Consider the following 72,089-nt stretch of genomic DNA (forward strand, 5'->3'; position numbering starts at 1 on the left):
AGCCATGAGTGTTCCTTGTTTTCAGGCTCCCATAGTATCTCAGCCTCAAACAATAGGCCCTCTATCAAGATGGCACATTGATATCTCCCTCTGAAATAAGAAGAGCAACAGAATGTCTTTTTTTTCTGAGGTTGGCCTTCCACACCAGAGCAGTCACTATCTCACCAATCCCCACACTGGATTTAAGGCTTGCAGGGGATGTGGGTTTATCTTGCAGGCAAACTTGCCAATTTGTCACTAGGGCCATCTGTCTTACCTTGTGATCATGTCTTCAACTTCCTCTCTCCCTCCTAGGAGGCCAGGGATGGATTTGGAACAGTTTTGCTGCTTTTGTCTGTTGTCTTGGTTTCTCTGTGGTTTTCTGCCATCCTGCTACCTCTTTTGTGATTCCCAATGCTCATCCTCTGTTTCTTCAGCATATAGTCTCTCCTGTGTTACATGATTCTTCTCATTCACTCTTTAATCTGCCATCTTGCCTCACCTCTCAATATAAACTTTGAAGGAGCACACATATTCAAATCACAGCAATCACTAAATACACAGTGATTAAACACCACTATATACCAAGCATGGTGCTTGGTGTAGAGTCAACAAAAATGCAGAACATTTCTCTTCTTGAGAATTCAGAGACTTGTGGAGACAAGTAGGCAAACAAGTGGAGTATAGTGTGATGTGGTGGGTGCTCCAATGGCTATGGGAAAAGAGCCAGGAACATCAGGGATTCACTAACTGCATCTGAGGAATCCCAAGTGCTATAAAAAATGAGAGCACCTAGGCATCTAGACAACTTATAAAATACATATTCCTGGATATTGTCACTGGGGTTCCAATATTACACACTCAAACTCCCCATCTACCATATCAGCATTTCCAGGTTTATTTTAGGAATCTAGTTTCTTTTACCCGCAAAAATCCCATTTAGGTCTGTCATGGAAGTAGATTCTGTTTTGAGAAATTCTGCTCTAAGAGGGATGGTAGGAGGGAAGGTGCCAAAGAAAAGTTGAGTCAATGATTTGTGGGTGAATAGTGGTGTTGTTCCAGGCAAAGGGTAGGGGATGGATGCAAAAGTCTGGCAGTGTTTGGATTCTCTGGAATTATAAGGTCTCAGACACAGAAGCCAAAGTCACAGCATGAGCCAGAGGCACAGAGCCAGAGGCCAAACTATATCCTAATACTTCATATTCCCAGGATTAGATAATTTTCCTCTATAGGATAAAGCTACAAGTTAGAGAAGCAAGAACTTGAGCTCTGAGTTTCCCATGAAGAACTGGCAAGAAGGACCATGGTGTACTTTAATTCATCTACACTAACCACAGGTCACCTCTGTGGCCTGTCTTTTGTTCCCTCCTGCCTCTCTGCCAGCCCCTTGTTCCTCTGAGAGCCAATGTGTTCTGTTGCACTTCTCTGCATAGCTATGCTTATATTTCTGTCCTTGTTTCTAGGGCTTGGTTATCTGACCAATGAGTCTCCCCTTCGTCCTGGCTGCTCTGGCAGTCAGTTAGCCTGCTTTCCAGGAAAGATGAGGGCCATCCTCTCCACAGAGCCAAAGGGAAGAGTCCATTCCCCATCCTAGGTCAGCCATTGCACATCACTCATTGCTAGGCTGATGGACTGACCCATTTCCCTCCAAACAGAATATGTATTCACCTGGGGGACATAAAGACTTTCCAAATGGTATTCAGGTAAGGGTAGTTATAAGGATAACAATGTTCATAGATATTCATTGATGATTACTAAATCTGCCTAAAAATGAGGCTGTATTCAGAATGTTCCTTCTATCACTTTACTGAAGAAAGGTTTGTCCCTCATTCCCCGCAAGCTGTCTTTGGTGCTTGGCTGCAGAAAGAAATAGGAAACAACTGGATAAATTAAAATTAATAAAAACCAGGGCTCTTGAGCTCATAGGGCTTTCTGTCCTCCCTTGTCTTATGCATATTCCTTTAAGAGAGAAGGATGTGTTGACCTGTAAGAGCCATAATTCAAATATCCAGAGTAATGTAGGGCTGCAATGTTGATCCTTTCAAATAGACTCCCAAGTTTTGTAGGACAGCTGGATTTTTCAAAATACAATAAATCAAACACAGAAATAAAAATTCACCTGATAGATTTCAAGTATGTCACTCTTTAATTTACAAAGTCATGAAAACCTATTTTATCAGACAATGCTATAAGATATATATTCTAAGCATATTCAATTCTCTTATTATTACTTCCTATTAATAAGAAATAGCTTATTTAAACAACTTGAAAAACTTTAGACATCAACTTAAAAATGTATGAATGATGACATAGATTTTTAAGATTCTTTTATGAGGTTCATAGGCAAACATTTGAAGACACTGAGATAGGACACAGGCCACAAAGGATCACAGGATTCTTTTTGTCTTTTTTTTTTACAGTCACATGTAATGATAAGTAATAGGGGCACATTCTGAGAACATTATGGAGTGCACTGTGCAAACCTAGACACTGAAGCCTCCTGATTCTGTCAGGAGACGCACTAAACACAAGATGGATGAGGCTTCTGCCAACATCACATGGCAGGGTGTTTACAGGAAAATATTCTTATAAGTAGGCCATTCTAGAACAATGACAAAATGACAATAATATATTAAATATGTAAAGCAATAACACAGTCATTTTTATCAAGTATGATGTGTTGTGCATAATTGCATGTAATATACTTTTTTATCCATGTATATTTATTGTACAAAGGAGTTTTGTTGCAATATTTCCATAGATGCATACAATGTACTTTAATGAAATTCACCTCCTCTATTATACCCTCAAACTTCCTCTTTCCTCCTCCCCTTTCCAAACAATATTTAGTGTTTCATTATGTTATATTCATATATGTATGTTCTATATAATATTAATTTATATATAATGTACAATATTGTATTGTAATATGATGCATTTCAACCATGTTCACCCCTCGGTACTCTGCCCCTTCCTCTGGTTTGTCCCTCCAGCCAGTTCCCCCATTTTTGCTCATGCCCATTATCATTATTAATACTATCACTATCAACTTCATAATCATTTTAGGTCTGGATTTTGTATATGAGTGAAAACAAGTGATATTTGAGTTTTCTCTTTTTGTTAGTGTATATTAATTGTACAAAGGGATTACATTATGGTGTTTCACACATGCATGTATTGTGCATTGATTAGATTGACCCCCACTATTGCTCTCTCTTTTCCCCATTTCACCTCTCCCCCTATTTTTCAGTAGCTTTCAATGGGTTGCCCTGTGCCATCTCCATACATAGATAGATAAATGTATTTCAGCATTCTAACCTGACAGTTGGTTTTTTGAGCTTGGCTTATCTTCCTCAAATTGATGATCATTGGTTCCTTCAATTTTCCTACAAATGACATAATTTCATCTTTTTATGTCAAATAATATTCCATTATGTATATGTATTACATTTTCTTTATATCTTCCTCAGTTGTTGAACAGTTAGGCTGGTTGCATAGTTTGGGTATTGTGAGTAGTGCTGCAATGAATATGGGTGTGCAGGTATTTAAGTTACACTCCTTCAGATATATGCCCAAGAGTGGTGTTGAAGGGAAATAATAAGATGGGAATATTTTTAATCTTTGAGGAACCTGCATACTGATCTCCTTATGATTGCACCAATTTCTATTCCTACCAGCAGACTATAGGGGCTCCTTTTCTCCCAAATCTTCACCTGTATTTGTTGCTTTTTGTTTCTTGGTGATTGCTGTCCTGACTGGGTTGATACGGAATCTCAGTGTTGTGCTGATTTTCAGCTAAGGATGCTGAACATTTCTTCATATATTTATTAGCCATTTGTACTTCTTCTGAGATCTGTTTGTTCAATACATTTGTCTATTTATTAATTGGATTATTCTTTTGCTGTTTAATTTTTTAACTCTTTCTATATTCTGGATATCAAAACTTTATTTGATAAATAGTTTGCAAAGATGTTCTCTTGTTCTGTGGGTTGTTTCTCCTTCTGGCAATTGTCTCTTTTGATGTACAGAAGCATTTTAATTCAATGAAATCTCATTTGTCAATTTTTACTCTTAATTCTTGGCTATAGGAGTCCTATTCAGAGAGTCTTTCTTTGCCTATGGCAACATTTTAAAATGCTTTCCCTATGTTTTCCTCTTGTAGTTTCAAAGTTTTAGGCCTTATATTAAGATCCAAGGGATTGGTGAAGCGGCTTGAATAGTACAGCACCTGCTTAGCAAGCATGAGGCTGAGTTCAAACCCCAGTACTACAAAAAACAAATCTTTGATCTATTTTGAATTGATTTTTGTACACAGTGAGAGACAGGGGTCTAGTTTCAGTCTTCTACCAGTTTTCCCAGCACCATTTGTTAAAGAGGCTGCTTTTTCTCCAATGTATGGTTTTAGCTCCTTTATCAAAAATCAGAAGGCTGTACCTATGTGTGTTGCGTTCTGTGACTTTTATTCTGTTCCCATGTCAGGTTTTGTGCCAGTACAATGCTGTTTTTGTTACTATGGCTCTGTAATATAATTTGAAGTCATGTATTATGATATCTCTTTTCTCTCAGGATTATTTTTGCTATTCAGGATCTTTTATGTTTCTATATGAAATTATGGTTTTTCTATTTCTGTGAAGAATGACATTGGGTTTTTGATGAGAATTACACTGAATTTGTAGATTGCTTTCAGTAGTATAGCCATTTCCACAACACATATTCTGCTTATTCATGAACATGAGAGGATTTTTTTGTCTTCTAGTGTCTTCAATGTTTTTCTTCAGTGCTTTAGTATTTTCGTTGAAGAGGTCTTTGATTTCCTTAGTTAAGCTCATTCCCAGGTATTTTTTGAGGCCATGATGAGAGGAATCGTTTTCCTGACTTCTTTCTTGGTGTGTTCATTGTTGCTACTGATATTTTCATGTTGATTTTGTATCTTGCTGCTTTGTCTGAAGTGTTTATTAGATCTAGGAGGTTTGGCATGGAGGTGTTGGAATCTTTTAAACATCGTCTACAAATTGGGATGATTAGACTCTGCCTTTCCTTTTTTGGATCACTTTTCTTTCTTTCTCTTGTCTTCTTGCTCTAGCTAGGAATTCCAGTACCACATTGAATAAGAGTGGGGGAAGTGTAACCCTTGTCTCATTCCAAAACTTAGAGGAAATTGTTTCAGTTTTCCCGTTTATTATGATATTGGCCACAGAATTCTCATATGTAGCCTTTATTTGTTGAGGTATGTTCCTTCTAATTCTGGTTTCTTTAGAGCTTTTATCATAAAAGGATGTTGAACTTTGTCAAAGGCTTTTCCTGCATCTGTTGAGATGATAATTTTATTTCTGTCCTTGAGTCTGTTTATACTCTGTAACATATATTAATATGCTGTAATTACAGCATGTAATTTAAATATAACATATATTTTCATGTGTTTAAACATCCTTGCATCCCTGAAGTGAAACCATCTTGATCATGGAGGATGATCTTTTTAATGTGTTGTTGAGTTTGGATTGTAAGTATTTTATTGGGAATTTTTCATGTATGTCATCAGGGAAATTGGCTTATAATTTTCTTTTCTTTGCTGTGTTCATATCCAGTTTTGGTATCAGGGTAATACTGGCTTCATAGAATGAGTTTAGTAGCATTCCTTCCCTTTGCATTTCATGGACTAGTTTGAGGAGCATTGGTGTTAGTTCTTTAAAAGCATGCTAGAACTTGGCAGTGAATCCATCCAGTCCTGGGCTTCTTTGCTTCCATCTCATTGCTTATTATAGATTTATTTAAGAGAATTTATTTATATTCTCTTGGTTCAATTTTGTTAGGTCAAATGCTTCTAGAAATGCAGCATTTCTTCCAGATTTTCTGGTTATTGTAAGTGTTCAAAGTATTCCCTAATGAGTCTCTGGATTTCATTGGTATTTGTTGCAATATCCCCCTTTTGGTCTCTAATTTTATTAATTGGGTCCTTTCCCTCCTTCTTTTGGTTAGTTTGGCTAAGTGTTTAACAATCTTGTTTATCTTTTCAAAGAAACAGTTTTTGTTTCATTGATTCTTTATATTGGTTTTTAGTCTCCATTTTATTAATTTCTGGCCTAGTCTTTATTATTTCTTTCCACCTGCTAATTTTGGGTTTGATTTGTTCTTGTTTTTCTAAGAGCTTGAAGTGTATCATTAGGTTATTTATTTGAGATTTCTATTTTTTAATGCAAATGCTCATAACTACAATCTTTTCTCTTAGTACTTCTTTTTCTTTTTCCCAAAAGGTTCTAGTAAGTTGTGTTTTTATTTTTATTTGATTCTAGCAACTTTTTTATTTCTTCTTTAGTTCTTTGATAACACATTCCTCATTCAACAGTGCATTGTTCAATTTCCCTATGTTTGAATATTACCGGTAGTTTTCTAAATTTTGACTTCTAGTTTTATTACATGGTGATATGATAGAATGCAGGAGGTTATTTCAAGTTCCCAGTATTTGTTAAGACTTGTTTTGTGTCCTAAAATATGATCTATTTTGGAGACTGTTCCAAGGACTTCTGAGAATAATGTGTATGATGCAGCTGTTGGAAGAAATATTCTGTAGATGTCTGTTAGGTCTGTCTCATCTGTAATGTCATTTAGTTCTGAAGTTTCTTTATTAATTTTTATCTGGATGATCTATTTATTGGTGAAAGTATGGTCTTAAAGTCACCCACTATTATTGTGTTGGGGGTGTATCCTGCATTTATGTCCAATAGTGCTTGTTTTATGTCACTAACTGCTACCTCATTTGGTGTGTATGTGTTTACAATTGTTATCTCCTCTTGATGGATTGCTCCCTTTATTAATGTGAAGTGATCTGCTGTTGTCTCTTCTGACTAACTTTGGTTTGAAGTCTGTTTTGTCACATATGAGTTTAGGTGCTTTTGCTTGCTTTCAGGTTCCAGTTTCTTGGAAAATCTTTTTCCATCCTTTCACTATAAGCCAATGTCTGTCTTTGCCCATGAATGTGTTTCTTGTAGACAACAAATACGTATTGTTTTTTAAACCAAACAGTTTATGTCTTCTGACTGGGGTATTGAGACCATTAACATTCAGCATTATTAGAAGGTAAGTAGTATTTTCTGTCACTTTGTTGCTGTTGTGATACTTGTTCTTTCCTAATCCTCATTGGCTTACCTACTCATCTAGTGGGTTTTTCCCCCATTTTTCCTTGTTTGCATTCTTCTTTCTTCTTTTTCTTCTGTGTTTAGGATTCCATTAAGTATCTTTTGCAGTGCTGGTTTAGTGGTCATGAATTCCTTTAGCTTTTGCTTATTGCAGCAGATGGTTTTTATTTCTCCTTAAATCATGAAGGATAGATTTGCTGGATACAGTTATCTAGGTTGACAGTTACTTTTTTGAGGGATTGGAATATATCATTCAATGCTCTCCTTGCCTTTAGAGTTTCTATTGAGAAATTTGCCATTATTCAGATGGAGTTGCCCTTATTTGTGACTTATTGCTTCTCTTTTGCACCCTTCAAAATTCTTTCTTTGTTCCGTATATTTAGTATTTTAATGATAATATGTCTTGGGGAGCTTCTTTTTCTTTCTTGCCTGTTTGCTTTTCTGAAAGCCTACTGTACCTGGATAACCCTGTCTTTCTTACTGTCAGACCTTTCCCACTTGACCTGTGACATCTTCCAAACTCTCAGGCCCCCACCAACTCACACATTATTCTCCTGACTGTGCAATTTGGTTCCCAAGTCAACGACTACAGTGGTGGGTCTGAGTTTTCTAGGTCTTTCTGGGATCATGCCTCTTGGGTCTGTGCAAGATTTCCAAGGTACATCCATGGCTAGTGTCAGAGCTATGCTGATCCTAGGACTCTCTTTTGCAGGGTGGTAGGTGTTCTGTAATGAAGTTGGTGTGATCCCATCATTTGGAAGGTTCCAGCTGCAGAGTCAGCCAGGCTAGCCCAGGGATCATGGCCACCAGAACTTCACTCATCAGTCTCCCTCCTGACCATTTCTGGACTCTGTGTTCTATCTGTGCATGCTAATGTCTGCAGTGTGCATCTGCTGATGCCTGCTGGCATGCCTGGGAAATGTTAGTGTAATCAAATCTCCTGTGCCACCAGCCCTGACTTCCTTAGCTTTTCTGCAGAATGTTTGAGGTGAGAATAGCTGTTCAATCTGGTGTGCCTGTAAAGAGAGATGCTGGAAGATGTTGCTCAGCCACTGTCTTGCTCCCAGCATCTGTTTATGCTTCTGAAAGACAGGCAGTACACTAGATTTTCTCCCACCAGCATCATCACAAACACTATGGCACTACCATGGCTACAGTGTTAATAGGTGATAGGAATTGCAGCTTCATTGCAATTTCATAGGACCACTGTTGAATATAAAATCATAGAAGTTGTGACTTGCATGGGATGTTGTCCCAAGAAGGCAGAATACCCAGTCACACATTTTAGGCTTTACATTAACTAGTGTCCAAATTCATGAAGAAACAGTAACACAAAATAGAATGCAATAAATGACAAATGTCTTGCTCATGGTGCCTATTGTAGGGCGTGTTCTCCCCTGGGAGTAGACCAGCAATTCAGAGTCAGGATACAACAGCAATGAAAAATTTATAGAGAATAAACTGTACCTATAGCCAGAGAGTGTGCACTCAAACAAGTCACTCCAAAATGGGCAAGAGCTCCATAAAGTTGGGTTTACACCATGAATCAGTCAGGAGATCAATATGGGGCATCATGCATGGAGCCACCACAGATGAAGCAGCATTTAAATGATGAATAGGATGTGGGTAATCAGAGAGAAGCTGGGGAGTTGCCGAATCACAATCAATCACCCAGACAGTTATTGAGCAGCTGATCTGTGCTCAACTCTGCTCATGGCTCAGAGGACTTGGGGAGAGGGAGTAGGATACAAATCTGGTAAGGGAAGGCAGATGCAGACATGAGAAAAATCCAAGTTATAATACAAGATAGTATTGCTGAGTCCTGAGCCATGGTGCAGTGAGCACTTAGGAACATGGAAGTGGGAAAACACACTGTGGGTTAGAATAATCAGAGATCAGGGGTCAGGGGTCAGGCATAGCCTTGTACAAGACAAAGTTGAGTAGGGGCTGGGAAAGGTAAGTAAGATGTGGCTGTGAAAGGAAGGTGCAAAGTTGTCCAGGTTGAAGAAACAGGAGTGTAGGCTTCGGGGTAGAAATGACAGTGGTGTGCTGACAGAACACGTATGTGGCCTGTGGAAGGCAGGACCAGCCTGGATCCTGACAGGAGGCAGAAATGGATGAATACCTTTCTCACCAGGCACTGCAGAGAAGCAGCAAGGAAGACAGCTCAGTCTGGCACTCATGGGGCTCACAAACGGATGAGACATTGAACAAGAATTGGGACCATGAGGAGGGCTGGGAAGGGCGAGTGCAACACATCACGAAGTATAAGACAGGGTCCTGCTCTAGGGAACAGGAAGAGTGTAGGAGCATCAGGGCAGAATGGTGGGTTTGAGAGAGAGTTTGAAAGAGCTGATTGTCAGACAGTGGAAGATCTCAAAAGCCAAGAAAAAGGGATTGCTGTGTGTTCCCAATGATGTAGCAAGAAGCATCCTGTTCAAAGAAATGATTTATTGCTCCTGAAGCCCAGGAATGTCCACGTAATGCCATTTTCAGGTTGAATTTGGAGCAGGAGGGAATGGAAGCAAGTTGGGAATATACTGAGAGAATTTAGGAGCAGTATTACACCTCCTATGTGTTCAGGCTCTAAGCACAAAGGGAGAATCAATGGATCTCAACAGTGATTTGTAAAGAAAATATTAGTACCAAACCTGAACTATGCTGGACTAGCATAGCATCGCTATTGACCTTTCAAGGGACAGCTTCAGGATGCAGAGCAGTTGGAGCAATTTTTTTTTTATGGCACTGGCGTTTGAACTCAGAACCTATATCATGAGCCACTCTACCAGCCATTTTTTGCGATGAGTTTTTTTGAGACAGGGTTTCGCGACCTATTTTCCCAGGCTGGCGTCAAACCACAATCCTCTTGATTGATTCAAGAACCTCTGCCTCTTGAATAACTAGGATTATAGGCGTGAGCCACCAGTGCCCAGTGGGAGGGTGCATTTTATACATACATACATAGATACATACATATATGTGTATATACATGGGAAACATATCTATATGGAAATTTTTATACATCTACATATGGTAAATAAACACAAGGTAATGTTATCATTTTTAAAGTATAATTACATTTTCCACATATTTGTTTCAAGCTATTACTGGTATCTTTCTTTTTCTATTCTTTTTGCTCACTTTAAAATTTTTTTAATATTCTTAAGCCTGGCATGGTGGTGCAAGCCTGTAGTGCCAGCTACTCTGGAAGCTGAGGCAGGAGTATTGCTTGAGCACAGGAACTGGAGGCCAGCCTGAATGATATAGTGAGACCCTGTTTCCCTGTGCTCATTTTAAAGAAAAGTATTCTTGTATGTGTATGATTATTACATTCAAACATTTACAATGAGCCCTAAAACTACAACCACAAGCCATTAGGACCTTGTCTCCTTAAGGAAGCAAGGGCCCATAGAGGAAAGGAAGGAAAGAGGTCCAGTCTTAATCTGTTCAGATAACATTCAACAGCCCCAGTTCACTTGGCTGCGTTTCTGTCAGCTAGACATCAGAAAATACATGTGCTTTCAGGTAACTGTTTCCAGGACTCTCAGCTACAGGGAACATCTGGGATGTGTGAATAAGTCATCGTTAGCAAAACAAAGTGCAGCTCAAGTAAGACCCTGTGGGCCAATAGCAAGTGGCAGTCAGTTCGGTGCCAGCTGGCTGCTCTGGGCAGGCCCCAGCACATTTGCCGAGATGGCACTGAGAAGCTGTGCTGGGTGGCAGCACCTTGGGTTCTGCAGGATTTGTTCCTACATGACTTGGAAACACTTCGTCCCTGTTAGCTCAGCCACTGTGGCTTGTGCCAGGAAGACCGAGCTTGCAGGTTTGATGCAGAAATGGGTCAATTAGCTTTGCACAGAGGAAAACTTTGTTCTTCCTCACAGACTGCGCCTCCAGCCTGGCCAGCATGTGTCCAAAGGGAGCCAAGTGACAACAGGGGCATTCTTGCTGGGAAAGCCAGCTGAGTTCATCCACTCTACACCGTGGGTCAGGAATGTCTTCCTCACCCACAAAGGACGTTGTAGCATATTTGCGAGCACTTCATCTGTGATGTCTTCAGTTTCCCTCCTGGAAGCCATGCTGTGAAAGCAAAATGTAGTCTCACTTAACACTTTAGAAAAGCAACAAGCCTCACTTGGTCCATCAAAGGCTTGGACCCTGGAGGAGCCAGGACTTGGCTTTCCTGCTGGCTGGGAGATAATCAGTATTTAACGGGAAGAAGTATCTGAGGCCAAGAGAGAGCTGGCATGAATCATCTTAGCCAGCTCAAGGAACCTGAATGTGATGCAGCCTGCTCCCTTCCCCTGGGCATGGAAGCAGCCAAAATGGCTTCTACAAATGAGGGTCCTGAGCCCTGGATGTTCCAGAAAAATGCTTGGTGATCACTGAAATGCTCACGATAATCAAAGCAGCTTTCTCTTCCTCTTAGTGCAAGCTTTGATTTGACAATTGTCTGGAGGCTCGTAATTGTAGCATTTCAGAGATTAAAAATGTGTGTGCAATATGCAGCAGTGAAAGTTAACTTTTGAATAGTCTCTGTCAACCTAAAGAAAGGAGAAGACATTAAATTGTTCCAGAGCAAGGCAGTTTGGCATTGGCTTTGTTTTGGCTACGAATGAGACAGGCAATCCTGAGTTCTCCACTGCTGCAATGTAAGTGATTGTCACATGCATAGTCACGAAGGGTACATACATACACCCAAGCCTGTGAGTTGCCACAGTTAAGGCCACATCTCCAACTGCTGTCAGGCAGTGGTTTTGTTTCACTATGACAACATCAACCATAAGGAAGACATTACTTTTACTTGTTTTACTGGCGCCTATAATTCTTTCAATGATATTTCCTATTCTAGCTCCAAACTTGATGCTCAACCTTGATCTACCACAAAAAGATGCATCTTTCTGGACTCAAACCTGGGGGGTGGGGGAGAACAGGAAGTGCAAAGGGAACAAAACCATGAAATCACTCAACTAAAAAAGCGGTCCCTGGAAGCCACTTGCATGTCATCTTCATTACTCAAACACTTTGCAGATTATTGGATTCTCATTTTAAAAATCAAAATATCTATATCAAAACTCCAACAAAAATATTTACAGCCAATATATCTTAATGCATTTGAAAAAACATTTGGCTGAGCTGCTATTCAACAACTCTTTGACCTACAAGACTATTAATTGCATATGGTTCAATTTAATACAAAGAATTTAATAGGTAAGTGACCCTAGATTGTTGGTTGAAAATCCAAATGGCTTAAAATATGGGAAATGTGTGAATTTACTTACTAAATAAATAGTCAAATAAATGCAAATAAAAGCAAAAAATTCCATTTTCAGATATAATAAATAGCAGGGGTATTTGCAGAGCACAACTGTCCAGTACCTGGTAAAGAGAAATCAGCACATTTCTGTAGTACTGAGGGAGTGTGAATTGGCACAATCTTTTTTCTTCTTCTTTTTTTTGGTGGGACTGGGGTTGAACTTAGGGCCTTGCACTTAGGCAGGCGCTCCACCACTTGAGCCACCCTAGCCCTTCGTGCTTCAGTTAATTTTGGACAGGGTCCTGAATTGTCTTGAGTTTCTGCCCAGGACCATGATCCTCCTACTTACATCTTCTGCACAGCTGAGATTACAGGTATGTCCAGCCTGGCACAACCCTTTGGGAAGGCAAATTAATGATAATTTGCATGCTTCATTATTAGTTCCAGTAATTCTAGTTGTGTGAATTTATTCCAAAAAAATAGAAGGAAATGTTCTGCCCAAAGATGTGCATTGTAGGTTTCATAACAGTAAAAATTTGGATCAAACTCCATGTTTAACACTAGGGAAATTAAGTAGTAATTAGAAGCAGGGACAGTGGACCAAACCACCTTTGGCTGTTTAGTAATTATGTCATGTTGGATAAATTACAACTCTGAACCTCAATTTTCTAATCAATTTATATTATGAAACTAATTCCTACCTCATCATCATTATGAAAGGGGACACTTGGACACAGAGGCGTGTGGAGCGTGGACACACAGGAAGGACACAATGGAGTTTTGCTGCCCCAAGGCAATGAGCTAGCAGGAGCTGTGAAGGCTGCAAAAGACACTTTCCCACACCTGCAGTGAGAGCGTGGCCTCCCACAACTTGAGATCAGACACCATCCTCAGAGCTGCCAGGCAATAAAATTTTGCTGTTGAATCCATTAGTCTGTGGTGCTTTGTTATGGCAGCCCAGCTAGCATATCCACTCCTCTATCCTCTCTCTATGTCATGTGGTCCTCCTACCTTCCCTTCCAGTGACAAACGTGAAAGGCTTCTGTCACGGCCCACAGCAGGGGAGTGCAGGGTGCCCTCACGGGGCACTGTGTAATTAGTGATTCAGTGAACGGTCACAGTGCAGTGACATTTGCCTTCTGGTGAGTGTCAGGCAGGCACGTGGTGCCTGACAATGGCTGTGGCTTCTGAGAAACGCATCAGCAGGCGATGTCATCATTGTGCAAGCATCGCAGAGGTCACTTACACAAACCGAGTGCTCTAGGTCACTCACTGCACGTGGCCTCGATGCGATCGAAAGATGCAGTACACGTGAGATCGATGTGGCTGCTGCCAGCACGATGCAGCAGGCTGTTTCACAGCAAACATCTTTTAAGTAGGAGTAAAAGTAACAATAAAAGTATAGCGTGGTAAATAAACAAGCCAGTGACAGTCATTTTACTATCAAATGGTGTACTGTATGTAATTGCACATGCTATGTGCTTTGATAAATCGGGCAGTGCATTAAGTTTGTTAGGGCTTTTTTTTTTTTTTAAGCAGTGCTAGGGTTTGAACTCAGGGCCTCATGCTTGCTTTGTAGGCGCTCTACCATTCAAGCCACTCCACCAGACCTGCTTTTTTGTTTGGGTCTTGGGTATTTTCAAGATAGGGTCTCTTGAACTATTTGCCCTGGGCTGGCTTCAAACTGAGATCCTCTTGATCTCTGCCTCCTGAGTAGCTAGGATTACAGCAGTGAGCAACTGGTGCCCGGCTACATTAGGTTCCTTTACACCAGCATCGCCACAGGCAATCAAGTAATGCTTGCACTACAATCTCACCACAGCTACAGTGTCACTAAGATGCAGGAGTTTTTCAGCTCCATTATGATCTTAAAGAACCACCATGATGTGGTCCAACACTGACTGAGATGCTATCCAGCACGTAACTGTGTTCTATCACATGTGGGAGGCCATATGTACAGTCAGATTGGTCACCGTGGTAACTGTTTACAATAAGAATCTCAGAGGTTTTCAGAGTGCTGTTCATCCTCAGTACTATAAAAACAATGCAAAAGCAAACTTCAGCATATGTAAGTTAAGAATCAGATCTAAACTATTATACAGGTTGAATTAGAAGCTTGTGTGCATGCAGGAGGCCTCACATGTGGTTTAACAAGTCAGGAATTCACTTCTCAGTCATGGAAAAGGCCACCAGCCAGGGGGTCTTGCTCACCAAGTTTCATTATGAACTGAATGTTTGTATCCCACCAAGGTCTGTATGTTGAAACCCTGACCCAACAGGAGATGACATGGAGAGATGGGGTCTTTGGGAGGTAATTAAGATTAAATGAAGCTGTGAAGGTGACACTCTTATCAAACAGGGCTGGTATCCCTATAAGAAAAGGGCACAGAAAGAAGTCAGCTACATGCAAGCCAGGAAATCAAGTTGATTGTCCCTTTGACCTTGGCCTTCCAGCCTTCAGAACTACGAAGAACAAGTTACTGTTGTTGAAGCCACACAGCTTATGGTATTCTTTTATGTCTATGTCAGCATGAGCTGAATGTCATAATCTTCTTACCAGTCAGCCTTTATCTTGGTGCCCTGGCACACCCCCACTTCCAACATTGCTCCCTGTGCCACTGGCATTCAACCCAGCAGAAAGGAGAGAGCATGCACCTTTTCACTGAGGTAGCAGATGGAACTGCCCCTTGTGTCCTGTTGGCTAGAACCTGCTCACATGACCACACAAAAGTAGCAAGAACATGATTTTTTTTCTTGGGCAGCCAGTGCCTAGGTCAGAAATTCTATTTCTATGGAAGAATGGGACAATGGCTATTGGAAATAACCTGCTGTGTTTCCCTTAAAGACCAAATAGATTTTTATGATAATATCTTTTTTGCTAAGGCAGGAACACTTGAGAAGTGCATAACTTCTCTGGCATTGGGGAAACTATTGAACAATGTTTTATCTGGAAAAGAAGTTGAATTGGCTCATCTTTCATTACTGTAACAAAATACTTAAGGTGGGTGGCTTTTAAGGAAAAGAGGTTTGTTTTGACTAAGAGTTCTGGTTCAAGGTTCAAGGGCCCACATCTGGCAGAATCAGTTGTGGTGCCAAGCATCACAATGGTAAGAGATAGGGAAAACACACTTACGTATCTCTTTTGGTCTCTCTTTTCTTAGAAAGACAACAGTAGTCAATCATAAGAGTTCCACCCTGATGAACTTATCTAACACTAATCGCCTCCCAGAGACCCTTCTCTAAACACCATCATTAGATCAAGGTTCCAATCCTTTACTACCTCACAATGGGGATTAAATTTCAATATATAAACCTTGGAGAACAACTTACACCACATCCAAACTACTAAAGTAGAATCCCTGGTCACGTGGGAGGAAACAGAATATCTTGGGAGGAATGACCTATTGCACCTACTGTCATCCCTTAGGAAACATGGGAGATTGGACCCAGAACTCCCTTGGACATCAGAATCCATGCTTAACTCCCTTGCATTAAATTGCATAGACTTTGCATACAACCTACGCTTGTCCTCCTGTGTACTTTCAATCACCTCTAATACAGTGTAAATGCTATGTAAATAGTTGTTACACGATATTATTTAGGGAATAATGACAAGAAAAATGTCTTTATATGTTCAGTACAGCAGTTGTTTTTGTTTTTGTTTTGTTTTTATGCAGTGCTGGAGATGAAACCCAGTGCCTTGCATGTAGTAGGGAAGTGCTCTACCACTTATCCACAATCCAATCCATCTTTTTTTTTTCATTTTCAATCCATGGTTGATTGAACCCATGGATATGGAACCCACAGATACAAGGGCCAACTGTATTTTCCTGTTCCTGTTATATTTGCATCTACTAAGCCCCTTTCTCTTCCAGGATCACCTTTCTGTGTTCTATCAGCTAAGAAAATGGCCTATGGGCATGTTGACTTCCTTTGTCCTGAGACTAGGTGGACTGGGGCCTGACCATATCTACAAGAAGAGGGCTAACATTCAAGGTGTGCCAAGCACTGTTTGGAGCCACCAAACTAAGCTTTGGAGGATCAGAGGGAAAGTCTGTGCTGGTGTTTGTGCCTTCCAGAACTTCAGTGTTATGAGGAAAGCCCTAGAAGAGAAGTCAAGGGGGACGTTCTAGTCTTGGTTCCACTCTTATCAAGTTTGACTACTCTGTAAGAGGAGAAACTTGGATTTGCTGTAAACTTTCAGACCCTTTCTCAGTGCTCTGAAACAGATTCTAAGCCTCCCCAAGCAGCAAGAACTTAATTCCCTAACACGTGGAAAATAGTGGGCTCTTAAGAACACCCTTATTTAAAGTGAACAAAGAAATGCAGATGAACTTAGAGTTCAGAATTTAGATAGAAAGTTTTTATGCCTGGGGAGACAATAGATAAGGTGATGTACATGTGAAAAAACAAGCTACAGGTCCCAAAGAGGAATGGGCAGCTGCATTTTAGCATGGAACCAATTTTTTCAACTAGTTTCTTCAATGTGTCAGGAATAATAATATGTCGTGATTTATACTTTCCTCTTCAGAACGCTTTCCAGTTTAACTTTTAATCCACGATTCACCATCAATGATTTGCTATCACATATAGCTTTCCTCTTCTATATGAACACTGTTCTGTCACAGGCACTCAATAAATATTTGATGAGTAAAGAATCTATATCAGTGGTTCTCAGCATTTAAAATAAAGACTACTTTGGGAATATGATGGCATTGACAGATTCTGTTCTCAGGTAACCAACATGTACACAATTTTGCGTGGCTGTTTAAGGGCATTCGCAAAGCCCAGCCTCTGACCTCAGAGTCTTTTACCCCCAAACAGCACATGAAAGTGTTACAGCTTTCTAAAGCACTGAAGGGTCTTTTTGCAGTACCTGGTTCAAGGGAAGACAGTCACCAGTATTAAATTTGTTACCTGGTAATTCAAGACTCCTTACTGGTCCTAGGGGCACTGTCCATAATGAAGAAAGACAATGGGAATTGGTGCCCAAAGCATCAGTCCATAAAACTAATTTAGCATAAATTGCCCAAAGAGAGGCCATCTCCTTGAATGACAAAGTATAAATAAGCTCTGGCACTGGAGGTGCCATCTCAGACTTTAAAAGTGCCAAAGTTCTTTGCAGGTTGTGAAGTTAAGAAGCACCGATAACAGAAGCAAAGCCATTTTTTGGAGATATGCCACCCTTTCCTGCACTCACTCTCACTTGCTACGCCCACTCAGGGTCCTCACAGTAACTTAAAAAAAAAAAAGGACATGAAAGTAAAAGGGGGCTACTACTGGGGATGTGAAGGGGGGACAAAAACGAAATAAAGGGAGTGAATATGACCAAAGTACCAAACGCACATACAGCAATGTCTTAACTAAACCCCTTAATACAAGTAATAAACTTGTATTTAAAAAGGGAAAAGGAAAAATCAAGACTTCCTCTGAGTGGCTGCTAGAGCTGCAGGAATTGGGTGTTAACTAGCATGCGAATTGCCTGAGAGTTTGTGGGAGCAAGGAGAAGAAGGGGCTTCCAGCTGGAGGGGACACAGAGGTCACACCTTTTGTAATTTGCTTCCAGAAGCAACACAACACAGCAAAGATCTCAAGCACACCTGTTTGGGAGATATGCTCCCATTTACTTCTGGAGAGAGAACACAAGGTGTGCTGCTGGAGTGGGAAGTCCAAACTCCCAGCATTTCTAGGATACAGCTCAGGTCTGTCTGGCCTATTTGTTCTCTCTCTTTCCTGGTTTTACAAACTCTCCTTTCACCCATCTCTCTCTCTCTCTCTCTCTCTCTCTCTCTCTCACACACACACACACACACACACACACACACACACACACACACACACATCCACTTCTAGAAAATTCAGAGAAGAGTACAAACAAGGTGGGGTCTTCCCAGAGACTCCCATTCTACAGGAAAGCCCACCAGGGAGTTCTGTACCTCCAAGAACTGAACCCCAGACAGGGTCCAAGACCCAGCCTCAGACACCAATCACAGCATTGAACAACAGAGGCCCAGGTGGTCTGGAGTCACCACTGTGCACAAGGTTACCAAGACGCAGGCCACCAGCTGTCAAGGCAAACCCACAAAGGCACAAAGATCGATGCACTGGATTGCTTTATTGAGCTCATTACTACCAACAGCATTCAGGCCAGCCCAGGGCGGTTTGTTCAGCTACCAATCTCCCAGGCCAAAGGAATTCCCCTTTCATTTCCTCATCAGTCATGGGCCCTGTTCCACCTTCCTCCTCCTTCACCTTCCCACACATCCGCTGGTCTCCATTTTTTTTTTTCATTACCTTCTTCCCACTCTGAGCTTTTGCTTCACAAACTATCATGAAGCTATATTTAAAAGCAAAACCAAACCCTTCATTGGGACAGTTCTTGTGTGACCCCAAGCAGTCTGGAGCACACATCACTGCTGTTTTCAAGAAGCCCTAAATCAGAGCATCTGAGTACCACCTTGCTTTCCTCAGTAAATGCTTGAAGAAAGGATGTGTGCCCAAATAAAAATGAGTTTGATCTTGCACATAACCTGTTCAGGCTCTGGATTCGTTGCACTTCTGATTGTTTTATTGCATCACCACCACTCTAGGTATCTCCTTTCTCCAAGCTTCCAGAGAATCAGCTCTGAGCAAGCCCTTAAATGTGCTGAAGTAAATTCATCAACATTATTTGTAATAGCTAAAAATTGAAAGTGACCAAAGTGTAAAAGGGAAAGGAAATAGAATTCTGTATATTTATTCATTGCAGTGCTAAGAACCACAGTCATATTCATTTCCTTAAAGGACATTTAATCTAATGGTCAAAATCTTAAAAGACTCTTAAAGAGACATAGATCAGAATCACAGTGCTGTTTTTCTTTCGGGAGAGAAGATGTAATTTCCATCTTTGTACATTACTGTAGATTCTAGATTGTACCCTATGAACTGATACTACTTTTGCAATCAGGAAAGGAAAAGAAACTTTTGGGTTGGCAAAGTGGCTCAAGTGGTAGAGCACCTGCCTAGTAAGAGTGAGACCCTGAGTTCAAACCCCAGTACCACCCAAAGAAAAACAAAATTAGTGCTCAGAAAAAGAAACTTTTTAAAAACTGTGACCTTATGTAAGTGCTGTAGTAGGCTTAATTCCACAATGGCCTCAAGATTCCTGCTCCCAGGTACACAAGCCTTATGTAATCCATTCCCCTTGAACATGGGTGGACTTAAACATGATAGTGGTCACTCTGGTAATTAGGTTTTGTTATACGGCAAGGGTGAAGGTATTTTGTAGATGTAATGAAGTCTCAATTTAGTTGACTTTCAATTAATCAAAAGAGAGTTTATCCTGGTGGGCCTAAACTAATCAGGCAAGCCTGTTAGAAGCTGGTCCAAAGGTAACCGACTCTATCTTCCTACCCAAAGTGGAGAAGCAAGCTGCCATGAGTTCTACAGCTGCAAGGAACTGAACTCTGCCAACAGCTACTCATGCTTGGAAGAGGACCCCAATCCTTAGATAAGACCCAGGCCTAGCCATCTCCTTGATCATAGCTTCGTGAGACCCTAAGCAGAGGGGACCCAGCTAAGCGTGCCTGGCAGCCTGGCCCATGGATACTGTGATGATGTCGTATCTGTTGTTTTAAGTTACTACATAGCAAATTTTTACACAGCCATAGGAAATTAATACAAATATCATTTTAAAAATCTGAAGTAAATCCAGTCCCTCATCATCATGTCAGTAGCCACAGCCATTAATTAGGAGCAGCCTATGAGAAGAGGGTCTTGCAGAAACTCTGAGAGGAATCAGAGGTGTGGGAGCCCAAACTGCCCACTGGGTTTTCTTGGAGTGAGACAAGCTGCCCACCTCCCACTGACACCCCAACCTCATGTAACCAGCCTGTCCTGTCCCTCTTTATTGTGACTGTGCTTGCTAATGTCACCAGAGACCCTCAAATTCTTACCCTGGGATGAAGCCCACCATCTCACCACCCAAATGGTAGAAATAAAAAGCACACCTTACTTGTCAATCCCAATTAAAAAAAATAAATAAGGGGACTTCATGCATGTATGTCTGGTACCAAGAATCATCACAGAATCAAAACCTTACACAAAAGCCACTGCCACCTTACACAAAAAAAATACATCTGCAAGGATGTCTGCCCCACAACTGCCTTGTTATTGATCTTTGAGGTCAGGAATTGTTTTAAAATAATTCTCATAACGCTCTTCATTTTGCTTTAAAAACATCCCTTTGCCTTCCCCCCCTTAACTACACACACAGCGAGCGGTGACATATGTGTCCCCAGTGCAGTGCTATCCCCAAAGAAATTTATTATCTTTAGAGAATCTTTCTCTATTAGTTTTTGACACTGTGATCAGCTGTTAATAATCTATGACATTTGGGGACTGATTGACTGTAGATATTTGTAAATAAGCATTTCTGCTGCAATCAGAAAGAACAGGCAAGGAGGAAAACAGAAGACAGAGGAAAACAGAAGACAGAGCTGCACGGAGCTCAAAGACCCCAATCCTGGAAGTCACCCACAAGGAATCGGGCAAAGACGAGGCAGGTCATAACCTACTTGTAGCCAGGGCAGGTACAACACTAAGTAAGGTCCCTCTTTTTTGTGTCTTAAGTACCCACCTACTACCAAGGCTAGGTTACGCTCTTCCTCTGTCTCTACATTTCCTATCTGTAAGATGGGGATGAGAAAAGCATTCAACACATACAGTTGTTTGGAAGCTGAAACAAAATAATGCATACAATGTAACTGATGCACCTTTATTCACTTGATAGAGCACAGATAGCCTTATCATCCGTGTGGCCACTTCTCAGCCCACTAAGAATGAGTGAATAAGATAAATACATATATATACTGGGACATATCTAACTAGATTTTTGAAATGGCATTTTTCTATGTTTGATAAGACAGAAATTTTATTAACTAACTGATTTAGAAACATCCACTGCAAAGTTCTTGCTGGAGAAAAAAAGGCTTTAAATCCACAATAAAAGTCAAATATTAGGAAAAGAGCAAAGAAGAAAACTAACACTGAGAGCTGCTCCTTTCTACCCGTTGACCTTTCTGCATGTACATACTCCTCCATTAGAGCTGAGATAATGGAGTCGTCCCTGAGCTTACCTTCCTGTCCTCCCCGTTGTCTGTCCAGGGAAGTCTGTCCCCAGGAGTGACACTCTTGTTTCAGTAATGCCACATGAAGCCTCCTAAGAAGACTGGTGGCCCAAATGGCGTCCTCATACTGTTGACCTGCCCTTTCCTCCTTTAAAATGATGACTTTTGTGTCAAAGTGATTGACAGCATTACAGTGCTGTGACAAGAAGCCCCTCATTTTCACTAACATGGTCGGCTATGGGGCACCCCAAGTACAGTCCATCCTCTCATCTTGGTCACCTGTGGGTGGCAGTGAAAGGTCAACATCCTGAGATATGACGGGGGGAGGGATGTTTAACCCTACTCAGTGACAGCTTTCTCAGAATGGCCATGGGCCAGTGGATGAGGCTGTCCTGATCCCTGGTTTTACAGCTCGGTGAGGTCCCAGGCCCTGGAAATGGCTAGAGAGGCTTCCAGAGACCAGGAAAGTGGACAAAGGCCAAGATGGGCGTGCTATGAAGCCACAAGAGGCCTGTCCTTTCTGTCACTTCACACTGTCTCTCAGAAGAGCAGCTCTTTGGACTAGTTTTGGTTTCCTGCTACTGACATGCACTTAAAGGGACAGCTACATGGAAGGACAGAGGGATGGTGCCTGGGCCCTTTCAACTGCAGTGATGGCAAAGGGTCCTACTGTTGGAATCCCACAGGACACTATAGCTCGATGGCTAGTTACTCGGGCTGTAGAGCAAAGCCCAGTGCTACCAATACTGCTGTGTGAACTTGGACATGCCTCCTGAGAGTTCTGGGGGCCTATGTTCTTCATCTCTGCAATGGAATAAAAACAGAACTTACCCTGTTGGATTGTGAGGTTAGAAGAGTGAGGATGAAGTGAGTGCAGCATGCAAAGTACATGGGGTCTCCCGCAGGCACTGCAAGTGACAGGCAGGTCTCACGGCCTTTGGGTGCTGTCCTGGTCTGCTCTGGCTGCCAAAACAAAACAACACACACCACACACTTCTTGTCTCACATACATGGAGGCTGGAGTCCAAGATCAAGGTACCAGCAGATTCGATGTCTAGTGAAGTCTCTCTTGCTTGCAGTTAGGACAGTTGACTTCTTAACTGTGAGTACACATGGCAGAGAGAGAGAGAGAGGGAGAGAGAGAGCAAGACTGATGTCTTGTCTTCTCTTTTTTAATTCAGTTGGCTTTTTTAAGGTTATAACATGCTGTTTTAATATATAATGAAATGACTAATACAGTCAAGCAAATAAGCATATTCATCTCATATAATTCACCTTTTCTTTTTTTCCTCCCTTCTTCCCTCCCTCTCTCCTTCCTTCCCTCCTTCCCTCCTTCCCTCCTTCCCTCCTTCTTTCCTAGTTGCAAAAGTACCTGAAAATCTCTCTTGGCCAAGGTCTGGTATACAATACAATTTTGTGGGGATGGTACTGGGGTTTGAACTCAGGGCTTCATGCTTGCCAAGCAGGCACTCTACCACTTGAGCCACATCTCTAGCCCTTTATGCTCTGATTAGTTTGGAGATAGGGTCTCATTGGACCACTATCCTCCTGTTTTAGGCTTCCTACTGTATCTGGAATGACAGGCACATGACACCAACCCAGCTTTTTCTGTTCAGATCGGGTCTTGCAAACTTTTTGCCAGGACTGCTCTGTAACCAAAGATCCTTCTGATATCAGCCTCGTGTGGTAACTGGAATGACAGGCACATGCCACTGCTCTCAGCTATTGACCGAGATGAGGTCTTGTGAACCTTTTGAACTTTTTGGCTGTTCTCAAACCCTAATCATCCCATTCTCAGCCCCCCAAGTAGCTAGGATTTCAGGCATGAGCCATTAGTACCAGACCACAGTACAGTATCATTAACATAGTTCTTATGCTGTACATTAGATCCTTAGAATTATTTGTCCAAAATGTGTGCCCTTTGATCTATATCTCATTTCCTCCCCCTCCCCACCCCTGGTAACCAGTGTTCTTTCTCTACTTCTTTGCAGTCATCTTTTTTAGATTTTATATAAGCTACAGCTTGGATTTGAAGTGTCTCCTAAAGGCCCATGTGTTGAAGGCTTGACACCCAGCTTGGCGCTATTGGGAGATGGTAGGACTTTTAAGAGGTGAGGTCTAGTAGAGGTCCTTAGGTCACTGAAGATGTACCCTTGAAAAATATTAGGGGACCCTTGCCTCTTCCTCATACACTTTTTTGTGTCCTGTCCAGGAGGTGAGTGGTTTTGCTCTACCACACACCCCCACCATGATGTGTTGCCTAACCACAGGCTCAAAAACAAGGTCAAGTGGTCATGGATTGCAAACTCTAAAATTGTGAGCAAAAGTAAAAACTTTCCTTTTTGTAAGTTGGTTATCTCAGGTATTCATTATAGTAATAGAAGACTGAACTAACACAATAGTAAGTAAGATCATGTAGCATTTTTCTTTCTGTGTTCTGTTCATTACATTTAGCATAATGTCTTCCAAGTTCATCCATGTTGTCATAAGCATATTCCACTGTCTCTCTTTCTCTCTCTCTCTCTCTCTATATATATATATATAAAATCACATCTCTCTCTCTCTCTCTCTCTACATATATATATATATATATATATATAATCACAGCTTCTTTATCCACTCATCCAGTGATGGACACTTAGGCCAATTCCATACCTTGGCTATTGTGAGTGGTGCTACAAGGAGAAAGATAGTGTAGACATCTCTCCAAGATGCTGATTGTATTTCCTTTGGGTATGCAAAGGAATCCCTCAAAAGAGGGATTTCTGGATGATGTTACCTTGTATCTTTTTTACTGTAGCCGTTCTAACAGGATGTCTCTTTGAGGTTTTCTTTGCATTGCCCTGATGACTAGCAATGGTGAGCATCTTTCATGTACCCATTGGCCATCTCTAGGCCATCTTTGTGAAAATGTCTATTCAGGTCCATTGTCCACTTTTTGTTTCTTAGTTTTTTGTTTGTGTTTTGCTATTGAGTTGTATGTTTCAGATAGTAACCCCTTATCCTATTATGGTTTTCAAATATTTTCTCGCAATCCATGGGCTGCGTTTCCATTTCATTGATTGTTTCCTTTGCTGCACAGAAGTTTCTAAGTGTGATACAGGCTCACCTTTTGCTTTTGTTGCCTAAACGTTCAGTGTTATGTATTTTTAAAAAATCATTGCCTAGGCCAATGTCAGGAGCTTTCTTCCTATGCTTTCTCCCAGGAGTTTTATGGTTTCAGGCCTCACATTTATCTTTAATTTGAGTTATTTTTTAATATGATGTAAGATAAGGCCCAATTTCATTCTTTTCACATGAATACCCAGTTTTCCTGGCATCTTTTATTGAAAGACTGTCTATGCCTATTGTACATTCTTAGTACATCCTTTACTTACAAGAGCACCATTAGCCCTTTCAGACTAGGGCCCCACCCTACAACTTTAACAGCCTCCCAAACACCATCACATTAAGCATTACAGCCTCAATACATGACTCTTGGGAGGACACAAGCATTCAGCCCATGACTGACATGCTGCATTTCCCTCTCACTAGATGTTTTTGCTCTCCAGAGCAGTTACCCCTATGTGTGCAGCACAAATGATCTGCCCTGGCTGGCACATTCACATTACTCAACTGCTAGACATATTTTCTTCACTTGGGGCATTTCTTAGGCTCTATTTCCAAGTCTCTGCTTTGAAGTCCATCCCTTGTCTGGTTTCCTTGGTTTCTGTCTCATCAGCTTTTCCCTGGAGTCTCTCTCTCTCTCTCTCTCTCTCTCTCTCTACCAAGCCCATCTACAAGAGCAATGTGCTCAGCATATCATTGGATTTAGCTTCTCTCAGATCCTGCTTCTCAGAAGGGTCCTTGTGCCCTGCAGCCCACAGATGACCTGTGCTGCTCCATGCTGTGTTGTCACTGGCTTGTTGGAGACTCTGGCAGCCAGAGAGCTGGACCTGCAAGGAGTAGACGCAGGGTAGATTTGATAGTGATTGACAGGAAGTGAGATAGGAAAAGATGTGGGTTTTGCTGTAGGCCTGTAACATAAAAAAATAAAGGCAGCATGAAGATATTAGGAAATTTGATGACATAGTAAAACTAAAAAGCATTTTTACGATTGTTTGCCCCAAGCAGAGTCCAGAGGTGCTCAGAGACTTGGATCCCCTCCTATCAGGAAGGCAATGCATATTGCCATGTTGTTGATGAGTGTATGACATGGGGACAGGGGAAGGTCCCTTCTTCCTGGAGTCAGTCTCATTTTATGGGAGCTCAGAGATGAGCAAGCCATGCATGTGCTCTGTGCAAGGAGAGGTGCCCTCAGCTGGTACCTTGCCACTTTCCCTCCCTTGCTTGACATACAGCCTTGGGAACATGTGGATCCAGAGAACAAAGAGAAATACCTGGAACTTGCTTGGAATTTTTTCAGATACCTCTCAGTTGGCTGCAGCTGATAACCATGGAACCCATCCTGCAAAAGATTCTAGAGCCACACTGTGCTGTGCGTGCCCACATTCACACAGGTTATGGTATTATCAGCAAACCCAGCTGTGTTTCCTATTTCAAAAATGGTTTTAGCATTGTGAGTTCCCCACTCTTAACTGGCTTATCTGCCAGTGGGCAAACTAACTAATGGTACTTCTTATTTTAAAATTTTCCTTCTAGATGAGAGGAGTGGTGTGTCCTCTACCCCTGTGCTGATAAAGCACTAAGGACAGTACTTCTGTCCTTTCCTCTCCTTTTTTCTCATGGCCATTATCACTCCTGTACTTCTCCCATTAATTCATCTGATCAGATGTGGAGAGGGTCATGAAGTGGTACAGAAAATAGAGAACACTTTATTCTTAATATATGAATATTGGAACTTCATTATCTATCTCACCCACCCAAATTTCAATTCTGGGATTCTTACTGGAGACTAGACAATCGTTTCCAAATTAAGAGCTCTGCAATGACTATCTTCAGTAGATAAAATTTGTTTGGGCTCCAAAAAGAAAAAGAAAAAGAGGAGGAGGAAAAAGAAGTAGTTCCTTTGGATGAGAAACTCTGATGGAGACAACAGTTCTAAGAGAAATCGAAGAAAGACAAGACAGTAAGACTAATTGGTTCATTAATCAGTTCCTGGCACTGTTCTTTGAGGAAGACCAAGCCAGGCTTTTGTGATGAGTACTATCATGCATTTATACTCTTGTGTACTTAGAGCACTTTTCTACCCAGGTGCATGAGCAACAGCTGACAACCTCTGGCTAGTTCACACTGGCTTTAGCACTAGCCAGTTGTGGCTAACAACTCCCTTTTATCTCTACTAGGTGCAAAAATCATGACCTTGGGTGTCAATACCTGCTCAATTGTCCTTTCCCCTTAGAATCCCAGCAGAAATGCAGATCCAGATGTACCTGAAGATCCAGCTTGAGCCTGCACAGTTGTGAACCTTGACATTGAAGTGCCCGAGTGTGTCTCAAGGTTGGGTGGTGAGCTTGCTCACAAGAGACCAACTGGGAAGAGTGGGGACCCTAGGTGTTCATTGAAAGGGCAAGCAAGCCAAGGCATCCAGGATGGTTAGTACAGTCCTTGTCATTGGGATTCCTCCTTGTGCCACCCATCATGAACTTGTCCTTTCCCTAAGGATTGAAGCCCAGGCAGAAGGATTATAAGCAAGAGATGATTTTAAAAATCAACATTTAAGTTCACCTTTGTATAAGAAATTAAACTCCCTCATCATGCAACAGCATTTTGAAGCCCATGGGTTCTCAAGGCTAACACCATAGCACACTGGACCGAGTCACTGGACTAGCCTAAACCAGAGCAAAGAGGCAAATAAACACCACACCGAGGGACAACCAGATGACTGGAGAATCCACAAGAAGCCAGAGTCTCTTGGGAAGTGGTAGGTGCCTGAGGGTAGCTGAGAGCATGGATGTGCTGGGCCCCTGTGAGACACGCAGGTATTAGAGAAGTTAGAGGCACCTGCTGGGAGAACATGGTCCTTGGTCTATGTGATAGCCATATGGAGAGTTCCAGTTGTGGGCTGTCATGAGGCATAGGCTGCTCCTCCCTTTTTGTTCATCCTGCCATGGCTGGCAGTGACATGGCCCAGTGCATTTGGCTCTTGACTTGATGGATGGAGATGATCGGATCTAGTCCATGATGCAAGAAAACACAGCTGAGCAGCATCCCAGGGCTGCAGTGTAAAGCTCACTCCAAAGGGCCAGTACTGGGGAGAGAGAAAACACCAAGGAAGAGATGAGGAAAGGAGGAGGAAAGGAAAAGAGGGGACGAGGGGAGGGACAGAAGGAGGAAGGCCCTGTTACTCCCACAGATCACCTTCTTGGAACATCTGCACACTTGCCTCAGAGGCCTTTCTCTAGCTGGAGTTGGGGATAAAAGATCAGATGTGGAAGGACCTCTGCAGGGTCCAGAAATGCCTTACTCACACAGCTTTCAGTCTCCTTCATCAGCTCTGACAGCATCTCCAACACCAACAAAACAATATCATGATATTTTGAATTTCAACTCTTCAATATGTCAAAAATCTCACAGAAATAATGGACGGTTCACACATTGAGTTCAATTGAACAAACACCAGGCAGTTAATATGTCAGACATTGTGCTAAGTAGTGTGAGGTGCACAGAAATGAATCAAAATCTCTTCCAACCAGGCATCCCCCTTCTAAATAAACTATAGATTAGGACAGAGCATAGCTAATTTTAGAATGTAAGGTTACATCATTCTCCCAACCATTCCTCAAACCATTGAAGAGCTTCCTGGCTCATTCAGGAAGAGCCAAAGTCCTCAGAGACCCCCTCCTCAAGAACCTCTTCTGTCCATCTCTGATCTGCTCTCTACTGCTGCCTGGCTCACTCTGCTCCAGAGTAGTGGCCAGGCACATAACCACACACTCCCCACCATGGCCTCCACACTTACTGGACCTTTGTAGGATTGCTTTTCCAGAACTGGCAAATGCAGTGCTTTCCTCTCTATTGTCTTTAAAGTATTTCTTCCACCTTTTCTTCAAAGAATGGCTAAGATGTCAAGTCGGTTGCCTCTTCTTTATGTGCAAATGGTGCTGCTTTCAGGAAGGCTTCTGCAGCTTGCCTTCTTTAGCAGATACATGCCACTCCTGGGACATTGCTCTCTTGATTAATTTATTCTGCAGGCCCTTGCATTTGTTATCTACTGAGTGTAACAAATTACCACAAATTTAGCAGCTTTTTGGTTTTGCTTTTGTTGTTTGTTTTGTTTTGAGACAAGGTCTAATTATCTAGCTCAGGATGATCTTGAACTCATGAACCTTCTGCCTCAACCTCCTGAGTTACAGGATTACAGTTGTGTGTCACCATGCCTAACTATATTTAGTAGCTTTGAGCAACACACAAGTATTATCTCGTGGTTTCTGGGAAACAGAAGTCTAGAGCTGGCTGGCTGGGTCCTCTGTGTCAGCGTCTCACGAGCTGCCATGGTCAGGCCAGGTCCTCACTGGAGGCTCAACAGGAGAAACAGCCACTTCCAAGTTCATTTGGGTTGTTGGAAGAATTTGTTTCCTTGTGGTGGTAGGATTGAGAGTTTCAGATTTCATAATAGCTGCCAACCTGAGACTGCCCTAGTTTTGGGACACAGGGCTTCTCCATGGGCATCCACACCCCCACAGCTGGCATCCTCAAAGCCAGCCAAGGCAGGCGAGGGAGTTTGCTGGAAATAGAGTCCTAGATAACACTACCCAGTCACATATCATCCCCTCTGCCACATTCTATTAGCTGGCAGCAAGTCTCCAGGGGAAGGAACCACACAAAGGTGAAGAGCCCAGGAGATGGGAATCCTGGCAGACAGCTGTCCTCACACCACTCTTTCATTTAACTGGTCCAAGCCTAAATTTCACTAATTTCAAACTAATGGAGAAGAGAGAGCTCCAAAGAGTGTGGACTTTCTCTATTTGATTTATTCTGGCCAGAGCCTGAGCCATTCCAGACTTCCCCTGCCAAGGCTTGAGAAGTCCTGATTTGCAAAGGCACTCAGTGACTTTGTGGGGGCGGAAAGGGGGACAGTGCATGCTGTAGCCATGAATCAGACCAGGCTCTGTGTTTCCCTAAAGGAAGCCTGGGGAGGAGGGTTGGAACCTGGCACTTAACCAAGAAGCAATTTTAGAGACCAAAGGATACCTCTTTGCTGCTCCTGGAGGTTTCTCAATCCTCTTTGAGGCCATTGTCACCACACGCCTCAGGGGAGGCTGGTGGGGCAGCTGGAGGACCTACGCATCAACAATTCAACCCATTTCCAACCCCAGCCCAGCTATTTTGTCTGCATAGCTGAAAAGCAGAAGGCCCAGGGCCACAGAAGCACGGATGTGATGGGCATCCTTCTGTACAAATACTCGTATACCAGGGAAAACCACTTCAGTGGCAGGCTGGTTCTTTCAGTTGATTGCACTTGACCAGAGAACTTTGAAATGTCCCTCTCCTGTGACAAATGCCTCAGTACCGGGCAAATGAAATAAAAGGGCTTAGGGAAACAACTCAGCTCACAGTCTCTGAATACTCTCGCCTCAAACCAGGAATGGTTTTACAGCCAGGCTTCTGAAAACCTAATCAGAGCCAGGGTGAGAACTTCTCTTCTCCCTTTACAATACATTGTGAGTTTCAGGATTTTTTTTTTAGGACAACATATTGAGCTCTCATTTTAAACAGAGCCACTCTGAGGGTGGCAGAAACCACAGCCAGCTTTGACCTTTTCTTTGGCTGAAGCTCTGAATGGTTGGGAGCCAGAGCCCAGATCACTGGATAACTGCTCAGTGAATACCCCTGGGTATCTTCCAGCACCTTCATGTCCCCCCTTCCTTCCTCCAGTCCTCTCTGTGATGAGGATGGGCAGCAACTGTGGGGACAGGGGCTTTGAAAGGAGGCAAGAGGCCTCAGCAAAGAGAACATGACTCTACCTGGAATGCTGCTCTGATTGCTCCCAGTCCCCTCTCCAGGTCCCTCCTGACCTGCCACCTGGAGCCTCATGCCCGGCCAGAAAATTGATAAATTTAACATGCAATTGAAAAAAAAGAACTGTGTGTTTGCTTTCCATCACTATTATAAACACCTGAGATAATCAATTTATGAAGAGACAGGTTTATGTAGGCTCACAGTTCTGGATGTTGGAGTCCATGGTTAATTGGCCCCATTGCTCTGGGCATGTGGGGAAGCAGCACCTCTTGGGGGCAAAGCAAAACCACTCACCCAATCAGAAGTAAAAGAGAATAAGGAAGGGGCTGGAGTCCCACAATCCTCTTCAAAGACAAACTCCCAATGACCTACAGATCTCCTTTTAGGAGGAAGGTTCCACTTCCTGCCCCATAAGCACCACCTTAGAAACACATAGATCTTTGGGGGACATTCAAAATCCATACTATTGCAGGGTGTCATAACAAAATACCTGAGCCTGGGTGGCTTAAACAACAGAAAGATATTCACTTGTAGTCCTAGAGACTGGATGGCTGAGTTCACGGTGTGGGCAGGGTTAGTTTCTCCTCAGATCTCTCTCATTGACTTAAACTGTTTTTTTTTTCCTATACATACATACATACATATAAAGTTTAATTTATAAATTAGCCACAGTAAGAGATAAACAATAGCTAATAATAAAATAGAATAATCATATAACAATATGCTATAGCAAAAGTTATATGAATGTGTTTTCTCTCTCTCTCTCTCTCTCTTATTTCTCTCTCTCAGCATCTTATTGTGATGCTGTGAGGTGATGCAGTGATATGTGCCTGTGTGATGAGATGAAGTGACTAAGCACTTATCATGCACCAACTGTAACCTCTGCAGTTTGAGGTATGGCAGCAAAACTAGAATGAATTTCCTTTCCTTCATAATTTCACAGATGGAAAATTCATTCTTACTCTAGATCTTAGCAACCCCAGGATACAGTTTTTTTCTTTCCTTATTAAGTTGAGAACTTTCGCCTCTTCTCTGAAAGGAAGCACTTTACAGGTTCTCTTTGACACTAGCTACCCTTGGGAACCATTAGTAAGTAAAATAAGGGTTATTTCAACATAAGAACTTTGAAATCACAATCTGATAAACAAGATAGCTAACCAAGGGACAAATGAGTGGGTCGTGTATATAGCATGGATAACTGGACATTTGAATGGGCCAGAGAAGGACTGCTTGAGATTTCATCACAGTCTCAGAGTGCCATGCAATTTAAAACTTATGAATTTCTTATCTCTCTAATATTCCCCTTAACATTTAGAGAGACTATGATTGGCCATGGGTGACTGAAACCATGGAAAGGAAGACCATGAACAAGGGGGACTACTGTAGTAGGGTCTCCAACATCAACAAACAAGAGTAAACACAATTCAGTCCACAAGCAAAGATAGAAGGATAATAGTCCCATTACGGAGACAGTGTTGGATGGGGGTCAATGACACATAATTAATTTTACTTTCCTTATTTCTAAAAAAGTTGAAGAAATATATTAAGTCACATATGTAAATATTCAATAAATGGTTGTTGAGTAAGAATTAGGACTCTGGAAAATCTTCCAACTTCTCTTGTTGACAAACTGGTTTCTCTGTCTGCCTTCTACCATTTCTACCATTAAGACCCCAGGGCAGGGAGCCAGACATGGTTTAGCAACCAAATAAAAGCCTACTTCACTACTGGTCTTTGAAGATTGTGACATCTGTGATTAAGATCTTTATCTTAGTAGCAAGAGAACTGAGACCAAAGCCTTCTCATCTACCAAAAGGGGGAACCCAGGAGGCAGGAGCAGAGGACAGTGATATTAATGTGATAAACAGATAGGAGGAGACTATTTCTGGCATCATGGGAAGCTGGCAAGATGGTGCACTTCCTAGGAGAACACAGAAGCTGCCTTCAAGAGTACATGACATCTAGGCAGCCCCAGATCTCCATAGCAGAGACCCAGCTGGACAGACCAAAATGGAGATAGGCCCATAAGGATTCCCCAAGCATGGCCAGAAGGCAAAGGAAGGCAAGGTAACCAGGGAAAGGGGTCCTTTGAAGTCAGAGGGGAATGTCAGAGGATCCTCCACATGGGGTGTTGCAGTGGAATTAGCTGGAGAAGGTAAGAACAGGTCCTGGGATCACAGCTGACCTCAGGAAGCACCCCTACATCTACCTTGGGGTGCTTGCCTGGTCCAGAAGAAATTGAAGAGCTATGTAAAGTATAAGACCACTCCCCGTGGCTGTGCCAAGCAGGTGGCTCTATCACAGGAGTCTGGGATGAGAACATAACCTCTGCAAACAGAGCCATTTAAATGGTTTACATTACTCTTTGCTTTGATTTTTTCAGTTTTCTAAATTGGAAAGGTTTTTCCTTAAGAGTCCAACCTCAACTAAAGAGAAAAGGAAATTTCCTTCATTTCCAATAAGGGTAGGCTATGAAAAGGGGATAAATCCCTTCAGGATAGGTCCTGGACACCCCTCATTTCCTGAACCAAGAGAGCACTGATGCCCAAAGCTAGCAGGAAATGACAGAGCCCAAGAGCACCCTGCTGCCAGCCTGCTCCCAATGACCCAGTGCTAGTGGCTGGAAGTCATCTGCACCTACTGTCCCCTGGGGTTGACCTAAGATTGTGTAGAAGGGGAAGAAGGAAGAGGTTTTGAGAGAGCATGCTTGGAACACAAGCAGAATGGTGCAAAGAGGAGCGGGGGGACTAAAAAGTCAGTTTGCCCCAGCAGGGAAGGTCCATGATCCAACAAGAAACCCTGTGGTCCTCCTTCATGAAGTCCAGAAATGGCTCACCCACATAATGGTCTTTAATTCAAAATGAGTCCCAGACAAATATGGCTTCATCCCAAGGATGGCTAGGACCCACATGCCCCCATAAGCACCTCAGAAAGTCTTCCCATCTTATCAGATAAAGTGTGGGATAGCTAGTTAAACTGAATTTCAAATAAATGAGTAATTATTACTAGCATAAAATTATTTGCTGTTTATCTGAAATTTAAATTTAACTAGAAATCCTCTATGTTAACTTGCTAAATCTAGTAGCCATCAGTTGTCATTTCTCCAGTTTTAAAAGATGGACAGGGCTGGACTGGGGTCAAATGATGTGACATCCCAGAAGGTCGGCTGGGTTGCTTCTAGGGCTTATTTGGCCCTTCCTGATTGTGTCAGTGCTTCTGGCCAAGCCAACTGGTTTGACCAGAAGAAAATTTCTTGTTCCTGGACCTGGGAATCCAAAGACAAGTCATGCTCCAGGTACAGTGTGATCAGTGATGCCACCATAGATGCTCACTTGGTCCACTTTGTCATCCTTGGTGTTGGCTCCTCCTTGGGCTGAGAGCAAGACAGTATGAACTGTGGGCAACATCACTTCACACATGGCCACGTATTGGCAAGAGTTTTGAGATATAAGAGAAAAACAGGACAAAAGTGCAGGAGTTTCTCAGGATCCCTTAGCATCCTATGTCTTTAGATTCTTGGCCAAGGAAGAATAAGAAAAGACGTGCAGAAGAGAGTCAAAGAGTAAACATATCAGTTTATGAGGAAGTTATCTCATATCATTAGCATATGAAGAATAACAAGAAGAGTAAATGTAGCAACCATGTAAAAAGGTACCATCAAAACTGACTGATGGGGCTGGTCGAGTGACTCAAGTGGTAGAGCACCTGCCTAGCAAGTGTGAGGCCCAGAGTTCAAACCCCAGTACCCCCCAAAAAAAAATTAAAAACAAAAAACTGACTGACAGATAATAGCCAAAAAGAGTCTGGGACTCTCTGACCACAATTGTTAATTATTTTCTAAAGTGTAGCATGACTCCTGATTAGTGGACTAAAAACACCTAGTTTGCTTTTTCTACCTTTGGGAAATTGCCTGTTGCTGTCAAATGCACCACATGCAAAACTCAGGAGAATTTTCTCCCTGCCTTACAAAGGAGAACACTGGTGGATTTATGGAAATACTTCCCTGTTGGGCCATCTTAGCATATGAGATGATCCATGAACTTGACCTTCATTCACTCTTTTATCTGAGTCTCTTCTATAAGTCTTTCCATAAAGTGGAGAACTATTTATCCAGGAACAAAACTACTTGATCAGTATAGATGCTTCTCAAATGTCATTTAAAAATAGTTATTCAAGAATATTCCCAAATGGCCCATACTCTAGTACTGTAAGACAGCATCAAGAAGATGCACACCGGCTGCTGTACCCCCAGCCTTTCCTAGATTTCCCTAAAAGTAAAAACCATACAAGTGCCACTTTAAAGTTTTGAAATGTCAAATCCTAAATCAAAGTTTTTCAGATTTGATGCCCAATATTCTATGACATATGAGTGTAAGGTTGATATCAATAATGAAAGTCTAAAAAAAAAAAAACCCCTCCTGAATTTTATCTTCTACTAAAGCATCTCTCTGAGGAGCTCACATCTAACCAGAGCATACACTATAAAAGTAAAACCCTCCTTCATGTTCATAAGCATCTTCATGGTATCCTTTGCTCCAGAAACAGATATTTATTTAAAAAAAAACTTGCATTTAATCTCAAAGTACTTTTGAGAATACTTTTAATCAACCTTTCAACCAGAGGAAAGGGGGTATCTTAGTCTGTTTCGTATTGCCATAACAGAATACCACAGACTGGGGAATGGATAAAGAACAGAGACTTTTTCCTTATAGATCTGGAGACTGGGAAATGCAAGGTTGGGGGACTGCATCTGGTGAGACTGTTCATGCTGTACCATCCCATGTGGAAGGTGAAGAAAGAAGGTCAGGCAAGGACAGAGGAAGAAGGAAAGGGAGATAAAACAAGAGAGGGACTGACTTACTTTATAACAACATCCACTCATGATAATGAAGCCACTCCCCTGATAAAAACATTAATCCATCCACGAAGCAGAGCCCTTGTGACCACATCACCTCTTAAAGATTCCCCCTCTCACCAAAGTTACACTGGAGATTGAATTTCCAACACTTGAATTTTGGGGTACACACTCAAATCCGTAGCATGGGTATCTGGAGAAATCAGGGGGCTGTTTTAACTAAGCAGACCTTGGTCTGCTCTTACTTCTGGCCCACACAATCTTTGTAACCTTGGGCAAATGGAACTGCCTGGCCTTCAAATTCCTGGAGTCACAAAGAATGGCATTCAGCTTCATGCAACCGGAAACCCAACCACACTTTGGAGACTGGTTTGGTTGTAATGTAGGATTTCCTATCCAAAACATGGAAGGCCTTCCCAGCTAGTTAGTTTCCTTTTTTGTCTCCTAACAAGGTAGTAAGAGTTTTCTCCCTATGTTATTGTAAGTGACTTACCTAAAAAGAGTTTCATTTTCTCAAAATTGTAACCTCCTAGGATGGTGCTACAACCCCAGGATAACATCAACCTCCCAGCTCCTCCATTATTTACTCTCCGCTACCCTAAGCCTGTGGCTTCCATCCTTACTTGCTATCCTTTGGTGATAAGATGATTGTTCCACCTCCAGGCTCACACAAAGAAACAGGGGAAAGAAGGAGAAAGGAAAACCAGCCTCCCCAGAAACTCCGAGTTTATGTCTGCACATTTCATAGAGCTGGCCTGTGTCCCGTGACCTGCAAGGGACGAAGGAAACTGCTGTTTCACCAGGTATCTTGCAACCACACATACAATTAAAGTTTAGTTGGTAAGAAGGGTAAAGTAGATGCTGATCAGCAGACAACGTCTGCTCCTTGTCCCATACAAAAGCTGCTCTGAGCTCCTATCCTGCTATTCAATTCACTGGAACTCAACAAATACACAGCAGGGGCTGGGAGTCCAGCTCGGGAGTAGAGAGCATGTTTTGCACGTGCAAGACTCTGGGTTCAATCCCAGCACCAAAACAAAACCAAACACAAACACTTTCTGACTGCATACTGTCTGGGCAGTCCCCTAGGTGCTGGGGACACACCACTGACTACCTATGAATACAATTAGTAAGACAAGAAATCGTAATTGCCTTGAACCACAAATCAAATGAAAAAGCCTGGGCAAACTGACACCCGACACAAACAGAGGCTTCTCTTTCTCATTTGATGAGAACAATGCCCAGCAAAAGAAAGTGATGGGCAAGGACTGTCTGATTGCAACCTGAATTATAAATTCTACCTGTTAGTTTCCGCTGACTTCTCTGATTCACTGTTTTAGTATGAATGCCCCAACTCTGCTCAGGACAATGAGCAAGAGGAGCCCATCTTGGAGGGGAGAAGTAAGATCACGATTTCAAAGCCTTTGGTGTCCTGTCAGGTGAACTGGCAGTCCTGGGGGCAATAGAGCATCAGGACACCTTCCCAGGCAGTCTGTTTCCATATCACCATGTAAGTTAAAACTCAGATGAGAACCTTGAAACCTTCAAGTCCTGCTGCTGCCAGGGTAGGCTGGTACAAGTCTTTCAGAAAGCAGCTAGAAGAGCAGGTGGAGAGCACCCAGGCCTTCAGACTCACCAATGCAACACTCTGATTTCACCTCTAGTAGTCAAGCCTGTGAAAATTATTCAAACTCTTCTAAGATGTTCGCTGCGGCATTTGGCATAATAACACACCAGAGGAACTGTCTAAATATTCATCAGGAGGAGAATATATAGGTAAATTATGGTGCATACTCTCAATAAAATGTTATACAACCACTAACTATGATGGCTATAAAGACCATCTCATCAAGAAAAATGCTTATGTGAATGTTATGTGAAAACTGCAACATGCATACTTATATGTAAACTGTCATTACAGTTTTTAAGTATGCACACAAGGAAGAAATACCTAACAACTGACAATGGTGGGTAAGCTATTATGTGATTATGGGTGGTCAGATTTCAGGTGACTTACTTCTCTTAGTCTTCAGATTTTTATGTGTGTTTAAACAGCACGAATAGGGAAAATAATTCATAATTTGAAATGCTGAAGGGAAGTAAGCGCTTTGTGAACTATTTCACCTTCACTGACGTGGCATATAAATTCTGGGGGGAAATATTAACCTGGTAGGTAAGTCTTTCAATGGTGTAGTATTGTTTAGAAGATAGTCAGGTGTGGTGACTCACATCTGTAACCCTGCCTACTCAGGAAACACAGATAGGGCAACCAGGGCAAAAACATCCAGAGACCTCATCTCAGCCAATAAAAAGTCGGTGTGGTGGCATGCACCTGTCACCCCTGCTAAGCAGGAAACAGGAACAGGAAGACCTGAGCATTTGAAAAATACTTAAAATGGCTGAGGGTGTGACTCAAGTGGGAGAGCACCTGTCTAGCAAGCATGAGGCCATGAGTTTAAACCTGTACTACAAAAAAAGAAAAAGACAGCAAAAAGAGGAGACAAGAGAAGGTGATATCTGTATATCTGTTCTGAATCTTGCCAAATTTGGTAGGACTCACCTTTAATCTATTTCTAACAATCTAATAGAATTTAAGGAGGATCTTTTCTCTATACTTAGATTTCTAAGTTAAAAAAAAAAAACAAAACAAAAATGTTTCCCTAAGTCAAGCAAAATCTTATGGCAACAGTCCAGATTTTTCAGGCCAAATAGCCACAATTTCCCCTGAATCATTTGGATGAATGGAGCAAAAGATTTCCTTTTAGCACAAGTATGATTTCATTTTACAGTGCAGAACAGGTATTACCTGCTTCCCCATTTTCTCTTTCCATCAGAATTGCCTGAGCCAGGCGAGCCAATGCACTGCAATCACAGGTGTTATTTCCACACCTTACCAGCTTGTCCTAACCTGCACAAGCAGTCACACTGGAGAGAGGATGTTCATAAACTACAAGAGGGTGGAAATTCAGCAGCCTCAACCAGGACCTGGACACAAATGATGGAGTTCTCCCTCAATTCTTCCCCCAACCTGGGCTGAGAGCTAGGGATCCTGGAAACTCTTCCGCAAACTGCTGGGGTGAGTTCAGATCTTTGATTGTCTCCCCAGTGTCTTCAGGACACTTAAGTGATTTACAGATCTGTGCTTGGTCTCCTATTATTAGGTACATGAGAAAGAGGAAGTCCTTGCCTTCGGGGAGCTTGCAGCTCACTAAGAAAGGAAGATGGCCATGATACATCACACACACACACACACACAGTCACACCACACACAGATAGAATACCTGGCCATGATGAAAAGGTGAAGAGTGGAGAGGTAGATGTGGGCTAAGAAAAGACTCAATCCCAAGGTTACAAATTCAAATGCAGGAGATCCAGCACAGACAAGGTAGATTGTGAAGCCTGTTATGGAGGCTGTGTCTAGTGTGATGTCTGAGCACCCAGGTTCTCTGCCTTAGGGAACGTGGAAGGAGCTTTTGAGAATCAGACGTGCACTATGGAACCCTAGCACAGACAACATACCCATAACAGTCACACAAATACTTACATATAATTTCCAAAGACTCACAGGCAACATCTAGACCAGCCATCCATGGACTTCCTAGAGTGCACAGTAAGATTGTAATAATTATATTGAGCATTGTTTGCATTTCATGTTCTGAACATCTATTCTATCCTTTAAGCTTCACCACAAAACTACAGCATAGCCCAGAACTAGCGGCCTGTAATCCTAAGTACTTGCAGGCTGAGTATAAGAGGATCATGGTTGAGGCCAGCTTTCGCAGGGAGTTCAAAAGACCCCATCTCAACCAATAGGTAGGCATGGTGGTGCACATCTGTCATCCAAGCGATGGCAGGAAGCATAAAATAGGAGGATCAAGGTCTAGGCCTAGAGATTCCAAGATGGCGGCTAGAGGTAGGAAGCAGAAAGCGAGCCTCCTATAGTGAAATCTTGGAGAGATGCTGGAGACACACTTTGCAGGCATAATCACCGAGAAAAGGCATAACTTTGATTCCTCCACATCTCCAGCCGGTGCAGAGAATCTCCACTTCATGTTAAATGGAGAAACAAGGAGGGCCCCCGGGGCCGCCAGTGGCCTGCGCCCATACAGCTTGGGAAGACGCGGACCAGGTGAGCTTCGCGGTACCGCGGTAGCCCCACAGACAAGCCTGGGCCAGAGCAGCATAGCCCCCTGGACAGACTGACCTCCACCCAGGGGAAAAAAAAAAGAGAAACTGAGTAATAAGCAATAAGAACAGTTAAGACACGCTGGAAAGAGGGTGGGGCGCCCTGAGCGCTGAAGATTGGGGGAAGGGAATCCTTCCCAGAACTGTAAATAAACAAGCCGGGCGGGCCGGAGAGCCTCTGGCGGGAGTGGGGCGCACGCCCAGCAACCAGGAGCGGGGAAGCTTGTGAGAGGAGGGAAGACCCACTTCCCACGTGAACTGTAAACAAACATGGCGGCCGGCAGGAGCAGCAGCACCGCCCAGTAAGCAGGAGTAGGAAAGCTTCTGAAAGTGGCAGTGGGAGGAAAACTTCAGAGGAGAGGGGGGAAGACCCACCTCCCACATGAACTGTAAATAAACACGCAGGCCTGACAACGCGGGGCAGTGTCACCTTTCCCAGTGCTTGGAAAGGGGAAAGCCTGTAGCAGAGGCTCCCACACAGGAGAACTCTGAGCAAACAAAGCCTGTGGGACCAGGTGAGTGCTAGCTCACCCCAGAGAGCTGCATAAATAACGCCGCCAGCTACAGGCTGAGAGCAGCAGGCAGGCAAGCCACAGTTGCAGATACCACTCTCAGAACTGCCTCCAGACGCTTTTTTTTTCTCTTTCTCCCTACCTTTGATGAGAGAACAACCGAATTACACCTGCAAGCTGAAAAACTTACTGAAACTGTATTGCATTTGAACTGGGGACACTTGCTGGGGCTTTTTGTTTGTTTTTTGTTTTTTGTTTTTTGGGTGTGTGTGTGTGTGTGTGTGTGTGTGTGAGTTTGTAGTTTTGTTCTACTTTATGCATCCCCTTTGATGAGACAACTACAGAACAACATCTGAGGCACCAACTCCAGGACTGGAGATTGAGATGGACACCCAAATTATTAAGACTGAAACTGCATTGCATATAAACTTGGAAGTTTTTTGGTTTTTTTTTTTTTTAATTTTCTATTTTCCATTTTATTTTAATTCATTTTTATATATAGATATTACTTTCAGTTACTTATTTTTATTTTTTTATCTTTGATTTTTCAATCCTCTCTCTGTCTCTCTAATGTCTGTTCAGCTTACTGTCGATTAGTACACTAACACTCCCTGTTTATACCTTTGAAACTCTCTTGTCTGATACCTTGTTCTGCTTTCTCCCTCTTGTCTGTATATTTGTTTTCCCCTTTTCTTTAACTTCTTGCTTTCCATCTCAGCTCACTCTTCCATTCTAAATATTACCATTGTTATTATTACAAGCTAGAAAATACTTAATTACACACAGTACAGGGACAGTAACAACACCAAGGACAATGACAGGAAGACAGAAAAAACAGGGAAACCAGTTTCCCCACAGCAAAAAATTAGTACAGGAACCAGAGGGGAATGAAGAGAACAGAAACTCAGATCCAGACTCCAACAAAATGAAGATAAACTATGCCAAAGGACCCAGTGAAGCCCACAAGAATAATTTAAAAGAAGACATACTACAAGTACTCAATGAGAATTTTATAGAGATGATACTGGATAGGGTCAACCAAAATGTACAGGAGACACTCAAGAAATTCCAAGACAATAAAAATAGAGAATTTGAAAAAGCAAAAGAAGAAATAAAGGAAACCATAGAAGCACTGTATAAACACCAAAGTGAAAGACAGAACACAATGAATAAATGGATAAATGAACTCAGGACAAAAATAGACAACAATAAAGAAGAAAACTGCCAGGATATGGAAAACCTCAGAAAAAAGAACGAAACAGAAGTGCAAAACAAAACGGAAGGCCAATCAAGCAGAATAGAACAAACAGAAGACAGAATCTCAGAACTTGAAGATGAAATGGTAATTAAAGGAAAAACTGAAGAACTATTAATTAAACAACTCAAGACCTGTGAAAAGAAAATGCAAGAACTCACCGACTCCATCAAAAGACCAAACTTGAGAATCATGGGCATCGAAGAAGGAGAAGAGGTGCAAGCGAAGGGAATGTGTAATATATTCAACAAAATAATAATGGAAAATTTCCCAAATCTAGAGAAAGATATTCCCATACAGATGCAAGAGGCCTCCAGGACACCAAACAGACCAGATCAAAATAGAACTACTTCACGACATATCATCATTAAAACAACAAGTTCAGAAACTAAGGAAAGAATATTGAAGGCTGTAAGAGAGAAAAAACAAGTAACATACAAAGGTAAACCCATCAAATCACAGCAGACTTCTCAACAGAAACAATAAAAGCAAGAAGAGCGTGGGGTGAGATCTTCCGGGCACTGAATGAAAATAACTTCAACCCCAGGATACTCTACCCAGCAAAGCTATCATTCAAAATAGATGGAGCAATACAAGTCTTCCATGATAAGCAGAAACTAAAACAATATGTGACCACAAAGCCACCATTACAAAAGATTCTGCAAGGGATCCTGCACACAGAAAGTGACACCCAACTTAACCATGAAAAGACAGGCAGCACCAAACCACAGGATAAGAAAAAGCAAGACAGTAGAGAGTAACATCAAGTTAGGTATACACAATCAAACCTTCAAACAACTAAGACAACTAAATGGCAGGAATCACCACATACCTATCAGTACTAACGCTTAATGTTAATGGACTTAATTCACCCATCAAAAGACACCGTTTGACGAAATGGATTAAAAAAGAAGATCCAACAATTTGTTGCTTACAGGAGACCCATCTCACTGACAGAAATAAGCATATGCTTAGGGTGAAAGGCTGGAAGAAGATTTACCAAGCCAATGGCCCCCGAAAACAAGCAGGAGTAGCAATACTTATCTCTGACAAAGTAGACTTCAAACCTACATTGATCAAACGAGATAAAGAAGGACATTCCATACTAATAAAATGGGAAATAGACCAAAAGGAAATAATAATCATCAATCTGTACACACCCAATGTCAATGCACCCAATTTCATCAAACATACCCTGAAAGACCTAAAAGCATATATAAATGCCAACACAGTGGTTGTGGGAGACTTTAACACTCCATTATCATCAATAGATAGGTCATCCAAACAAAAACTCAATAAAGAAATCCAAGATCTAAAATATGCAATAGATCAAATGGACCTAGTAGATGTCTACAGAACATTTCATCCAACCTCTACACAATATACATTCTTCTCAGCAGCCCATGGAACCTTCTCCAAAATAGATCATATCCTAGGGCACAAAGCAAGCCTCAGCAAATATAAGAAAATAGAAATAATACCGTGCATACTATCTGACCACAATGCAGTAAAAGTAGAACTCAACAACAAAAGTAAAGACAAAAAACATGCAAACAGCTGGAAATTAAATAACTCATTACTTAATGAAGAGTGGATCATCGATGCAATAAAAGAGGAAATTAAAAAGTTCCTGGAAGTCAATGAAAATGAAAACACAACCTACCGGAACCTATGGGACACAGCTAAGGCAGTCTTGAGAGGAAAATTTGTAGCCATGAGTGCATATATTAAAAAGATTGAAAGATCCCAAATCAATGACCTAATTATACATCTCAAACTCCTAGAAAAACAAGAACAAGCAAATCCCAAAACAACTAGAAGGAGAGAAATAATAAAAATAAGAGCTGAAATCAACGAAATAGAAACCAAAAAAACCATACAAAGAATTAATGAAACAAAAAGTTGGTTCTTTGAAAAAATAAACAAGATCGATAGACCCCTGGCAAACCTGACTAAAATGAGGAGAGAAAAAACCCAAATTAGTAGAATTAGGAATACAAAAGGGGAGATAACAACAAACACCATGGAAGTCCAGGAAATCATCAGAGACTACTTTGAGAACCTATATTCAAATAAATTTGAAAATCTAAAAGAAATGGACAGATTTCTAGATACATATGACCATCCAAAACTGAACCAAGAGGAAATTAATCACCTGAATAGACCTATAACACAAAATGAAATTGAAGCAGCAATCAAGAGTCTCCCCAAAAAGAAAAGTCCAGGACCTGATGGATTCTCTGCTGAATTCTATCAGACCTTTAAAGAAGAACTGACACCAACCCTCCTTAAACTGCTCCACGAAATAGAAAGGGAAGGAAAACTGCCAAACACATTTTATGAAGCCAGTATTACACTTATCCCAAAACCAGGCAAAGACACCTCCAAAAAGGAGAACTATAGGCCAATCTCCTTAATGAACATTGATGCAAAAATCCTCAACAAAATAATGGCAAACCAAATTCAACAACACATCAAAAAGATTATTCACCACGACCAAGTAGGCTTCATCCCAGGGATGCAGGGGTGGTTCAACATACGAAAATCAATAAACGTAATAAACCACATTAACAGAAGCAAAGACAAAAACCACTTGATCGTCTCAATAGATGCAGAAAAAGCATCTAAAGATGTTTGATAAGATCCAACATCATTTCATGATAAAAGCTGTAAGAAAACTAGGAATAGAAGGAAAGTTCCTCAACATTATAAAAGCTATATATGACAAACCTACAGCCAGCATTATACTTAAGGGAGAAAAATTAAAACCATTCCCTCTAAAATCAGGAACCAGACAAGGATGCCCACTATCTCCACTCTTATTCAACATAGTACTGGAATTCCTAGCCAGAGCAATTAGGCAAGAAGAAGGAATAAAAGGAATACAAATAGGTAAAGAAACTGTCAAAATATCCCTATTTGCAGATGACATGATCCTATACCTTAAAGACCCAAAAAACTCTACTCAGAAGCTTCTAGACATCATCAATAGCTATAGCAAGGTAGCAGGATATAAAATCAACATAGAAAAATCATTAGCATTTCTATATACTAACAATGAGCAAATGGAAAAAGAATGTATGAAAATAATTCCATTTACAATAGCCTCAAACAAAATCAAATACCTAGGTGTAAACCTAACAAAAGATGTGAAAGACCTCTACAAGGAAAACTATACACTTCTGAAGAAAGAGATTGAGGAAGACTATAGAAAGTGGAGAGATCTCCCATGCTCATGGATTGGTAGAATCAACATAGTAAAAATGTCTATACTCCCAAAAGTAATCTACATGTTTAATGCAATTCCCATCAAAATTCCAATGACATTCATTAAAGAGATTGAAAAATCTACCATTAAATTTATGTGGAAACACAAGAGGCCATGAATAGCCAAGGCAATACTCAGTCAAAAGAACAATGCTGGAGATATCACGATACCTGACTTCAAACTATATTACAAAGCAATAACAATAAAAACAGCATGGTACTTGCACAAAAACAGACATGAAGACCAGTGGAACAGAATAGAGGATCCAGATATGAAGCCACACAACTATAAGCAACTTATCTTTGACAAAGGAGCTAAAAATATACGATGGAGAAATAGCAGCCTCTTCAACAAAAACTGCTGGGAAAACTGGTTAGCAGTCTGCAAAAAACTGAAACTAGATCCATGTATATCACCCTATACCAAGATTAACTCTAAATGGATCAAGGATCTTAATATCAGACCCCAAACTCTTAAGTTGATACAAGAAAGAGTAGGAAATACTCTGGAGTTAGTAGGTATAGGTAAGAACTTTCTCAATGAAACCCCAGCAGCACAGCAACTAAGAGATAGCATAGATAAATGGGACCTCATAAAACTAAAAAGCTTCTGTTCATCAAAAGAAATGGTCTCTAAACTGAAGAGAACACCCACAGAGTGGGAGAAAATATTTGCCAACTATACATCAGACAAAGGACTGATAACCAGAATATACAGGGAACTTAAAAAACTAAATTCTCCCAAAACTAATGAACCAATAAAGAAATGGGCACGTGAACTAAACAGAACTTTCTCAAAAGAAGAAATTCAAATGGCCAGAAAACACATGAAAAAATGCTCACCATCTCTAGCAATAAAGGAAATGCAAATTAAAACCACACTAAGATTCCACCTCACCCCTGTGAGAATAGCCATCGTCAGCAACACCACCAACAACAGGTGTTGGCGAGGATGCGGGGAAAAAGGAACCCTCTTACACTGTTGGTGGGAATGTAGACTAGTACAACCACTCTGGAAAAAAATTTGGAGGCTACTTAAAAAGCTGGACATCGATCTACCATTTGATCCAGTAATACCACTCTTGGGGATATACCCAAAAGACTGTTACTCCAGAGGCACCTGCACATCCATGTTTATTGCGGCACTATTCACAATAGCCAAGTTATGGAAACAGCCAAGATGCCCCAGCACTGACGAATGGATTAAGAAAATGTGGTATCTATACACAATGGAATTTTATGCAGCCATGAAGAAGAACGAAATGTTATCATTCGCTGGTAAATGGATGGAATTGGAGAACATCATTCTGAGTGAGGTTAGCCTGGCTCAAAAAACCAAAAATCGTATGTTCTCCCTCATATGTGGACATTAGATCAAGGGCAAACACAACAAGGGGATTGGACTATGAGCACATGATAAAAGCTTTAGCACACAAGGGAGGGGTGAGGATAGGTAAGACACCTAAAAAACTAGCTAGCATTTGTTGCCCTTAATGCAGAGAAACTAAAGCAGATACCTTAAAGCAACTGAGGCCAATAGGAAAAGGGGAACAGGTACTAGAGAAAAGGTTAGATCAAAAAGAGTTAACCTAGAAGGTAACACCCACGCACAGGAAATCAATGTGAGTCAATGCCCTGTATAGCTATCCTTATCTCAACCAGCAAAAACCCTTGTTCCTTCCTATTATTGCTTATACTCTCTCTACAACAAAATTAGAGATAAGGGCAAAATAGTTTCTGCTGGGTATTGGGGGGGGAGAGGGAGGAGGCGGAGTGAGTGTTAAGGGAGGGGGTAGGGAAAGGGGGAGAAATGAACTAAGCCTTGTATGCACATATGAATAATAAAAGAAAAATGAAAAAAAAAAAAAGGCTAGAGGTGGAGCTCAAGTGCCTGTCTTATAAGCACAAAGCCCTGAGTTGAAACCCCAGTACCACCAAAAAAAAACACACACAGCATATCCCAGCACTCAAGAGGCTGAAGCAGGATGATCTCAAGTTCAAGGCCAACCTAAGATACATAGCAAGACTCTCTAAAAACAGAAACAGAAAGCCTATAACATCTGAAGCATTGATTAAATCGTACAGATAAGGAAATCAAAACTAAGAGAAGTTACTTACCCAAATTACAAGGTGAATTCAAGCAGCCAAGTCTGTCCTCTTTCAAATAACAACTGGCAGAGGTAGGCACCATTCATACCTCCACCACCATTTCACAGATGAGAAAATCGAGGCCTTGGGAGGCTTAATAACTCACCCAGGGTCATGCGAACCACAGATTAAGAGTCCCTTGACAAAGAGACAAGAAAGAAGGAAGAATCTTTGAAATCCCAGGTGAGGCATTTTTGTGGGGAAGGCTTTTGAAGCAAAAGATTTAAAGCCTGGTGTAGTGTGTAGTCATCTCTCCCTGATGGGAGGTGAGGGAAGGCTGCAATTGGCACTGTACCTTTTGGCATGACCTAAAGAAGCCTGAGAAGTCAGAGATGCCCAGAGCCCAGCCAACATGGGTAAGAGAGAGCTGATGTCACTGTAAGGACAACGTGCAACTTGGAAGGAGTTCCAGAGCTCTGAAGCCCAGGCCAGAGTTGGATATGACACAAGGGGAGCTGAGCAGTGACTGTCTGACTTGCAGCAGTGACAATGTATCTCTGCAGCCATCAGTGTACTAGCAACAGACCCTGTGTGCTGTGGGGCCCACCAGAGGGATGGGTTGTTCATCCTTCAAGGGTCAAAGCAGCAAAGAAACTGAGACAAAAATCACCAAGGTCAAGCTGGAGAGTGTGCTCTCGTCACAGCACTTGTGTCCCGAGAGTCCGCACTTCCTTAACCTTGAAGGTGATGGCCAAAGGTACAAAACTTCAGCCATGCAAGATCTGTAAGTTCTAGGAATTTAAGGCACCACCCTGGGCACGGGATTAACAATATTGCATTGTATATTTAAAATTTTGGTAAGAGGATAGATCTTATGTTAACCACTCTTATCACAAAAGAAAAACAAACCAAAAAATAATAATAATAAAAACCCAAACACATAAGGGGGTGAGAGGACACTTCTGTTAGGGTGATTCACTTATGGCATGTTTGTGATGATGGCTTCATGGGCGTACACATGACTCCAAGCACATCGAGTTGTCTACATGAAATTTCTACAGCTTCTGTATGCTGATCAAACCTTAGTAAAGCAGTGAAGAGCAAAGTCACGAGGGACTGCCTATTGAACGATGCTGTTTATGTGAAATAGGCAGCACAGGCAAGTCAACGGACAAAGACTATAGATCAGAGGTTGCCTAGGGCTCAGGGTAATTAAAGGGTGATGGCTGAGTGGGGGCGGGGCTTCTTTTGGGGTTGGGACAATGTTTTAAAATTGATTGTGGTGACAGTTTCACAACTCTGTTAATGTACTAAAGCCATTGAATTGTACACTTTGAATGAATTTTATTATACAGGAATTAAATCTTTTTTTAAATTGACTTTTTTATTGTGCTGGGTGGGGCGAATTATATTTTGATTAAACTTTTTAACAAGATAAAATATTTCTAAGTGCCACATTGGGAAACATTCAAGCCAGTGACAATACTGGAGTCTCACTACATTTTAGAATGGAAGTGGTGTCAACTACCATATTCACTAGGCTTAGAGCTAAGAACATGGGACTAGCTTCAGAAGTCAAGTTCACTGTCAAAGGATAAATATCTGCCAAAATTAAGGATAGCCAAAGCCAGGCACAGTGGCTGACACCTGTAATACTAGCTAATCAGGAGGTGGAAATCAGGAGGATCTTGGTTCAAGGCCAGCCCAGACAAAGAAATTAGTGAGGCCCCCATCTCAATGAATAAGCTGGCAGGTAAGCCAGATAAAAGCAAGACTCTATCTAAAAAATAACTGAAGCAAAAAAAAGTCTGGGATGTGGTTCAATTGACAGAGCACTTGACTAGCAAGTGCAAGATCCTGAGTTCAAACCCCAGACCAAAAAAAAAAGTTGAAAAATAGGGCTATCAGAGCAGAAGACTACTTATAATTGGATCAGTGTGAAATGTTTTGCTTTAATTTGTATGTAAATCTCACCTCCCACATTAAACCCAAAGAACACAGGATAGATAAGTGTTTAAATTATCAGTTCTAGTGGCAAAACATTCCTGTGCAATCCCTGCTAGTTACATGACCTTGAACAAGTTCCTAACGTGTTCCTGCAGCCTGTTTTCATCCATTTTATGAGATGGGTGATATTGATTATTCCCACAAGTTGTTGAGAGGATTAAACAAAATCATGTGTACAGCGTCCGGCCCAGAACAAGCACTCGTAACTGTTATTTATTATAAACTTTTGAAGACAAGGACCTGGATGCCCTTGGTATATCTAGTTCAATGTCTAGACATTCAATATTTAATGAATGAAGAGATCATTTTGCAGTTGTATGGAGCAATTTCTCCCCAAAGGCTATCCACAAGCATATCTCTTTAAGTAACACTCCAACATTTAAAAAATCAGATTTTATTTTTTCAGACCAAAGAAAGCCATGGAGCTATGGCGGAGCTAGTCCTGAACCTGAGAAGAATAGGACTCTGTGCAGTCAGAATTTACAATTATTGAAAAGAAGTAAAATCACATTCTCTCCTAGTAGCAGAAAGAGCACTCAGAGACCTCCCACCAACATCTTATCTCATTTTGATCTTATAAAGTACAAGAAAAGAAAACCAAAAAACAAAACTCTTCCGATGTTCTACTGCTGTGAACCCCAACTGTGTTCAGGAATCAAGCAGAAGAGAAATTATCGCCTCTTGTGCCCAGCTCTCTTCACAAGGCAAATTAACTCGGAAATGAAAATCATGGGATCCTGTGACTGATGCTCAGCAGACTACCTGGCGCACAGTAGGTCTCAGCAGGTAATTGCTGGTAAAAATCTTGTCATTATTAAAAAACAACGTGTCGCCTATGCACCCATCCCTGGGAAGGCAGGTTTAGCTTTTTCTCCCTTCCTCCTCCTCAAAGCACTGGACACCAAGCACGGGCAGCCAACCACCGCCTCTGCTCCATGGGTCCTGCATGGGCCACGTGGCGGGACTCTTCCCCAGGCTCCTGGCTCCAGCCATTCAGAATGACAAGGGTGGGTATCCTGTTCCAAGCATGTTGGTGGGTCTTCAGAAAATCAGCCTGCTTGGTGTTGCGATGAGCAGTCAGAAGCAGAAGTTGATGTGACATCCAGAAGCTTGGGCTTCTCTGATTATTGATAATTGGGGTATTATTTATGTGAAAAGGGCAGGGAGTGGACCCATTGTGTCTGCACTGTGAGAAGCAGCTACACAGCCACAGCTCTCCAGTTTGTCAAGCCAAATAAAAACCACTCAGGGAGGTTCTCCAAAGAACACTGATAAGCATTTGGAAAGAGAGTGTTGCAAGCAGAAAACATGTGCCACCGTGAACATAGCACATTCAGAGAGGTCCAGCCAAGGAGAAGCATTTACAGACAAAACAGGGCTGGGGCAGAGCTCAGTGGCTACAGCGCTTGCCTGGCATGCATGAAGCATGGGGTTCAATCCTAACACAGGCAAAAATAAATATAAGTATATATGTAAACATGTATTTGTATGTATATGGAGGCTTACATGAGTATTTTGAAAGGATAATCTAATCCTTGGCTGCAATGATTAACTAGTGGCCTCCATTGCTGGGAGATGTCCTGGCAGTACTTTTTGCTTGAGGTTGAGGTTCTGAAAGAGTCTTTTTTTTTTAATGGGTGGTCCTGGTGTTTGAACTCAGGGCCTCACACTTGACGCAAGCACTTGAGCCACTCCTCCAGCCCTTTGTTCTTCAGTTATTTTTTGGAAAGGACTGCATGTTTTGCCCATAGTCTTGGATTGTGGGATCCTTCTACGTCACCATTCCCAGAGTATTTGTTGAGATGGGTACTCACTAACTTTTTGCCCAGGCTGGCCTGGAACCAAAATCCACTATATCTCCACCTCCTGAGTACCTGGGATTTCAACTGTGAGCCACCACACCCAGCCTGGCAGAGTCTTTTGTGACAGTCACTACCAGGGAATCAAGCTTTCATGCTAACCTGCCCGCTGTATTTACTTTAGGGTTTGATTTTTTGGTAGGCTTGACACAAGCAACTCCATTTTGATTCTGCCAACTTGCAAATTTCTTTCAAAAGTTAATTCCATGAAGCATCTATTTTTATGTATCTCAATTAATAAAAGTCATACAGTAGCTGGGCACCAGTGGCTCATGCTTGAAATCCTAGCTACTTAGGAGGTTGAGATCAGGAGGATTGTGATTTGAGAACAACCTGAGCAAATAGTTCATGAGACCCCCATCTCCAAAATAACCAGAGCAAAAATGAACTGGAATGTGGCTCAAGCATAGAGTACCTGCTTTTCAAGAACAAAACCTTGAGTTCAAATCCCAGTCCCACCAAACAATAAAAGTAGAACCACTTGAAACTTGGGTCCAGGAGGCAGGGTAAACCCCATACCTGTAAAGCCAGCATGGTCACCAATGGCTTGTCTTCCCTTGGTTGCCTCTCACATGTTTCGGATCAGCTCTTGTTTTATTTGGAAGTGTCAGACTCCTAACTGTAGACTGATCCAGATGCAGCTGGGTTTGCTCGGCCTCTGTGGTATTAGCCAACCCAGGGCTTTTGGAATTTATTTGTCTATATATACTTTTTCCAGTCTTTAAACTGCCTTCTTGAAGTATGAGTAACATACAAAAGGCTGTCACTATTTAATGTATATAACTGATGTATTTGGAGAGAAGTGTGCTCTCATGTGACCGTCTTCACAGTCAACATCAATGCCAGGAGTACGTCTATTCCCTCTAAAAAGTTCCTCCTGCCCCATTTGGGTTTTTTGTTGTTGTTGTTGTTTTGTTTTATCTTTCTCTTCCTTTGTGAGTGGATCATAAGGTGCAATTTACCCTCTTAGCAAATTTTTAAGTATATTACATGACGGTGTCCATCATCTGCCTTATATTTTGTAGCATATGTCCAGGACTTACTTATTTTTTATAACTGAAACGTTTTAGCCTTTAACAAACATTCCGCAACCCTATCAGCTCCTGGCAACATTATTCTATTCTTGGATTCTACAAGTCTGTCTACTTTAGAATCCACATATGTGTAAAATCACATGTGTTTGTCTTTCTGTGCCTGGCTCATCTCACTCAGCAGAATGTTCTCCAGGTCCTGCATGTTGTTTTCAATGGTAGGATTTCCTTCTTTTTATAGTGGAATAATATTCCATTGTATGCATACACCACCTTCTGTTTATCCATCCACCCAACAGTGGACATTTAAGTTGTTCTCACACCTTGGCTATAGTGAATAACGCTGCAGTGAACATGAGAGAATAGACAGAAATTCAAATTTCTTTGGATATATACTCAGGATTGTGATTGATGGATCATATGATTCTGTTTTCTAATTTTTATTGTAGTAAAATACACATACCATAAAATGTATAACCATGATAAATGTGCAGTTCAGTGACAATAAGTGTGTTCACATTATTGTACACATATTGCCATCATCATCTCTAGAACTTTTCATCTTGCAAAACAGGAACTATGATCATTAAGCAATTCTCCCCTCCACCAGCCCCAGCAGCCACCATTCTACTTTCTGTTTCTACCACATTATATCTTATCTGACTGAGACCATATGGATTTATCTTTTTGTAACTGGTTTATTTCCCTTAGCATAACGTCCTCAAGATTCATCCATGTTGTAGAACGAGTCAGAATTTCTTCCCGTTTTTTAAAGACTGAAAACTACTCCATTGTGTGGGTATTTCCACTCACCTGTCATGGATGCTTACCCATGCATTCTAAAGTTAGGACATAGATGTTAAAGCTCAGATGTCTAGCCTCTCTTGACAGCTCTGGAAACCTTCCAATGCAGGGCTCTCATTCTTAAATGGCAGCAACCAATTGGGTCTGAGCTGCAGATATCACTGTTAGGATGAGCTCTCTAGTCTCCACCAAACTTTGTTTATTCTCCCACCTGAGTATCTCATCTATGTATGTTACCTACTGGACCTTTGTATGACTATGAGTTGCTCTGTAAAACCTGCATGGGATTTTTTTTTTTTGTGCTATTTTCCAGGCCAGCTGTGCACTTGGATGACTGCTGTGTTAATATAGGGTTGTTCACAGGCTGTGAGGAATCAGATAAGAAAGAGAAGGTATGAAGCACCTGGCATCCTGCCTGGACTCCACCATATACACCACACAGTCCCTGCCTCATCCAGTGCACTCAGTAAGCTTAGAGCTCTCAGCTCTGACACCACCGAGTGACCCATTGGCACTGGTACTTTCAGGGACCCCCAGGACATCTTGAGATGGAAAGTAACCAGTCTTTCTTTTCAAATATGGTCCTCAGAGGCCCAGAGTTGCACCTGTGGATAAAGCTCATGATTTTAGCTATGCCATATCTTTGTCTCAAGCTGGGCTCCATTTAATCCCCAACAAATAAGAAATGTCCTCCAGCAGGAAAAGTTTTCAAGAACTTCTCTTTGTAGCATGTTCCCACATTTAACAACACTTTGTATCAGGAACCTGGTTCATATTCAACTCAAACCACTGTTAGAACAGGGAAAGGCATCTCATCTTAGTTAATTCTTAAGAGAAATATGCAAGAACTGCTCACCATCTCTTGAAAAACATCCCTTTGTGGACAAAGTACTGTTAGGAACTCACCATGCAGCCTTCTCTTCTAAACAGCAAATCTATTCCTCAGCCTTTGAATTATTCTTGGTGTTCTCACTTGCACTTTCTTTGAGTTCTCTGCATCTTTTTGGATTCACGTAACTCAAACTAAAGGCAGAATTCTAGCAAGGTTCCCAGCAATGCTAAGTGTAAAGAAGATGACTTCAGTTTCTAACTGCGTAATCTACTTTTATACTTGATTTCCAAAGCAGAGCACTCTATTGCTGAGTCATAAGCAGCCCAGGGTATGTTGGTTTTTCAGATATTTTTCAGCTCTATAGGCATCTACCCTGTCATGGCTCATTGTACATTTGAAAGGTTGGGGTTTTCCTCTGCAAGCACAGTACTATTTACTTATGCATTAGTCAGCTTTGCAATAGTGTAGTGAAATAACTGAAGTAATGAAGTTACAAAGATAAAAGTTTGTTTGGGCTCATCGTTCTGGATATTCCTGTCCAAGATTGAGTAGCCCTACTGCTTTGAGCTTCTGGTGAGTGTAGCACATCACTTACTTCATGAGTCAGAAATCAGGAGAGTGAAGACCAACCAGGGCACACCCCCTATAACTTAAGTCTCCATCTCCTCCCAGTCCACAGCTCCTCCCAGTAGTGCACCCTAGGGACCAGGCCTTTGGCACACAGTTCTATGAGGAACACTCGCCAAAACCATAGTAATTTGTCTCTTCCCAACTTCACTTTTGTTGGTTTCTCTCCATTCTAAGTAACCCCTTTGAATCCTGAACCCACAAGACACTGATTCTGATTATCCCCTTCTGAGCTTGATGAAATCACATGATGCTCAGGAAGGTGCTCTCTCTTTCACCTCTGCCTCCCCAAGAATGCCCTCCCATGCTTAGTGATGGGAGAGAGCTCTTCCCATCACTTATTCAGCTAAGTCTTTTGTGGACTGACAGCCTTTCTAGGCATTTTGTGGTTTTTGGACTAAGAGCATGAAGCAACAGCATTGCCTAGGAGCTTTTTAGAAATGCTTCCCTCCACACCTACTGAGCCAGAATCTACTTTAACAGTAAGTCAACTGGTTTATATGGGGATGGAAGTTCAAGAGACACTGATTTGTATTAACCAGTTTTATTGGTAATATTTTTAATTGAAATCTTTTCCCAAATCATAAGAACAGTGCCCCAATTTATATGCCAACCTATTAGTCCACTCATTGGTTATAGGAGAGCTGCTAGTTTTATGAGGCAAATTCTTTAGGAAGTTAAGATCATATAATTTTGATGAAAATTTATTTCAACTCAATATTTGCTGAGTACCTACTATGAGCTTGAGCACAGATATGCACAAAGTGGATCTCATCTTTGAATAATTTATAATTTGTTAACTGGTGTCCTATGGCACAGTAGGGTGACTGTGGCTAACAATAATGTGTTGAATATTTCAAATTACTAGAAGAGAGGATTTTGAAAGTTCTTACCACAAAAAAACTATCCATGTTTATGGTGACAGCTAAATTGCTCTGATTTGATCATTGCACAATGTGCACATGTATTGGAACACCACATGGTATGGTTGAAAAAGAAGAAGAAGAGTGGCTCATCTTTTCATTAGCAAACATACCTCTGTATCATTCCAATGTATGAATTCTCTCTACTCTTATCTAGGACCAGTCACCACACTGACTTGGACAATTTTAGTCTGAGGTGCCTCTGAGACATCCAAGGAGAAATTTGTGCAGCTCAGGCAACCTGGAATTCAGGAGTGAGAATGGAGTACAGATATCAAACTGCAGGTCTTTGGTGCATATGGTATCTGAAGACACAGGAAGGAATAAGACCCATGTGTTGCCTTTAATTCCTTGTTTCCAGTAAGGGAGAGGGGGTGAGAATAATGAATGCACCACTGGAGTGAGTGCAGATAGAGAAGGGGTCTGAGGATGAAGCCAGGCTGTGTAAAATGCTACAGATAGTAAGATGAGGCCTGAGAATTGCCCTTCAGATTTGGCAATGTCAAGGCTTTTATGATTGGATGAGAGAAGCCTGTTTGGAGTGGGCTGCAGAGAGCAGGTGAGAGAAGGTGGGAGAGCTTACTTCTATGGCACTGTAAAGGAGATCTGCTGACAAATGGGCTGGAAGAGAAAAGGGACAGGGGATATTTTAAAGTGCTTTTACAGTCATCTTTTAAGTTTAATTTAATAACTATTTTAAACACCTTGATTGAGATATACTTTACATACCATTAAATTCAACCACTTTAAAGGTGCAATTCAGTGATTTACCAAGTTGTGTAACTACCATTATAAATCAGTTTTGGAACATTTCTATTATCCCAATAAAATCTTTTGTACCCATTTGTAGTTAATTTGACTCTCACCTCCAGCTTTAGGCACAGATGTATCTATTCTTTGTCTCTATATGGCCTTGCTTTTCATGGGAATGTAGTTTAAATGAAATTGTGGTATGTTGTCTTTTGTGTTAGGGTTCTTTACTTTAGCATGGAGTTCATGTTGCAAGTATCAGCATTTGTTCCTTTTTATTGCCACATAGAATTCTAAGGCTATGGTATATTTTGCTTATCCATTCACCAGTTGATGGGCACTGAGTTACAGAAGGTTATTATTGAAGATGAGAATATATTATTTTCTTGGACTGTATTAGGAAAAAAATCACAGATTGAGTGGTTAAAAGAGCAGGTCTTTTCCCTCTCTTTTTCTCTTTCTTTCTTTCTCTCCCTCTTCCTTCCTTCCTTCCTTCTCTAGAAACTGGAAGCTCAAGATCAGGGTGCCAGCACAGTTGGGTTCTGGTGACAGCCCTTTTCTTGCCTTAAAGATGGCCACCTTTTCACAGTGACCTCACATAGCCTTTCCTCTCTCTCTCTCTCTCTCTCTCTCTCTCTCTCTCTGTGTGTGTGTGTGTGTGTGTGTGTGTGTGTGTGGAGAGAGAGAGAGAGAGAGAGAGAGAGAGAGAGAGAGAGAGAGAGAATGAGAGGACAACTACAAAAGTAAAATCTTTGAGTAGACAGCAGGAGATGGGATTCAGTGTGGTGACTGGTCCTAGATAAGAGTAGAGAGAATTCATACATTGGAATGATACAGAGGTATGTTTGCTAATGAAAAGATGAGCCACTCTTCTTCTTCTTTTTCAACCATACCATGTGGTGTTCCAATACATGTGTACGTTGTGCAATGATCAAATCAGAGCAATTTAGCTGTCACCATAAACATGGATAGTTTTTTTGTGGTAAGAACTTCTCAGTAACCAGCACCATTGTTCACCCAGTTGCTGAGGCCAAAGTCTTGGAGTTATCCTTGACATTGTACCCGGCCCCTACCCTATCTACAGCAAATCTAGTTTGATCTCATTCAAAACATATTTTCAACCTAACCATTGTCACCTTCCACTGGACCCTCTTTGCCTAAGCAGCCATCATATCATGCCTGGACCGGGCCACAGCCTCCTAAATAACTTCTTCTCCATCTGCTCCCTAGAACCAGGACAGTACTATTGAACTGTATGTGAAGCTGTCCCCCGTCCCCCAGCAGGTTCAGCCTACCCCTGTGGAAGTGATAGTGCATTTGAGGGGAAGGACAGTGACTCTGTCCTGAGGGCCCAGCTAGCTGTAGGGGACAAGGAAAAGGGTAATGTTGACAGATCACAGAGGGCAGCAGACAGTAGATGCGGTCAGGCAGGAGAGGCCCCAAAGGAGATGGATAGTTGCTGTCTTCCTTACAATGCGAGAGGTACTCTCACTGGGGCTGAGGTTTGGGGGAGCCCTCTGGATCGATCAGGGCTGGAGCAAGAGTTGTACTTTTAGCTTATGTTATATTATTTTATTTTATTTTTATGATACTGGGGGTTGGAATCAGGGCCTTCCCTTTGCTAGACAGGTTCTTTACCACTTGAACCACTCTGCCAGCCATTTTTGTGTTGATTATTTCCTTGAAATAGGGTCATTATGCCCAGACCAGCCTGAACTGCCATCCTGCTATTTGTGCTTCCCAGTGCAGCTGGGACTGAGAAGCCTGTGCCACCATGTCCAGGCACTGGATGAGATGCAGTCACAAATCTTCCTACACAGATGACCTTGAACCACAGTCAATCCTCCAGAGCTCCACCTCTCAAGTAGATAGGATTACAGGCTTGAATCACTGCATCCTGTAGAGTTGGAAAGAGGAGAAAGGGGGAGAGAGAAGTGGAAGGAGAGAGAGAAAGAGAAAGGAAGAAGGGAAGGAGGGAGAAAAGAAGGGAGGAAGGGAGGGAAGAGGCTAGGGGTATAGCTCAGCAGTAGACCACTTGCCTAGCATGTGAGAGACCCTGGGTTCTACCCCAGCACTGGGTGGGAAAAAGAAAAAGAAACAAAGTAAAAGAGATGTGTGAGCAATGATCACCACTGCCACACACAGCCCCTCAGTGGGCAGCTCAGTGTCTCCTGGGCCGGCAGAGAGCCAGCCATGTGGGTTGACATCGACACACTTGTGCAAAAAGTACAAAATATATGCAGGTATTCACTTTATCTAGATGAGGAGAAGTGAGGGAGGTGCACACTGCAACTGAACAGGGACCCTGGGCATCATTGACCAACTCCATGGTTCGCTACCTGAGTTACGGTTCAAGAAAGTGGCCCAACATGCAGAAGGACTCTCCTTTACCAGGCTCTCTGCCCATGACGGGGAGAAACAGCACCTGCCCAGAGCTGTCACTGATCATACCTTTTGCTTTCAGCTGTATCCTTTTTCAGACACAGGAAGACTGCCTGTAAGGGAAACCTCTCTTATTCCTGAGACCCGTAGTGGATAGGCAGCAGTATCCAGAGTCCCCTTGGGGAGGGCAGAACAATGGAAGTGGCTGGATTATGGCAGAGGGCAGGAGATCAGGGCCAGGTCAACAAGAGGAAACTTTGCAAGGTCAGAGGTGTCTGGGAACATCTCTTCTGATGCTGGGGTGCAGGAGGGGTTGGATCCTGTACACTGCTCCGGGGATGGGGCCCAGCATCCCAAAACACTGGAGCATCTGCAGTCACAGCTTCAGGGGGTGGGATCAGAGGCTGATAGGCACTACAGCCTGTGGTGGAGGTGGACAGCAGCACCCCAAGGGCCTCAGTTGGGACACCCAGCCTCTGCAGAGCACAGCGGGGCCATCACGGGGCAGGGACGCCCAAAGGCTCATTAGGGGCCACTGCAATAGAAAATGTGTGCCTCTGCTCATCCTGCCCACACCCTGGTGCCCGTCACCCAGAAACCAGTCACCCCGAAGTGATCTTCACACTGCTCCTCTGACAGATGGGGTCCCAGAAAGAAGAAAAGCAGCAGCCTGAAGCAACCTGGGGTGCAGGCTCCACCAGGAGTCAAAGAGCCTGGGATGTCTCCCCAATGAAGGGGGTGGACAGACCCTAAGCCCACTTTCTCCAGAAACTCAGGGCCCTCGGCGTTCCACTCAGGGTAGAGGCCATGAAGACAGCAGAGGGTAACCAGGTGGAGGTCCCTGCAGCCTGCACATCCCAGACCAAGATGGCCATAACCTTGGAATTCTACTGCTCTAGGCCAAGGACAGAGCAGCTGCAGGCTTGGCGGAGTCGGTCCATCTTTCCTACCGCAGGCTCAACCCAGGATTCCAGCACAGTCACCAGCCAGAAACATACCACTTCCCTGCCTCCATCCCAGCCTGTGTCTGTCTCTTTTTCCCCTCCCCTCCCATCTCCCCTCTCTGCAGGGCCCCTAAGCACAGACACTCAGTCAGGCCAGGCCACAGACTGAACAGGATAGGAGTCAAGTCCCAGGGGTGTTCAGGGAGGGAGGAGGAACACATCTGATTCTGCTGGCAAAGAAAGTCCAAAACTGTGGTGCAGATGCAGCAGTTCCAGAGGTCTCTGCACTAGAGAAAGGCTCACACGTGTTCTAGAAGACACATGGGAGAAAGCTCACAGCAAGTGCATGTATAGCAGAAACCCTGGCAGCAGCCAGAGATCCCCAACCAGGTGGAGGGACAGGCAGCAGTGGTACACAGGGGCCAGACCCCCTGCAGTACTGCTTTTGTGAAAGAGTCAAGTGCGGAGAAAACATCTAGTCCAGTTCCAAAGCAGGACCATCAGCATCTGCAGCGGGCACACATTTGGAATAGCAGAGAAACAAGAGCATAATAAACACAGAAGTCAGGGCATGAAAGTCTGCAAGACAGGAGGAAGAGCTGTGGTCAGGCAGACACATACCAGGAATCAGACACACAAGTCCAGAAAGAAAACTCTTCTATTTTTGAAGCAAGTTGCTTCCTTTTTTGAAGGCATTTACTATCTTACCTCTCCACAATTTCACATCCCTGAAGTCAGGGTGTTCTTCAAGACACAGCTGGGTGACAGTTGTGTAGTTGCATTGTCTCAGAAATACCTTCACCAATTTCTTTCACTTATGGTTTCCTTATTTATGTATGCACAAGAAGAATTTATGACAAAAATCTGTCCCTACCAGTCTAAAGGATCATTTCCAATAAATATAAAACTTTCCAAGTGACAAGAAAAATAATGTAAGTCAGATCACATCACTTCCTTTCTCAAAACCTCTTCATTCTTAGCCGGAATCAAAGTTCTCACCAATGCTTGCAAGGTCCCTAGGATCAGATCGCTGCTCCTCTTGGATCTCACTCCTAGCTCTCCCCTCTGCTGATGGAGCTTCAGCTCTGGGCACCTTGCTACTTCCCAACTGTGTCCTACCTCAGGATCTTTGCACTTGCTGTTCCCTCACCTGGAATGCCCTTCTCTGAATATCCCATGACTTACTCCCTTACTTTCATTTATGAAGTCACTCAGTGACATTGGTGTTATCATCTCCAACGCAGACAACGCTAGGGTGGGGAAGCAGAATCATTTCAATGGGAAATCTCAAAATCTGCTTCTTTGTGATCCAAACTCTGATTTTCAAAACTGATTTCTTGATTAAATTTAGCATCCAAAGAAGAGGGAATCTGACATCATGAGACTCCTGGTGTGACACAACCAGAATGTGAACCACCGTGGAAGTTTTCTTGCCCAGAAATGTTTTCCCAGAATGAAACCATGAGGAAACCATCAGAAAAATCCAGATGGTGGAGCATTTTACAAAGCTGCCAAAACCATCAATGTCATGAATAACAATGAAAGTCAAAGAGTCTGTTCTAGATGGAAGGAAAGTACAGAAATTAATAAGCAAATGCCTTGAGTGGAACGTGGTGAGGCAGGAGGAGTCTATACAGTAAAGTATGGGAGACAATTAGGAGCGTCTGAATATGAGCTGAATTAGATTATATTGAATTACTGAATTTCTCAGGTATGATAATGGCTCTAAGAACTCATAGGAGAATGCTGTTTACACGCAGGAATATGTAGACCAAGCCTCATGCATGGCATCTAAATTTCCAAATGTGTCAACAACAACAAAAATGTAGGGGGATATGACATGCATGGCAAGATGTTAATAACTGGTGAATCTGGATAAAAAGATGCATGGTGTTTACTGTATTATCCTTTTAACCTGCTTGTATTTGAAATTTCAAAATGAAAAGGTTAAAAATTGTTTCTTTTATATTGGAAACAAAATGTCATACCTAAAAGTTTACTAAACCAGAAAAATACTAGATCTTTTCTGGTGTATTAAATAACAAAAATTTGAAGAGTAACAACTAAAGTGAATGCAACAATTACAGTTTTATCATTGAAAGTGACTGATGAATAGAAATAAAGGAATGAAGGACCTTGGATGCAGAGTCAGAACTGAAAGAAACCCTTCAGTGTAACTCCTAGTGAAGTGCTGAAACTTACTTCCAGCAACTGTCAGCTGGGTACATTTATAAAACCTTGCAGCTATGAAAGCCTATTTAACTTTGTCAATAAATACCATCAATATACGAGAACAAAACTACTCAACATGAAAATCTATTTTTAAACTACTTTAGATCTACAATAAGTAGTGAAAAGAAAGATTTAAACTATGGTAGCTATTTCTATAAAAAGCAAAATAGTAAAGAAAAAAAACATTGAAAATATCTCTCAAAAAAATGGTTTCTAATGACATCCAGATATATAACTATTTTATAACAAAGCATTTACCTCATACGTTTTCTAATTATCATGATTTAAAATTTGAACTATCATTTAATGTTCAATATTTTGACTTGTAGAATCCATGTAAAATGCCCTTGCTGGAATCATCACTAGTGAGAAATAAGTGATATGCTCTGCTTTTTCCTTTTTTTTTTTTTCCGGTGCTGGGGACCGAACTCAGGGCCTTACACTTGCCAGGCAAGCGCTCTTCCACTGAGCTAAATCTCCAACCCCATGCTCTGCTTTTTCTTACTTGAGGAAGGACCAATGTTTCTCATGCACACAAAGCCACTGAACCTAAGCAAAAATAATAATGGCGAAGGTAATAACAAGAATAAAACAGAGGAATAAAAATACAATAAAAAACCAAACTTAAGTCCATGTCCTCAGCACATGGGTAGCCATTTTTTAAAATCAAGTACCAATTAGCTTTGCAGTCTTTGAATTGTTTGAAATAACAAATATGCTATGACCCTGATTTGACCATTATACAATGCATACATGTATCAAACATGCCATTCCACCCCAGAAATACTTACAATAATTACGTGCCACTTTAAAACGAAATAAAACTGGAATATTGCTTGCATGTTTTTTCTCCTTCTTAAATCATTTAAAACAACCAAGAGTATCCAATAATATTAGATTTGTAAACATCTAAATTAAATCTTCAAACAATTTTTAAATTTGGGAGAAATCAGATTTGTTAAATTCATCCCTTCTTTTGTATTTAATTATTGTGTAACTAGTGTCTGACTATGTAGATGATTATTGATTATTTCAAGATTAATTAACTGGACATTTCAAAAAGTAGAAATTGCACTGAGTATTTCTCTCCATGCTTAAAATCCCTGGCAAATTCCAGATTCTGCACACATCAACCTTCTCATAACCAGCAACCACTGCCTAGACCACATAGAAAGGATGCAGGTGACCAAAGAGGGAATTTAGCATGAGAACCCTGCTCAGGAGAGATGTCACCCCAGATGGTGACCAGCCAAGGCAGACATATCCCTCTCCTAGAGTCTGAATGCAAGATGACAGAGCTGTGATGTAACAGCAGACAAAAAGAGTGACGTTGCTACAGTGAAGCTGATACCTGATGCCAAGAGAGTGAATAAGGCCCGGTCACCACAGAACTTCCTCAGGTCCTGCACATCAATGAGCAATGAACAATCTAGTGCTCCATGAGCCTGCTGCTGGATTTCCTGAATGTTCTGCTTCTCTCCACAGCCTGCCATGCCATTGTGGGGGTAAAGGGAGGGGGGACCCAAGAGGGCCAAAGTAAAATAGGATCCAGCCTAAGAACCATGGAAGGAACACATAAGCAACATCTATGTCATCACCAGTGCTTGGCTAGGCACCAAGGGCAAGGAAAACACGTTCTCTTCAGCATTAAGACACTTGCACTCACATAATTAAAACACAGCATCCTAAATGCATCAACTGTGCACATGAACCAAGGTATGGGGCCACCCAGAAGGGGCCAGAGACAAGAGGAAATGGGGAAAGACTACAGAAAATGGGTTATCTGGATTGGCCTTAAAAATCACCATCAGAAGCCGGGAGGGAGAAATTGGGAGGATCATGGTTTGAGGCCTATGGCATTTGAAGTGCAGCCACAAGACCCCATCTCAACTGGCATGGTGTTACATGCCAGCTACTTAGGAGAAAGCTGCAGGAGGATTATGGTTGGAAGCCAGCCCAGGTTAAAGCGAGATGTTATGTCAAAAACAAGCTACCTGATGGCCCACACCTACTTGGGAGGCAGAGACAAGAGGACCAAGGCCTGAGGCCAGCCTGGGCAAAGTTACTCTGAGACCCTATCTGAAAAACAAACTAAAAGCTAAAGGACTGAGGGCATAACTGAAGTGGTAGAGCACTTGCTATCAAGCAAGTGGAAAGTCCCAGAGCCTGCAAGGGATGGAAGGGAGGGAAGGAAGGGGAGAGCTGGTTAGTGGGTACAGGGTACAGCTGGAGAGGAGGAATTACTTTAGGGTAGGATATGATAGCTGTAGTTGAACACAATTAATTGTATATTTCAAAGTAGATGGTAGACAAGATTTTAAATGCTTCCAATAAAAGAAATGATAAATGTTTGAGATGGTAGATATGCCAGGTTCCCTCATCTGGTCATTACACATTGTGTGCATGCATTAAAATGTCACACTGTACCCCAAAAACATGTACAATTAAAATACATTTGTTAAATATCTATTTTTTCTAGTATGTATTTTATAAGGGATTTTTACCAGGGTGGAAAAAAAGGGGAGAGAGTGCCAGCAAGTTGTCTAGGGGCCACCTAGCCCAGGAGGTAAGAGGACAGGTTCGTGCCTGTTTTCAAATGCTGACCCCGCCACATAGTAGCTGTGTGATCTGGAGAAAGGTACATAGCTCTCTGTCTTTCAGTTTCTCATGTGTAAGTGGGAATGACATCGTGCCTACTTACACAGCTATTGTGAGGAGTGAGTGAGAGCAATATTCTAGCTCAGTGCCCCACTGGTTGCTGTGGTTTGGATCTTGAGTATTCCTCAAAGGCCTCCATGTTGAACGCCTAGTTCTCAGCTCCCACCATTGGGAGATGGTGGATCCTTTAGGAGACAGGGCCTAATGAGAGGCCCTAGGTCATGGGGTTGGGGGTGCCAGCCCTCAAAGAAGATCATGGGGCCATGGTCTCTGCTCTTTGTCATTTCCAGCCAACGTAAAGTGAACAGTTTTGCACTACTTCCCACTCCCCGCCCCCAACCATGACCTGCTGCCTCATCACAGGTACAAAAACAATGGAGTGCCAGGCGACCATGGCTCACGCCTATAATCCTAGCTACTCAGGAGGCAGAGATCAGGAGAATCATGGTTCAAAACTAGCCCAGGCAAATAGTTCACAAGACACTATCTCAAAAATATGGAACACAAAACAGGGCTGTTGGAGTGGCTCAAGTGGGAGAGTGCTTGCCTAGCAAGCATGTGCATGAAGCCCTGAGTTCAAACCCTAGTATCCCCACCACCAAAAAAAAAAAAAAAAAAAAGCAATGATGCTAACCAGCCATTGACTGCAACCTCTAAAGCTGTGAGACAAAAATAAATCCTTTCTCTCCATAAATTCATCATCTCAGGTCTTTGTTACAGTTACAGGCAGCTGACTAACACACCCATGATCAAACTCAACAATGTCATTTCCACACATGCTAATACAACAACCCTCCATTCCCCGTATTCCACACTTCCCAAGTCAGATGTGCTACCACCTCAGGGATTCCAAGAAGAACCTTAGAACAGGAGTTTTTCATCCTGAGCAAAGTTCCATCCCAACTCAATCTATGACCCACAAGTACTACAAAAGAGAAGGTGTTTATTCAGAAGGCAGTGATGAGAGATCAAGGGCCAAATTTGTCCTAGAACTTAGGGAAATATCTGGGATAGAGAAGCGGGGGATTTAAGGCATGGGGAAGGAGAGGGGGGTGAGGAAAAGCAAAGTAATCAGTGGTCAGAACGTGTGTAATAAATCTTTGTGGGCCACATCTTCAGTGTCACCATGATCTGAGGGCAGAGTTTTTGAACCTTTGACATCACAGGGGTCACCCATCCAACACATGAGTAAGCCCAAGAGAAAAGTCAGTGATTTCAACCACTTTAAGTCATACAAAACCAGTTTTCAAGTTCCTGAAAAGCAACCCAGGCAACTGTTATCACAACCCACACCACAGACGTGTTATCTACAGCAAAGCTAATGGGAGGCTAGTAATATAGAACTCAGGTCATGACCTCCAAAATTAGTGATTTTTTAACATCAACTAAAAGCAAGTAAAGTTATAGGGTTCATGTAAGTTTTCCCTCAGTTTCAACAGGCCTATTGTAAGTCTTAAATAAAAATAAATAAGTATATAGAGCTATTGAACCCAATGCCCAACATACAGTAAGTGTTCAATGTATAATAGCATGAACATATCAAAAAATTGTTTTGTACTTTTTCATTTTTCTGGAACAAGAACCATATCCTTTCTCCAGTTATCACTGAGATATCTTGTCCTGCTAGTGTTCTTCCCAGATAGAAGGGAAGACTAAAATGTGTATCCAATATCCTCTGCTTGCATTCCTCTAAGGTACAGACTCTATGATAAATAAAAATAGAAAAGGAAGACAGTGTCTGTCTGTAGACAGTGTCTTCCCTCTATGGGACCATCACCCATGAGAGACCTTGGGGAACAGGGACTCTGGAAAAAAAAACTAGGGAGTGACTAAGGAAGGGCTCTGAACTCTTCTTTCTCCTTTCCTCACACCCTCCCCTAGTTCCCAGGACCCCCATTTTTCTACCTCAGTTAAACTTATTTCAAGGAAAGGATCTGAAAAATTCCTGGGTCCTAAGACTAAGATGAAAAAGAACACAAGATTCCCAGGAATATCTGCGTTGGAGCAGAAGGGCAGAGCTAAAATCAAAGGGATGCAGGTCTAGTTAGGGAATTACAGGCCTGGGGAATGCCAGCAAGAAAAAATGTTGTGTAACTGGGAGTTGTCCCCAGAGCCACCGTAATCACACCACATGAATGAAGCCTCTCCCAGGTGGGACAGTCAGTGGCTGGTGACAAAAATGAAAATTAAAATGCAAAACACAGGCCTAACCACCTGAAAAAGAATGAGGTGGGTGCATAAGAGCTGGTATGAAAAGAGACAATAAGTGGGAAAGCCAAGATACAGATCAGTGTGTCATAATGAACGTTCATATATATGCTCCTGAGTACAAGGAAAATTCCAGAAAGATACAAAGCAAACTACTAGCAGTGGCCATCTCCGAAGAGGAAGCCTTGGAGATCTGGAGTCTGGACTGGAAGTTTTTTCTGTTTTCTCCCTAATATTCTTTCATACTGTGATTTCTTTACCAGATAGATCACTTTTTTAATAAAAAATAAGTTTGAAAAGATGGCATGAATGAATTCAGTAAGCTATGAAATCTTTTGATTAAACTAATGGCATGAGATATTATTTCTAAAAGACTAACGAGAGACCACAGTTAGCAAGAAAACAGACTACAATGAATCAAACCAACAGCCAAAATATTTTGCTAGGCTTCAGGATTCAGGTCCAAGTCTGCGATGTGTTATTAAAGGTGACTGAGGGCCAGGACAACTGAGAGGACAGATCCCAATGCCTGAGCCTACTTTCTTAATGATGCAGGTTTTCGCTTTCGACTCCAAGTCGGCTGCATTTCCAAACGGATTATTTTTGAATAGGGAGAAAAGGTAGCAGTCATATTCAAATCTCATCCTCTCCCCCAGCCTCTGGGCCTGCCTTCAGTCTGAGCCCAACAGTGATTTCTGCAGGCACAGCCACGATGTTCCTTATAAATAGGATTTCCAGCTATTTTGGAATGGTAAGTAAGAAGGCGGGTCAAATCCAAACTCACAGAGCCTGTGACCTGTGTGCAGCCTTGATCATCATACTAGTGACTTTCAGAGCCATTCTGAGAATTTTTGTTCAGTTCCTGATGCTTCTGCTTTGGGGATTTTGTGACTACAACTGTTGGTGAAGAAAAACAAAACAAAAGCCCCACAAGTCCTGAAAATTAGAAAATTTCCCAGTGGAACATTCTATTAAAAAGGAGGAGGAGGAAAAAACACCTCACATCTCCACCAGCCACACACCGCCATCAATTCCCACAGGTGCTATGAACAGCCAGAGAAAGAACCACAGAGGAATCCTCTGTTTTACAAGTGCAACTGGACCAAAATTTCACTAGAAGAAAAAACGCTGGCTCTGAAAAAGACGCTGTTAACGTCCAAAGTACACACATCTTCTAGGCACCATTTGTGAACTCAAAAGGCAACAGAGAAACTAAACAGGGCAATTGACAAGCATGTGAAGGCAGAGGGGCTCTGAAATCAGACTGTAAATTCCTGATGGGTTTCTTTAAGCATGTTGGCTCAACCATGCCAGTGACACTTGTGACAATACAGATCCAGAAAACCAAATTAACCAGAGTCTAGCATACTTGGCACTAGGGACATAACAGTCTCTGTCCTCAAGGAATTAGTCTTTCAAGAGAGATGCATATAGCCACACTACAACAATTAGAATAACACCATGCAGTAACGAGACCAAAGTGGAAGCTTTAATTTTTTCCAAATTAACATCTGTAAATAGTTTACAATATATGCCACAATAACACTTAATGCTTTGAGTGCATGATCTGATTTAATTCTCACCCCATCTCTGGTAGATAAACGGCCCGTTTCACAAATGATAAAACAGATGCTTAAGCAGGCTCACGCCTGTAATCCTAGATATTCAGGAGGCAGAGATACGAAGAATCACAGTTCAAAGTCAGCCCAGGCAAATAGTATGGGAGACCCTATCTAGAAAAAATCCATCATCAAAAAGGGCTGGTGGAATGGCTTAAGGTGTAGACCCTGAGTTCAAACTCCAGTACCAAAAAAAAAAAAAAAAAAACCAGACACTTAGAAGGATTAGGTCATTACCAGATCCAGAGCCCAGCCTCTTAACTGCTAGGTTATTTTCTTCTCAGCTTTTAATCAGACATATTCAACAATCAGTGATTGAACATTGGAACCACACATCAGTTTCCACATCTGCACAGAGTCTGCAAAGAACATCAAAACCCAACTTCCTAAATCTGTTAAATTTTGCTATAATTTGTTAGACAGCTCTACATATAACTGCCAACAATGAATTCTAAAAATGTCACCTGGGTTTTTTGAGGTTACCTTGTATAAGCAGTTTTGACAAAGTAAACATAAAACTCCCCAGACATATTGGCCAGAAATGGAGGGGGAGTGAGTTGCTGCATGGTACCAAACATATAATTTGTTTAACATAAGTAGCTTATGTGAAACTTTATTCATTTTTCCTTGCTTTAAAATGTTCTGTGACTTATACAAGAAAAATGAGGTCAAATCAAAATATGTTTCTTTCATATAATAAATGGTTTGGGGAAAGTAATGTATAAACAGAATAATGTGCTAAACACACTGGGGAAACTAGTTTTTGGAAAAGGGAATGTAATAAATCATTTTGCAATATATTTTATAATTTCTGTGAATTTATTTATAATCCAGCCTGTGCCAAACATGGGTCTCAAGTATTTTAATGTGATCACAGATAAAATGCATTCTGAATATGGGTAATGGGTTCGAATGCTGGCAGGAGAGAGAAGGTGAGGAGTAAGCAATGTGAGGAACCCATGAAGGTTTATGCACTTCATAGAGGTGCACCCAAGTTTAGCAGATACTGCCTGGCAGCCCCAATGTCCAGACCCAATCGAAGTCACACAGTTCTAGGTGTCCATATGAGTTTAGAAACCCACAATACTGGTCAGTATTTTCTGTTTCCCAACCCACTGACTTTTGGGTGTTCTGATCTGACAGCCCTTTCCCCTACAGCCACCTCAAATGAAGTCTGTGTGAGCACCTGCAGAAGCACCGGATGCCCAGAGTCAAAGTTGCTGGTCCAAGTTCACTGGTGTTTTCAGAGTTTCCTGTCTAACTTTTGTGAATGCTTCTACTCCTCTTGTGGTCTTCCAACCTCAGGTCACTCCCTTCATCCCTCAAAGCCTTTGGCTTGTAGTTCTCAAAACTCTGACACAGACCTCAACACATCCAGTGTTGAGCCTTAGTCACCCCAGCTATCCCCTGTCATTTCAGTGATGCTGAATCCTTCACCATGCACTACTGAATCACCCTATCAGACCATCCAAGACAGATTTCTTCATGCTGGCTGCACACTGCAACCATCCTGTCACCAATTCCACATCCAGCACTCAGCCTTTTAAGATCCTAATTTATTGACCCTGAAAGAGACACAGGCATCTGACCATACCATTTTAAAAGACCTCCAGATGTTTCTAGCCTGACTACCATCCACCATTCTTTCTGCTTTGTTCCTTTGCTTCCCAGATGCCTGGTCTTCAACCTCACTGGGTCCTCATCCCCAGACACTTGGCGCCCCATATCCAAGCTGGCCTCTCCTCTTCCTCCCTTCTTCCTTCTTCTCCCTGCCCAGTCACAGGTCCATGCTTCATCACCATTAACTTCTGCAATAACTACCCTAAATATGCCAACCCAAAATAGTCCACCTGGTCACCTTCTCCATCTACATTTAGGCTTCTGTCTAGCCTGGAGGAAATAATCAATATTCTTCATGTAAATTAAAATGTTTTAGCAAAATAAAAATGAAGGGTACTTCCTTCATTTGAAAAATGGAATTTGTAGCAAATACTTGTAAACATTAAAAAAATCCCAAATAAATCATTGTTAAATTATTAGAGTTAAATACCAAATATAACAAGTTTTCTGGAATGATTGTCAATGGGAGTCTCAATTATATATCACTGTCTGGCGATGGGTACTTTGAATGTTGTGTTAGTCAGCTTTCCAGCACTGTGACAGAATGCTCGAGGTGATCAACTTAGAAGGAAGGGTTATTTGAGTTTGCAGTTTCAGAGGTTTCAGCCTGGCCCCATTGTTTTTGACCCATGACAAGGCAGAATATCGTAGTTAGACTAAAACTGCTCATCTCATGTCAGCTGGGAAGCAAAGAGAGAGGAAGTAGAGGACCCAGGGTCTCACTACCCTCTCCAGGGGTGTACCCTCAACTGACCAAGCTTCCTCCCGCCCGCCCCACCTCCTAAAAGTTGTACCACCTCCCAACAGTGTCGCAGGCTACACCAAGGACAGAGTCTCACCAGGAAGCCCTAGTTGGCCTTGAACTCATGATCCTCCTGACTCAGCCTCCTGAGTGGTGATTCCACATATGCAACAACACCTTTTAGAGGACACTTCAATTACAAACTAACAAACACAAAAAAAAATTAAAGATTACATTTACTTTATCAAAAGATATCAATTACTTAGGAAGAATTGTATATAATTGCCCAACTGAAATGAAAAAGAGAGTCCCACAGGAAAGTTTTTAGTTTCTTTATTCATGATTGCCCAGATATGAAAACAACTGAAATGTGTTTCAACTGGAGAGTGAGTAAACAGTGTGTGGCTTTGATGGAATATTACTCAGTAATGTAAAAGAATGCGTCAACAGCACACCAAAGCATAGGTGAGTTTCAAATGCAATCTAAGTAAACAGCTGCTCTAAAAAGGCTACATGTCATAGGTTCCCATTTCTACGACTTTCTGAAAAAAGAAAAACCATAGGGACAGTAAACAGATTGCCAGAGCAGAGAGCAGTGGGAGGAAAACTTCACTAACAAAGGCAACAAAGGGATTGACAAGATCTTGGCTGTGGTGTTTAAGCAATACCATGCATGTGTTGAAATTTGCAGACCTGGAGTACAAAAAGTGAGTTTTTTACCAACAAATGCCAGCCTGAAATTCTCAATTTGCCCTCTGTTCATTGCTGCCTGTTGTTTAAATAGTTACAACTTCAGGATCATCCCTCCTTAAATCTCAACAGCAAACACTTATAGTCCACAGTGCAGCCTAATTTTTCAGGAACTTAATTTATGTTAGAATCAGACCTAGGGGAGTTACCAGAGAAAGCTTAGTGTTTGACATGGCTTATTAATTTTCTCCGTATTTTGCCTCCAAAGCATTGCACAGTAAACAGGGACTCCTGGCTACCATTTATTCATCCCAGTCACTGTCCCTGAACACTGAGAAGGAATCTCGAAAGGAAACCGGGATTAGACTGTAAGTCACGTTAAGTCATGAAAGTTCTCTTCCTATCAATCTTCAGAGAAGGAAATTCTGAAATCAATATCAAGAAAATCTTGCTAAAATTGAATGTTTCCCTCTCATAGGTTTTACTCTTTGGCAATGCATCTTTCCTTCAGTTGTTTTGTGACTAAAAATAAAATGCCCATTGTAGCCTGTATTCCCAGCTACTCTGGAGGCAGAGACATGAGGATGAGAGTTGGCACCCAACCCTAGGCAAAAGTTAGAAAGACCCTCGCTCTAAAACAAGCTGGGTGTAGTGATGCACATCTGTAGTCCCAGCTACTCAGGGGGCAAAGATAGGAGGATTTCAGGTCCAGGTCAGCCAAAGCAAAGTTAGCATGAGACCCTATCTGAAAAAAACAAACTAAAAGCAAAAGACTGGGGACATACATGGCTCAAGCAGTAAGAGCACTTGCCCAGGAATTGCAAGTCCTTGAGTTCAATCTCCAGTACTGAAGAAAAAAGTTCATTCTTCTATATGTAGAAAGTACCTTTTGGTTTTAATATTTAAAGAAAGAAAAAAAAACTATTGTGTTCTACATGGTAACTAATTCCAAAAAATCACAGTAATAGAGTTGTTTGAAGGATAAGTTTGTATTTCTAGTGGTTCTACATATCCCTGTGTTTAAAGAGTAGATTCAAAATAAATAATAACATAGTAACTGTAAGACAAAGAAATAGAACTTAAATTATTTAAATTTTGTCATTATATGAATTGTGATTGGTGTTTAAATTTTTAAAACAACAAAAAAAGACTGAGAACTGTAAGGTTTTTGTGTTTGCCAATGTGAATTTTAGTTAATACACATTGTATTATAGACTATTGCATTACTGCATTAATATCTTTAAAATAGAAATTTTTTCTTCTTTTTTAAGCTATACATTGCTTTAAAACTGAAGAATATAGTTTTAAAATACAATATTACATCATGGTGAAATTTAGCAGTTGCTTAAATTATACCTCTTGAACTTTTCAGCCTTATTAAAAGTTATTTATTAGTTGCAGGACTTTTTTAAAACAGGTCTCTCTATGTAGCCCAAAGTGGACTCAAACTCAATCCTCCTGCCTCAGCCACTCAAGTGCTAGAATTACAGGTGTGTGCCACCACACCTGGCTGTTACAGGACACATTTAAAAGGATTTCTGTAACTACCTTCATATCTTCATGTGAAAGAAAAACTTGAAAGTAAATTAATTTTAAAAAATAGCCTTTCATCAATTATGAGA

The 72,089-nt window shown here is 41.8% G+C and overlaps 2 long non-coding RNA genes across 2 annotated transcripts; one reads left to right on the forward strand and one right to left on the reverse strand.

The window, feature by feature from the left end:
- Nucleotides 1-10,228: 10,228 nt before the first annotated feature.
- LOC141425485 (uncharacterized) lies at nt 10,229-27,658 on the reverse strand. Its single transcript, XR_012450494.1, has 4 exons — nt 27,420-27,658; nt 26,793-27,073; nt 22,308-22,439; nt 10,229-11,192 (listed from the first exon to the last, which is right to left on the reverse strand). It is a non-coding gene; the product is annotated as an uncharacterized lncRNA (long non-coding RNA).
- A 4,623-nt stretch (nt 27,659-32,281) lies between these two features.
- On the forward strand, nt 32,282-55,966 carry LOC141425706 (uncharacterized). The gene is made up of 6 exons (XR_012450786.1): nt 32,282-32,444; nt 35,896-36,035; nt 38,067-38,308; nt 39,260-39,361; nt 49,129-49,332; nt 52,554-55,966. It is a non-coding gene; the product is annotated as an uncharacterized lncRNA (long non-coding RNA).
- The last annotated feature ends 16,123 nt before the right edge of the window (nt 55,967-72,089 follow it).

This window comes from Castor canadensis, chromosome 8 (genome assembly GCF_047511655.1).
Source record: "Castor canadensis chromosome 8, mCasCan1.hap1v2, whole genome shotgun sequence".
NCBI lineage: Eukaryota > Metazoa > Chordata > Mammalia > Rodentia > Castoridae > Castor > Castor canadensis.